This window comes from Eleutherodactylus coqui, chromosome 2, assembly GCF_035609145.1.
Source record: "Eleutherodactylus coqui strain aEleCoq1 chromosome 2, aEleCoq1.hap1, whole genome shotgun sequence".
Taxonomy (NCBI): Eukaryota; Metazoa; Chordata; class Amphibia; order Anura; family Eleutherodactylidae; genus Eleutherodactylus; species Eleutherodactylus coqui.
In genome coordinates, this window is record NC_089838.1 from 323,196,021 (window position 1) to 323,268,109 (window position 72,089).

Here is a 72,089-nt window from a genome sequence, read left to right on the forward strand (position 1 = left end):
GAAATGTCCCCGTTTTGGATGGTGAGAGAGAACGATGCTTCCATCCGCGGGTGCAGCCTACGTATTGCTTACGTATCGCTGCTGTCCGCTGGTGGAGAAGAGAAGTCTGGGGAAATCCAGGCTTTGTTCATCTTGATGAGTGTAAGCCTGTCGGCACTGTCGGTTGACAGGCGGGTACGCTTATCCGTGATGATTCCCCCAGCCGCACTAAACACACTCTCTGACAAGACGCTAGCCGCAGGACAAGCAAGCACCTCCAGGGCATACAGGGCTAGTTCAGGCCACGTGTCCAGCTTCGACACCCAGTAGTTGTAGGGGGCAGAGGCGTCACGGAGGACGGTCGTGCGATCGGCTACGTACTCCCTCACCATCCTTTTACAGTGCTCCCGCCGACTCAGCCTTGACTGGGGAGTGGTGACACAGTCTTGCTGGGGAGCCATAATGCTGGCAAAGGCCTTGGATAATGTTCCCCTGCCTGCGCTGTACATGCTGCCTGATCTCTGCGCCTCCCCTGCTACCTGGCCCTCGGAACTGCGCCTTCTGCCACTAGCGCTGTCGGATGGGAATTTTACCATCAGCTTGTCCGCCAGGGTCCTGTGGTATAGCATCATTCTCGAACCCCTTTCCTCTTCGGGAATGAGAGTGCAAAGGCTCTCCTTATACCGTGGATCGAGCAGTGTGTACACCCAGTAATCCGTAGTGGCCAGAATGCGTGCAACGCGAGGGTCACGCGAAAGGCATCCTAACATGAAGTCAGCCATGTGTGCCAGGGTACCTGTACGCAACACATGGCTGTCTTCACTAGGAAGATCACTTTCAGGATCCTCCTCCTCCTCCTCAGGCCATACACGCTGAAAGGATGACAGCCGAGCAGCATCTGTACCCTCAGCAGTGGGCCAAGCTGTCTCTTCCCCCTCCTCCTCATCCTCCTCCTCCTCCTCCTGAACGCGCTGAGATATAGACAGGAGGGTGCTCTGACTATCCAGCAACATACTGTCTTCCCCCGGCTCTGTTTCCGAGCGCAGAGCGTCTGCCTTTATGCTTTGCAGGGAACTTCTCAAGATGCATAGCAGAGGAATGGTGACGCTAATGATTGCAGCATCGCCGCTCACCATCTGGGTAGACTCCTCAAATGTTCCAAGGACCTGGCAGATGGCTGCCAACCAGGCCCACTCTTCTGTAAATAATTGAGGAGGCTGACTCCCACTGCGCCGCCCATGTTGGAGTTGGTATTCCACTATAGCTCTACGCTGCTCATAGAGCCTGGCCAACATGTGGAGCGTAGAGTTCCACTGTGTGGGCACGTCGCACAGCAGTCGGTGCACTGGCAGATTAAACCTATGTTGCAGTGTCCGCAGGGTGGCAGCGTGCGTGTGGGATTTGCGGAAATGTGCGCAGAGCTGGCGCACCTTTCCGAGCAGGTATGACAAGTGGGGGTAGCTTTTCAGAAAGCGCTGAACCACCAAATTAAAGACATGGGCCAGGCATGACACGTGCGTGAGGCTGCCGAGCTGCAGAGCCGCCACCAGGTTACGGCCGTTGTCACACACGACCATGCCCGGTTGGAGGCTCAGCGGCGCAAGCCAGCGGTCGGTCTGCTCTGTCAGACCCTGCAGCAGTTCGTGACCGTGTGCCTCTTCTCTCCTAAGCTGAGTAGTTTCAGCACGGCCTGCTGACGCTTGCCCACCGCTGTGCTGCCACGCCGCGTGACACCGACTGCTGGCGACGTGCTGCTGACACATCTTGATTGCGAGACAGAGGTTGCGTTGGAGGAGGAGGAGGAGGAAGGTGCTTTAGTTGAGGAAGCATACACCGCCGCAGATACCACCACCGAGCTGTGGCCCGCAATTCTGGGGGTGGGTAGGACGTGAGCGGTCCCAGGCTCTGACTCTGTCCCAGCCTCCACTAAATTCACCCAATGTGCCGTCAGGGAGATATAGTGGCACTGCCCGCCTGTGCTTGTCCACGTGTCCGTTGTTAAGTGGACCTTGGCAGTAACCGCGTTGGTGAGGGTGCGTACAATGTTGCGGAAGACGTGGTCGTGCAGGGCTGGGACGGCACATCGGGAAAAGTAGTGGCGACTGGGAACCGAGTAGTGCGGGGCCGCCGCCGCCATCATACTTTTGAAAGCCTCCGTTTCCACAACCCTATACGGCAGCATCTCTAGGCTGATCAATTTTGCAATGTGCACGTTTAACGCTTCAGCGTGCGGGTGCGTGGCGGCGTACTTGCGCTCGCGCTCAAACAGTGGCGCTAGCGACGTCTGGACGCTGCGCTGAGAGCCATTGCTGGATGGGGCCGAGGACAGCGGAGGTGATGGTGTGGGTGCAGGCCAGGAGACGGTAGTGCCTGTGTCCTCAGAGGGGGGTTGGATCTCAGTGGCAGGTTGGGGCACAGGGGGAGAGGCAGTGGTGCAAACTGGAGGCGGTGAACGGGCATCGTCCCACCTTGTGGGGTGCTTGGCCATCATATGCCTGCGCATGCTGTTGGTGGTGCCTCCCCAGCTGATCTTGGCGCGACAAAGGTTGCACACCACTGTTCGTCGGTCGTCAGGCGTCTCTGTAAAAACTGCCACACCGTAGAGCACCTTGACCTCTGCAGGGTGGCATGGCGCGAGGGGGCGCTTTGGGAAACAGTTGGTGGATTATTCGGTCTGGCCCTGCCTCTACCCCTGGCCACCGCACTGGCTCGGCCTGTGCCCACACCCTCACTTGGCCCTCCGCGTCCTCGGCCGCGTCCACATCCTCTAGGCCTACCCCTACCCATCAGCATGCTGTATTACCAGTGATTTGATTTCCCATGCAGGAAAGAAATTGGCGCAAGGCTGCACTCAACCGTAGCTGGTTGCGTCTGATTTTTTTACGTTCTCCACGCAGCACACACGTACACGGAGACCTTAGGACTGACACAGGCAGGCCAAATATAATTAATTCGCTTTTTTGCAAAGGGAGGGCCCCACTGCGGATATTCAATGAACAATACATTTAATATCTGTGGTGTGGCCCTGAAAAAGTGTCACACAACTTTAGTGTAGCAGAGTTATTAACTCTGGCAGAGCAGGTATTTGCCAGTCAGGAAAGACAATGGCGCAAGCCTGCAGTAAACCGTAGCTGGTTGCGTTTGATTTTTGTACGTTCTCCATGCAGCACACACGTACACGGAGACCTTAGGACTGACACAGGCAGGCCAAATACAATTAATTCGCTTTTTTGCAAAGGGAGGGCCCCACTGCGGATATTCAATGAACAATAACTGTGTTGTGGCCCTGCCTACACAATTCTGTCCCTGTAGTATCAATGGAGGGTGCAATGCTCTGCACAGACGATTTTTTGAAAAAAAATAAAAATGCAACACTGCTAACAGCAGCCAGCACAGTACTGCACACGCTTAAATTTGGCCCTAGAAAGGACCGTTGAGGTTCTTGAAGGCTACACTCACTCCTAACACTCTCCCTGCCTAAGCACCACTTCTGTCCCTAATACCGGGTGCAATGCTCTGCACTGCCGATTTTGAGAAAAAAAAAAAAATAGCAACACAGCTAACAGCAGCCTGCACAGTACTCCACACAGTTAAATGTGGCCCTAGAAAGGACCGTTGAGGTTCTTGAAGGCTACACTCACTCCTAACACTCTCCCTGCCTAAGCACCACTTCTGTCCCTAATACCGGGTGCAATGCTCTGCACTGCCGATTTTGAGAAAAAAAAAAATTTCCACTGCTAACAGCAGCCTGCACACACGTAGATGTGGCCCTAAGAAGGACCGTTGGGGTTCTTGAAGCCTACACTAACTCCTAACACTCTCCCTACAGCAGCTCCAGCACGATAGCACTGTCCCTCAGCTAACTCACAAGGCATCTGAGGCAAGCCGCGGGAGGGGCCGACTTTTATACTCGGGTGACATCTGATCGCCCCAGCCACTCACAGCAGGGGGGTGGTATAGGGCTTGAACGTCACAGGGGGAAGTTGTAATGCCTTCCCTGTCTTTCAATTGGCCAGAAAAGCGCGCTAACGTCTCAGAGAGGAAACTGAAAGTAACCGGAATATCACGTGGTACTCGTTACGAGTAACGAGCATCCCGAACACCGTAATATTCGCACGAATATCAAGCTCGGACGAGTACGTTCGCTCATCTCTAATAAAAACCCTTTCTTTGGAAATCTTTTTTTTTTTTCTGAATCACTACATTCAAAGTCCTGTAACTTTGTTATTTTTCTATGGACGGAGCTCTCTGAGGGGTTCTTTTTTTGCATGATGAGCTGTAGTTTTTATTGGTACCATTTTGGCTCTATTTTTATTGGTACGCTATCCCGGCTCCCGCTGTGGGATAGCGTGAGATCTGTCATGATCTCGTGCTATTCCTATGATGTAAGGGTACGTCATTTTGCAGAAAGTACCCCGCTCCTATGACGTACCCTTATGTCATGAGGAGGGAAGGGGTTAAACAAGCCTTCTAACAATGCCTGGGAATGTGGGCAGAAGGAACAGATACCCGGGTACAGACAGGGGCTTCAGGGGGTTAGTCCCTCATCAGGGTGCAGTAGGTTGCCATTGGAGTGGAATCGGGAAGCCCCTCATACACATCAGATGATCTGCAGGTTCGGCTGATAGCCATCTACTGCATATGGCTTCCATAGTTTCGCTGCTACCATAGAGAGTTACATCTACGAATGCGATTCTGAGGAACCTCAAATGAAAACAGTTGTGATCCAAGATGATTATTATCAAGGTAAGTTGGCACGGCTGGGCCGGCGGGCACATGGCGCCCCACTGACTGTAAACCGGACGTCACCTATGTAGCGACCGGACCAGAATACAGATAACAACCATGGGATATCGTGAGCAGATGAAGCAGTTCCTCTCCCATGTACTTGTGCAGAATCTTTCCAGATAATCAGTAATATCTCCAAATCCCTGGTTGTAGTCGTTGTCTTCTCCTCTAGGTGGCACCCCAGACAATAAACCTTCCATGATGAGGTTCAACTGCTTTATACATAGTGATATCCTCCTCCTGGGTAACAGCAATGACCCCATATCACACCTGTGGGGCGGACAGAGGCCACTGACACCCCGCTGAGCAGATGAGGCAGAGCTGAGCTTGGCAGATATTGACTGAACTGAGTTTGGTAGATGTAGCAGAGTTCAGTTTAGAGTGCATTCATATGGGCGAGTGCAATACTGGTCCAATATCACACTCTCAAACCTGCGGGGGTTTTTTTGTTTTTTTTTCTTCTTGCGATTAGCAAAAAAAATGCATCACATCTCTGCAAGATGCGATTTTTACATGCTGTTTCTGTAAGGAAAATAGAAAAATTGCATCTCATTTACATGAAAATCGCATCACCATGCAAGCGCAATGTAACTTTTTTTTTCTTTTTTCTGCCATAGGAAACAATGGACGGTTTTGAAACAGAACCACCCAAAAACAGGACATGCAGCGATTTTTCAATCTTGGATCATCGGTCCGAGAGAAAAGTATTTTGCGTGAATAAACCCATTGAAAGCGACATGTTCCTTGCAGGTGCGACATCTGACAATATCGCAGTCGGTCAGATATCGGGTATGTGAAAACCGGCCATGTGAATGAACCTTAGGGCTTTACACAGATGACCGCGGTACTGGGCACAGAGATTCAGATGGATAGCGCTTGTAAATGTGCAGTTTTCACTGTGAGTCCCGTGTGATTTGCAAAAACAACACATCGCTGAAAATCAAGTGTTTACACGTACAGTTTGTTAAAAGCCCCTAGAAGAAGTTTTCGTTTTGCTGCAGTACCCAGCATGCAGTTCCATCTCAGGTAGATCTGTAATGATGAGAGTTGTGGTGATTAGATGGACGGTCTTGTCACCTGAGACCCTAAAAGTGGTTCCCCCTTGGCCTGTAAAAGGCTCTCGGAGGCTCCTTGTGTGTAGGGACCTCTTCTTCCACTTGTAGAGCTTGTTGACCACTAGATTACTCTACAAGGCAGAGAAGAGATTTCATCCCGTTACCAGAAACTGAGAGGGGCGCATTATTGAGATGTGAGAAGATGGATGGTTGTATCCATGAATTATCTTCCACTGGGCCGTTCTGACCAGACTATTAGGGGGTGTTAGGACCAGTGTATGTGTGAGGGCACACAAGGTGACCAGGCTCAGGATGCCCCCTACAGACCACCAGTAGCGAGGAACGTCTGACCAGACTGTTAGGGGGTGTTGGGACCAGTGGATATGTGAGGGCACACAAGGTGACAGGGCTCAGGACCCCCGACAGACCACCAGTAGAGAGGAGCATCTGACCAGACTCTTAGGAGGTGTTGGGAGCAGTGGATGTGTGAGGGCACACAAGGTGACCAGGCTCAGGATGCCCCCTACAGACCACCAGTAGAGAGGAGCATCTGACCAGACTGTTAGGGGGTGTTGGGACCAGTTGATATGTGAGGGCACACAAGGTGACCGGGCTCGGGACGCCCCCTACAGACCACCAGTAGAGAAGAGCATCTGACCAGACTGTTAGGAGGTGTTGGGACCAGTGGATGTGTGAGGGCACACAAGGTGACCAGGCTCAGGATGCCCCCTACAGACCACAGGTAGCGAGGAATGTCGGACCAGACTGTTAGGGGGTGTTGGGACCATAGGATATGTGAGGGCACACAAGGTGACTGAGCTCAGGACCCCCAACAGACCACCAGTATAGGGGAGCATCTGACCAGACTGTTAGGAGGTGCTGAGACCAATGGATGGGGGCACGCAAGGTGACCAGGCTCAGGACGCCCCCAACAGATAACCAGTAGAGAGGAGCGTCTGACCAGACTGTTAGGAGGTATTGGGACCAGTGGATGTGTGAGGGCACACAAGGTGACCGGGCTCAGGACGCCCCTACAGACCACCAGTAGCGAGGAACGTCTGACCAGACTGTTAGGAGGTGTTGGGACCATAGGATATGTGAGGGCACACAAGGTGACTGGGCTCAGGACCCCCAACTGACCACCAGTATAGGGGAGCATCTGACCAGACTGTTAGGAGGTGTTGGGACCAGTGGATGTGTGAGGGTACACAAGGTCACAGGGCTTAGGACCCCCAACAGACCACCAGTAGAGTGGAGCATCTGACCAGACTGTTAGGGGGTGCTGGGACCAATGCATGGGGGCACACAAGGTCACAGGGCTCAGGACCCCCAACAGACCACCAGTAGAGTGGAGCATCTGACCAGACTGTTAGGGGGTGCTGGGACCAATGCATGGGGGCACACAAGGTGACCGGGCTCAGGGCCCCCAACAGACCACCAGTAGAGAGGAGCATCTAATCGTCTGACAAGCATGAGCAGCGCCAACTGTTTCATTGTCCACCATCCAGAGACAGGTGGCGCCATCATTACACCCCAGTGTCCGTTTGAACCATTTCCAGGCACTTGGCCAAAGGACATTTGGTCTTGTGGCCACCATTACATGTACGGCCTCTGACCCCCGCCATCGCCTCTATTTGCAATGTGTCGTGAACGATGAAACGGCAAAACTGTAGGTTTAGTTTGGGCGCTGACACAGGCCGTGTTCATGTCCGGAAGCCTAGGATTGAGCGCCTCAATCCTGTCTTTGCTGTGGAGCTGTACAATGCCACCTGCTGGTGTGATGGTCTGGGGTGCCATCGCATACGACAGACTGGTATGAGGGACAATGACAGCTCAGCCATATGTTCAGGACATCCTGCAGCCACATGTGTTCCTCTCATGGCGGCTTCCAGCAGGATAATGCTCGGCCGCACACACAAGGGGGTCACAGGAGCCCCCAAAACATTGTCACACTTCCATGGCTGCCCAGTCACCAGATTTACCGCAAATATTACATGTATGGGACCTTCTGGGACACCAAATTTGACAGCCTATCCGTATCACATCCTGTATCCAAACTGGAGGCTGCACTACAGGGTACTAGAGCCTCCATACCTTGTTGTATCATATCTTGTATCCAAGCTAGAGGCGGTACAACAGAGCACTAGAGTCTCCATGCGCGCCTGTATCACATCTTGTATCCAAGCTAGAGGCGGTACAACAAGGTACTTGAGCCTCCATGCCCCCCCCCCCCCTCCCCATATCACATCTTGTATCCAAGCTAGAGGCGGTACAACAGGGCAATAGAGGCTCTATCCCTGCCCGTATCACATCTTGTATCCAAGCTATAGGCAGTACAAAAAGGTACTTGAGCCTCCATGCCCCCCTCATATCACATCTTAGAAGTGGTACAACAGGGTACTAGAGGTTCTGTGCCTGCCCATATCACATCTTACATCCAAGAAAGAGGTGGCCCAACAGGGTGCTGGAGCCCCCAAGCCCAGCTGTATCACATCTTGTATCCAAGCTAGATTTGGTACAACAGGATACTAGAGTCTCCATGCCCCTGTGTCGCTTCTTGTATGCAAGCTAGAGGCGGTACAACAGGATATTAGAGCCTCAATGCCCCCCCGTATCACATCTTGCTTCCAAGCTAAAGGTGGTACAACAGGGTATTAGAGCCTCCATGCCTGCCGGTACCACATCTTATATCCAAGCTAGGGGCAGCCCAACAGGGTACTAGAGCCCCGAAGCCCAGCCGTATCGCATGTTGTATCCAAGCTAGAGGCGGTACAACAGGATACTAGAGCCTCCATGCCCAGCCGTATCACATATTGTATCCAAGCAAGAGTTGGTACAACAGAGTACTAGAGCCTCCATGCTCAGCCATATCAGATTTTGTATCCAAGCAAAAGGTGGTATAACCGGGTACTAGAGCCTCCATGCATACCCGTATCCCATTTTGTATCCAAGCTATATGCAGTACAACAGGGTACTAGAGCCTCAATGACCCCCGTATCACTTTTTGTAGCAAAGCTAGGCGTGGTACAACAGGGTACTAGAGCCTCCATGCCCCCTGTATCACATCTTGTATCCAAGCTAGAGGCGGTACAACAAGGTACTAGAGCCTCCATGCCCCCTGTATCACAACTTGTATCCAAGCTAGAGGCAGTACAACAGGGTACTCAAGCCTCCATGCCCGCCCATATCACATCTTGTATCTGAGCTAGAGGCGGTACAACAGGGTACTAGAGCCTCCATGCCCATCCGTATCACATCTTGTATCCAAGCTAGAGGCGGTACAACAGAGCACTAGAGCCTCCATGCCCCCTGTATCACATCTTGTATCCAAGCTAGAGGCTGTACAACAGGGTACTACAGCCTCCATGCCCATATATGTGTATATATAATCACAGCATTATCTGCAAGGAACGCTTTAAGGTTACAAGGAACTCTTTAAGCAAAGTACAGGAGAAGACGGATGAGCCGTGTCTTCTGCTCTGCGGGAGTCTCCGCCGTGTCAGTTTACAGTCGCCCCACAGGGATCACATTCTATGCCAAGCAGATGTGGAGGTGAGAGCCTTGGGGGGGTAATGATGAGAATACGTGGAGCTCGCTGCCGTATCCTGGTCATTGTTCGGGTGCATTTCCACGGCCAAGTTTCATGCGAGTGCAATATCGGCCAAGTTCAATTTTGATTTGGAGTGTAATACCCTCTACAGCCTGTTGGAGTGCTGTGCAGCCAGTATACAACAATAGAGCCCCCATGTAGCTGAAGTTACAGCAGAAAACATTATTCTGATTGGTAAGACAGCTCATGGCACTGCAGGTCCCATCATGCCTACAGGCGGGGGAGGGGGATCATCTTAGGGATCGCTGCGGGAGAAAAATCATTTGTATTGCAATCAGTGTTACTTTCCCGTGTGAGCGCCGTCCATACCGCCATTGGATGGATCCCATGTGAATACAGCCTCCTGAAGCTGTCGGGCAGTCGGTCCCTTGCAGGGGGTGTCAATACTTTTGACAAGCGATATTTGCACAGTTTTGAAGAGCAACAAATCAAGTAATTGTAATTGGAAGCGCAGAAGTGGTGAGAACAAATACCTGAAGCGCTGCCAGAGCGGGGAGTGGTCACCAAACACTTGGCAGACGCAGCTTATTTATACTGCCACTAAGCCGGATTCATTATACTGTATATTGGTCTCCTAATAGATTGGATGAATGCATCTTAAAGGGGCCTACCCCTCATGACTGTAACCAGCGCAGCTGACACCCCCCCTCCCCCCCAGAGTATTATAGCATATTACGTTACTGCTTGCTTGCTTTCCTGCATGTGTCAGTCTTAACTGTATCCATGGCATTGTATTCGGAAAGAAGGCTGCTCAGAGCAGTAGGTCCCATGTAGACGTGTCAGCGCTGCAGAGCAGGGATGCTGGGAGGATGGACAGTAAAACCTGCCATTATCATTAACCCCTTCCCACTGCAGTCCCTTTTTTAATTGTGTCATTTTTTTTCCTCCACACTCCCAGAAAAATCATAACTTTTTTATTTTTTGTGGCAAGGATACAGGAGGGCGTGGAGTTTTTTTGTATTTGTAGGACAGGTTGTATTTTTTAGTGGTACCATATAACGAAAAAAATCCCAGAAAGTGGCCATATACTCACTGATATACTGATACAAGAGGGCAGGTACGGACACTACTTATCCCTCATCATGCAGACAGCTCGACTGCTATAACGGAGGAGCAAGTAACACATGTGAGGACACTGATGGGCAGCCACTCACACACCCCCTCCTTATACTGAGGGGGGCGGCTACTTAGTACTATACTTGCACATAAAAGGCATTTACATGGTATCAGGCCACATGGTATATGTAGTGCACCACGCAGACTTACAACCTATTAATGATGTCACATTTCAATCCAGCGGGCTACCCTGCACCCCACAGGTGTACCACACTGGCACCCCGGGCTCCCCCAGCGTTCAAAGCTGCACTGCATGTTACTGATAAATACTGATACATATGAGGTATTGGTTAATATTTTGGCCAAAATACACAAGCTCACAACCCACGTCAAGGGTCCTCGTTCACTAGTCGGTCCCTACACTGACATCAGTCAAAATCACAGGAAAGGGAAATATAATCAGACATCATCAGAGTCCTTCACGTGTTACTTGCTCCTTCGTTATAGCAGTTGGGCTGTCTGCAAGTTGGGGGGTAAGTGGTGCCCATATCTGCCCTCTGGTATCAGTAAGTATATGGCCATTTTTTGGGATTTTTATTTCCCTTTCTGTGATTGTACCATATAACTAAAGCTGGTTTCACACGGCCGAGAATCCCCCACAAGATTTGTGTGTTGCGATGGGGTCATACACATGAGCAGTTTTTTTGTGGCACATCCTATCTGTGGGTGTGCCCTCGCTTCACCCATTGTTTTCAATCGGGCCAGCAATGGCAGCGCACCACACGCTAGGTGCACACAAGTGCGATGCGAGGCCACCCATTGGTAGGGACACACTCCGCCATCCTCTGCCACAGGTTGACAGCCACGCCAGAGGATTGCTATGTCCCCGAGGTGATGCGAGACATTTTTGATACAAAAGCAATATAAGGCCAAGTTTTGCGACCCGATATCACACTCGCCCGTGTGAAATCAGCCTTAGGGCGTGAGCACGTGAGCGTCTATTAGGCCTGTTATGCGGCAGTGATAATCATCATCACATAACGGGACACAATGAAACCACTGAGCTCTAATTGATTTCACTGGTTTCATTTTCACTATGGCGATTCTCGCCCGTTAATCGTACGCGGAGAACAGATGGGAGCCGCCTGTATGTAGTATTAACTATGTGCGGGAAGGATCGGGCTGGGCTCATCTTCATGCGGTTTATTTCAAACTGCTGCTCTATGGAAAAATAAAATCCAGTTCATGCTCAGCGGCGCCCCGTATTGGCGAGCGAAGTTGTGCCTACGGCCAGGTGAAGCCGCCCTTAGGATTTAAGGCTCCTTCAGACCGTTGTATTTGCGTGGGCACAATTTATGCGCGCAGAGAATGGAACACATTTATTTCAATGGGCTCATTCACATGCCTGTATTTTTCCTGCAGATTTCAGTCAGGTGAAAAATTCCCCACAGCTTGTTCTATTCTGCACATTTACGTTCCAAAAGTCCCCACAGACGTCCGTCGGGGCGGGCACAAATGTGCGCACAATGTGCAAGGAGATGCGTGATAGACTGCAGCATTCCGCTGGAACAAGAACACATCTGGAACTAATTAGCCATGTCAGTCGATGCGTTTTGTGTGCCGCACGCGAAGGAACATGCCACGCCGGCAGAAGAAAGTACGGCAGGACGCGGCGACGCGCGTGCAAAAAAGCATTGTTTGTTCTGAAAAAACACAGTGGGGCGAAATAGGAAAAAGGGCAATTTTTCCATTTTTGGGGGTGTTTTTATGGAGTTGACAAAAATGAGCTTCTCTTAATTCTACAGTTCAGCACAATTACGGCAAAACCAAATGTATATAGAATTTAAAATTTATTACTACTTAAGTAACATAAATACCGCTTTTTAAAATTATTTTCTGTCCCCGTCTTGTGACCCCCCCCCCCCCCCCCCCCCCGCATAACTTTATTATTTCTCTGCAGCTCTTTTCTCACGGTGCAAACTGTAGTTTCTACTGGAACCATTTTGGGGTAAATAGGACTTTTTCGTCATTCTTTATTCATGTTTTTTTTTTTTTCAATCCGTCTCAAAGAAAAAAAAAGACAATTTCGGTAATGCGTTTTGTTTTTTAACGGATTTTAATAAAACTGGACTGTTTCAGACAAAGCCATTTCAAATTCTTTTATTTTTTTCTGATGTGATGACTGGAAAATTGATTTTTTTTAACCCCTTCTTGCCCCAAGGCATACAATTATGTCCTGGGCGTGAGGGTTTCCATGCACAGCGGGTGTAGGTGTCTATGACAGCTGGCCACAGCAGCCGTTCACAGATCGTGGCTGCCCATCCAGACAGTGGCATTTAAATGTACCAAATAATGTTTGGGGCCCCAAAATGCCCCCCTCATCCCACAATGAGATTGCAAAATGCCCTTTGGTTACCATTGCCTTTTGAAGGCCGACTGATTACGTATGGCAAGTTAAATGGGAACAAAAAAAATGAAAAAAAAGAAAAATGTACTTATTTATTAGAAAAAAATAAAAGACAATAAAAGTTGAAGCCCCTTTTCCCAAACTTATCATTAAAAAAACAAAACAAAAAAAAACGAAGCTAATTTTCTATCTATGAAGGTAACACATTATTTGCCCCGCAGGGTGAATGTTGCCAGAAACAAGATACACAACGCCAGAATCACACTTTTTTGGTCACTCGTTTACATGAAAAAAATAACAAAAACTGATCCAAAAGTAGTATGAACTCCAAAATGGCACAAATAGAAACTACAGGACGTCCCGCAAAAAATGAGCCTCACAAAAATACATCAACAGAAAAGCAAACAAGCGTTGGCTGCGAGAAAATCATTGTAGTTTTTTAAAAAAGGGAAAAAAAAAAAACAATATAAATTTGGTATCGGAGTAATCGCATTGACCAAAAGAATGCAGTAGAGTTACAGAAAACAAAATACATGTCCGAACGGACATATCTGTCTCAGGTTCGTGTTGCCTGTGGGTCAGACAACATGAATCTGGTGATAGAATCTCTTTAGGGAGTGTTCACATCTCAGCGATTCCTGGCTGAAATGAGAAACCTACAGCTGTTTCCCACCATATGAACTACTCTGTGTGCAGACTGTAAATGAAGCAGCTCTCTCCCCCCTCTCCCAGCAGGAACTCCATCACTGATACCAGTATAGAGTCCAGAAAACTGAGTAGTATTGCTATGTTTACTTCACAGAGCCTAGAATGATACATTGCAACAGACCCGCTTTATGAACAGGACTTTATGACAGTCCTTCAGCCTCTATTTAACAACAAGGAGAAATTTTGAAAATGCTCAGGAACTGAAGCACAAAGTATATTAGAAATATTAGAAAAAAATAATCTATTGTTAGATATTTTCACTGAATGTGTAAGTGATTAGGAAGTTTAGCCGCTACACCCTGTAGATGCGCTCAGCAGCCTCATCGCTAGTCTCAGGCAGTTTGCAATGTTCTGTCTCAATACGTCTCAACTTGTTCCAAAGAATTCTCATCATTCTCGTCTCCTGTGTATGAGATAAACAGCCTGCCTTTAGGGCTTTCTATAAACATGTGTTTAGGACAAAAACAATCATTACTCTTGGCTGATCTGGCTTAAAGGGCAACTTCAGTCAAAATGCTTGTTAACATGAACAGAGCCAGAATCATCTCTAGGATTCCTTAATATCTTACTAATTACTATAATACTGCCCCCTATGTACAGGGACATAACTACTATAATACTGCCTGCTATGTACAAGAATATAACTAATATAATACTGCCCTCTCTGCACAAGAATATAACTACTATAATACTGCCCCCTATGTACAAGAATATAACTACTATAATACTGCCCCCCATGTACAAGAATATAACTACTATAATGCTGCCCCCTATGTACAAGAATATAACAACTATAATACTGCCCCCTATGTACAAGAATATAACTACTATAATACTGCCGCCTATGTACAAGAATATAACTACTATAATGCTGCCCCTATGTACAAGAATATAACTACTATAATACTGCCCCCTATGTACAAGAATATAACTACTATAATACTGCCTCCTATGTACAAGAATATAACTACTATAATACTGCCCCCTATGTACAAGGATATAACTACTATAATACTGCCCCCTATGTACAAGAATATAACTACTATAATGCTGCCCCCTATGTACAAGAACATAACTACTATAATGCTGCCCCCTATGTACAAGAATATAACTACTATAATACTGCCCCCTATGTACAAGAATATAACTACTATAATACTGCCCCCTATGTACAAGAATATAACTACTATAATACTGCCCCCTATGTACAAGAATATAACTACTATAATACTGCCTCTTATGTACAAGAATATAACTACTATAATACTGCCTTTTATGTACAAGAATAGAACTACTATAATACTGCCTCTTATGTACAAGAATATAACTACTATAATACTGCCTTTTATGTACAAGAATAGAACTACTATAATACTGCCTCCTATGTACAAGAATATAACTACTATAATACTGCCCCCTATGTACAAGAATATAACTACTATAATACTGCTCCTATGTACAAGAATATAACTACTATAATACTGCCCCCTATGTACAAGAATATAACTACTATAATACTGCCCCCTATGTACAAGAATATAACTACTATAATACTGACCCCTATGTACAAGAATATAACTACTATAATACTGCCCCCTATGTACAAGAATATAGCTACTATAATACTGCCCCCTATGTACAAGAATATAACTAGTATAATACTGCCTCTTATGTACAAGAATATAACTACTATAATACTGCCTTTTATGTACAAGAATAGAACTACTATAATACTGCCCCCAATGTACAAGAATATAGCTACTATAATACTGCCCCTATGTACAAGAATATAACTACTATAATACTGCCCCTATGTACAAGAATATAACTACTATAATACTGCCCCTATGTACAAGAATATAACTACTATAATACTGCCCCCTATGTACAAGAATATAACTACTATAATACTGCCCCCTATGTACAAGAATATAACTACTATAATACTGCTCCTATGTACAAGAATATAGCTACTATAATACTGCCCCCTATGTACAAGAATATAACTAGTATAATACTGCCTTTTATGTACAAGAATATAACTACTATAATACTGCCTTTTATGTACAAGAATAGAACTACTATAATACTGCCCCCTATGTACAAGAATAGAACTACTATAATACTGCCCCCTATGTACAAGAATAGAACTACTATAATACTGCCCTATGTACAAGAATATAACTACTATAATACTGCCCCCTATGTACAAGAATATAACTCCTATAATACTGCCCCCTATGTACAAGAATATAATTACTATAATACTACCGCCTATGTCACTGCAGAATAAACCAAACCACCCCTCCCTGGCAGACATATATATCTGTATACGTCCTGAGTGGGGAGCTCGATAGAGGAGGAGAGTGTGAGTTGCTGTTTACGTGTACAGGGTCTTCTCTGAGGCTGTATTTATTTATGTTGTCTGCCCTGGGGTTTTAATACTTTTGTGCTGCAGTAGATGCTGGTGATGTCGGCAAAACCTTGCAGCCAAAGATAGCTTGACGGGGTACTCTGTAGTTCCCTGGAGAAGTCACCATAACAGTCTGGGCCACATGGTGAAGAAAAGGAAATAGAAATCTACAACCAGACGAAAACGTCACCAGTAGAGATGAGCGAACGTACTCGGTAAGGGCGATTTCGCAATAGAGCGCCGCGATTTTCGAGTACTTCACTTCTCGGGTGAAAAGTACTCGGGTGCACTGTGGGGCGGGGGGTTGCAGAGGGGAGTGGGGGGTAGCAGCGGGGAACAGGGGGGAGCCCTCTCTCTCTCTCCCTCTCCCCCCCACTCCCCCCTGCAACCCCCTGCTCACCCACAGCGCACCCGAGTACTTTTCCACCGAGTAGTGAAGTACTCGAAAATCGCGGTGCTCGATTGCGAAATCGCCCTTACCGAGTACGTTCGCTCATCTCTAGTCACCAGTGATCACTGTATTTATAGAGGATCTTCACTGTTCCTGATTTATGTAATATAGCCCAGAGGCTATGGTTTTATGGTTTACATCATCCACCACTGATGAGGGCACTCTGGCAGGCACTGTGAATGTGGTCACTCTCTGTATACGTGCAGGGTGGACTTCACAATCATTACTCTTGTGGGGGGTCTGGAACGCAGACCGTAATGCGAATGTTGCCTGTATCCAAATTAAGAGGAAATATTATATAGAGTACTCATAGAGAACCATAATAAGCCACTACACAGACCGTCTAGTGATATCAGTATGAATTCTGTTTATTGTTGTACATTGCTAGTTTATATGCAAGTTGTAAAGAAGGCGTTTCCAATACCTAGTTTCATTCTACTTTTGCTGACCAAACCCTCATTCCAACAGATTACAATAGGGCTGTAAATCAAAAGCCTTTTAAACAAAAGGTATCAACAAAGCTGTTTGAACTATACATAAAACAATTACATGTGATAATAAAGATTGTCTCCTGGCTGTCTGAGTACCTACTTAGTCAGAATGTAATCTTAAAGATCCATCAACAATTTGCACATCAAAAGAGGGGACATTGTTTCTACTTTTCACATAGACAAAACTGGTCCAGCCACCTACTGGGAGTCAGCATAAAGTTGATAAGTTGGTATTCAGTAAGATAGCTGAATAAAATCTAATTAATCATACATTTAGTATTCTAAAATCAATATTCAAATAAACGCTTGAATATACCTTTTTACATATGATTCTATATCCAAATTCTACTAGCAACTTCCGGAATGTTTTACATATAATACATAACATTATATAACCAAATAACTAATGTCACATTTATTACACTGTTTCCTTATCTTTCTTATGTTAGATTATTGATTAATAATGATTGACCCCTATCATTCCCTCATTTGGACATCAGAGCCACCATTATCTCCTGGTTCTGTCACCCATAGGTGTCGGGTTCCCAGGTAGGAATGGTGCACTCTATGTCCATCAAGATATGAAGACATAATATCAAATATTGCAAGTCAATCAAGTTTACAATACAGTAATCTTAGATTTATCAACATCAATATCGTCATTGTCATATTAGACACTTAAAGGGGTGTATTTTTGGGTATGTCTCGAAGAATCTCTACAGGAGTGGGGACAGATAATAGACAAGTCCGCAAAATGTCCTCTCCACTCCTGAGGTTGGGCATACACGTGTGGGAAATATTTGCACATCCAGTCCATCGCTTCTCCATGTGGATCGTTCGTAGTGGTGTTTCCCAATAAGAAGATAGTCCAATAAGACAAATGCAAAAGTCAAAATCAAAATGTCCATTACCTCCCCCACCCAAACAACGCCGGGATCCCACCCATCACTTTTCCTCTGGCTCGGGAACTTTCTTGCAGTGGGAGGCATGTATCCACTTTTACAGAAGTAGGTTTTTTTTTTTTTTTTTTTTTTTTTTTTTTTTTTTTTTGCGACCACCCAGTCTCCAGGCTGCAAGAAATGAGTCCCCTCTAGATTGTCAGGGTCTGGAATTGGGGAAAACACTAGATCGGGTGTTATTTTCAGTTTACGACATAGTTCTTGTACATATTCAATAACCTTATCACACCCCTGCTGTAGGGCCTGTGGATGGTACAGGCCTAATCTTGGCATAGAGCCAAACACTTCTTTTAACTTAAGCATATCATTTCAGTTCTTTCAACTCTGTTAAACTCTGCGGGTGGTATGGAGTGTAAAACGCTTGTTCCACCCCAAGGCTGACATCACCTTTCGCATCACTTAACCTGTAAATTGTGTACCTCTGTCACTCTCAATTGTCTCTAGTACCCCAAATCTACATACAAGTTCTGACACAAGTTTAGCCACTGTACATTGTGCGGTGGCTTTGAACAGGTCCACGCACACAAGGACGTACTCATACCTGCCTGATTTGGGAAGCTGGATGTAATCGATTTGTAATCTCTGAATAGGATACAGTGGTCTGGGTGTGCGCTTCACATGCCTTCACATATGCCTTTGCCAACCTGTCGAACCCTGGAGCATACCATACCTTGTCCATAACAGAAACCATGGCATTCCGAGAGGCATGCACTTTCCCGTGAGCTAGGACGGCGAGGTGGGTGTAGGCAGCCGCTGGTACATCATCTACGTCCCGTAGGACGCCAAATTCCAAATCAACAAGAGCGGTGGGACCAAGATCCAACTTACAGCACAAGGGGTCTTGCGTCCTGTCCTAGGAGAGCTGCAGCCTTGGCTGCCCTATCCCCTTGTTCTCTGGTGACTGCCCCTGCGTGTGTGCTTTAACCTTTATTATGGCCACTTGTCCTGGCAACATGATAGCTTAATGGGCTTGCCTTGTGCCGTGAGAAAGCTCCTGGACCGCCAGATGGGTCCATAATCGTGTGCAGTACCAAAGGCGTACCTGGAATCAGTGTAGATGCTGGCAGTGGTACTTTTCGCAATCGTACAGGCCTCAGTTCCTGCGCTGACATGTATGGCGGCAGTGGCTTTTGTACAAGTATCTCATTCAGTGTGACTACTTCAAAACCTGTTACAAGCCTTCCTTTGTCATTCAGGTATCTAGATCCATCCACAAACATTTCAAGGTGGGGGTTTAGGAGGGGTTTGTCAGTGACATGTGCGAACCCAGCTGTCACAATCATGCTGGTGTTCTGCGTCAAAGGCCTCCTCTTCATCATTAGTCAGAGAATTTGCAAAAAGCTGGTCCTCTGTACTTACTCCCCCATTTGAATCAGTGTCACCTAATGGCAATAAGGTGGCCGGATTCAAAGTGGTGCAACGTTGAAATGAGACATTGGATGAAGAGTGTACTGCAAGTTCCATTTTGATCTGTCTAGCACGGGACAGATGTCTATGGCTTACCTGTGTCAGGATACCATGTATGTCATGTGGGGTGTAGATCACCATGGTGTGATCTAGGACAACGTCAGAACTTTTGTCCATTAGTGCCTGAACTGCTAGAACCGCTCGGACGCAGGATGGAGACCCTCTAGCCACCGCGTCAAGATGGGCACTGTAGTATGCTACAGGTCGCTTTTTGTGTCAGTACAGCGGTGGCGTGTCCCTCCATCTCAGTGACGTACATTTGGAAAGGGTTGTCATAGTCTGGCAGCCCCAGTGCACCCGGTTACCTGTACTTTCAGCAGATAGAAGGCTGACTCGGCCTGCGAGGTCAGGGCAAATGGCCGTGAACCCAAACAGTCGTACAGAGGCTGCATGGTCATGGAGGCAGAGCGTCCATTGCCAATAGTATGAAACCAGTCCCAAGAAGGTACGCAACTGGGCATGGGAGGTGGGAAGTTACATGTCACTTACCACCTTCGTGCGTTCCGGCGTCAGGTGCTTAGTACCTGGACCTAGGCAGTGGCCCAGGAACACTACGTGAGACTTGCAGAACTGAAGTTTCTCTTTGCTGGCTTTTCAGCCATTCTACTCTGATGGAGGAAACACAAAAGGCTTAGTGATGCATTGAGGTAACTGTCAGCAGTACATAAAAGTAAATTAAAAACAAATCATCAACATATTACAAGAGGGCGGTGCCCTCGCGAATTGGCCAGGCGTCTAATACCAGTTTCATGAATCTGGTGAACTGGTATTGGGCTATACTGTGCCCCTTGTGGCAGCACTATCCAACAGTACTGCTTTCCTCTGAAATTAAATACAAACAAATACAGACAGTCTGTCGAGGTCCGTCTGACTGGTAGCCCAAAGGCTCAAAGGAACGACACTAAGAACTTGTTTCTCTGCGTGCGTAAGAGTGAAGACAGGGAGAGGTGTCGCTAGGTCTGCTGCCATCCGACCGAAGGTCGGGTGACTTTCAGACCTGGGGTGTATACGAGCCTCACCGGACGGGTGAAATTCGATACAAGATCCCAAGGATCCCATCATTTCGGTTCCCAATATGCTTTCAGGACTTTCCAGCACAAGGAAGCGCATGAGGCATCGTGACCCTTTAAACATTACCTCTAGTGGTTCAGTTTCTGCCAGCTGAATCGGCACTCCTGAAACCCCTTGCACCAATTACTGCTAGACAATCAGGCTGGTATTCTATTTAAAATAGATCAGAACCTTGTAGCAAAATTAAAAATTAAAAATTTAGAAATTGCTGACCTGCAATACCTGGATCACCTATGTCAGATATCCAGTTCCTTGGGCTAAGCAATGACTCAGGAATTGGAGTTTGTCTTGGAGTGGCTTACTATTTGTCAGGACCTGCGGAAAGCTGAGTTTCTGCAGTGGCTATCAAGACAAATACATGAGCCGGATCTACCAAGAGAGCAGTTAGTTTACAAAACCTCCTCTGAACTGTCACTTGAGGTTTCAACCCGTACCGATCCATCCGGTGAAAATTTGATGGATGCAGATAAGGCTTGTAAGATATTAGTACAAATAACAGACATGAATTACAACAAGGCAGAATAATCCACAAACATGTATTCATATTGGAATATGATATTCTTTAAGCAAATTCATTATTAATCTGATCCTGCCTGCAATGTCTCATCAAATTTAAGAAGAAAAAAAAAATTTCCTAACTGCCCAAGCTCCTCACCCCCTCCTTTGTAGACAAAAGAAGGATGAAACATTACCTACTTTTACATTATCTAGCTCCACCCCTTCGATGCTGGTCGTTTGCATGTCTCTCCTACAGAACATTCTTTCAGAGACAGTGCAGTACTAACAGCATTTAGCAGTGATATAGACGTCCAACCAATCACAGAACTGACATTTACACAAAAAGCAAAGAAACTAAAATATATCTTAAAAAAAAAATCCCTATATGTTCTCTATTTTTAAGACCGTATAATTCACATAATTCATTACAAGTTTCTTATTTCATCAGCGTCTGTCTTCCTTTCTATGACCCTGAATTTTATCTCTATGAAACAATAGCTAAGATATTAATAAGCAACTAAAACATTCAGACTTTAAACAGCATTAATTATTAGTAATTACTAGACGTATACTTCTCTCCTAGGCTGGTCTGTGTTGAGGGTGGAAGAACACCTCTTCCTATTGTTCTTCCCTCCCATCTCCTTACATCACCTAGCTCCACCCCCTGTGGTCTGGCTCAGCGTTTGGTCTTTCTTGCCTCATTTAGTTTCTAGCCACCGGACAGTATATACCATATAACACAATCTAACTCTCATACGGGCCCTTCATTAATACACGAATTCACACTCACTGGGGTTTTTAATTCACTCATACAGACTGATAATATGTGAAGTAGAAATTGGGATTGTATTTACTGTACACCAGACTTCCAATAATGAGCGAATTATGTATAGATAAGAAAAACTCTTAGTACCGCGGTTTTTACACGATTCGCTCAGAATAGGCTACCCAATGACAAACATAATACAACTTATGCCCATTTCCACCCACATACTTATATTCACCACTCCAGATAGCAACTATTATTACCGTGCATTGTTAAACCTTCTACCTTTCCTTAAAGGGGTTGTCCCGAGGCAGCAAGTGGGTCTGTACACTTCTGCATGGCCATAATAATGCACTTTGTAATGTACATTGTGCATTAATTATGAGCCATGCAGAAGTTATAAAAAGTTTTATACTTACCTGTTCCGTTGCTGGCGTCCTCGTCTCCATGGTGCCGACTAATTTTCGCCCTCCGATGGCCAAATTAGCCGCGCTTGCGCAGTCCGGGTCTTCTGCAGTCTTCTATGGGGCTCCGTGTAGCTCCGTGTAGCTCCGCCCCGTCACGTGCCGATTCCAGCCAATCAGGAGGCTGGAATCGGCAGTGGACCGCACAGAAGAGCTGCGGTCCACGGAGGAAGAGGCCATCTTCAGCGGTGAGTAGAGAAGTCACCGGAGCGCGGGGATTCAGGTAAGCGCTCCGGTGAGCTTTCTTTACCTCCCTGCATCGGGGTTGTCTCGCGCCGAACGGGGGGGGGTTTGAAAAAAAAAAAAACCCGTTTCGGCGCGGGACAACCCCTTTAACTCATTGACTTGCTTTTTTTTTTTTTTCTTTCTTTTAACAAGTTATACTACACTTTCTTTGTTCCCTATTAACCTGCACAGTCTGCTTACACCATTCCTTACTACAGAGACAATACAACCCCCCCATAGCTCATACCTTCTTTACACTCAGGAAAAAAAAACCAAAAAAAAAACCACCCAGTATATATATACTTCATTGTTCTTTTGAACACCCACAGATGTGAGTGGGGTATAACTTTCTTACACTTAGAAATTAGACATTACAAGAACACTAAGACGTACAACAAAGATTAGTTTACATAACAACAAGACTTACAAGACAAACGATAGTGGTTTTCATTGGGACAGATTCCGGCGATGCGGTGCGTTGTCGCCGCTGGGAGTGGTGCCCTGATCTGTCTCCTGATCATGAGGGTTCTTGGGACAAGGGCAATTCTTGGCCAGGTGGCCATTCTTGCGGCAATTATAACACTTACGTATTCCTCTGTTGGGTCTGTCCTGGAACTGCACCTTTCCCCCTTGGTTGCTATAGTATTTAACCGCCGCTACAGGGCGCTTCTCATCCATAGCAAACCCTACTGCCTTTTTATACAAGTCCATGGGCTTGGCTTGTCGCCAGCCGGGGGTACATGCCTTTACTTTATCTGCCAATGATGGGCCGATGCCTTGCATGAACACCTCACACATCATTGGGTAGTACACTTCATCTGCACAGAGGGTGAAACCAATGTCCCTAGCCTTCGTTCCCAGCCTACTAAAATAACATTCAATAGTTTCATTCTTTTCCCGTCTACACATAGTTAAAGCCATTTGTCTTCGTAAAGGGTTTTGTTGTCCGCACCTGGGACAATCCTGACAGTCAAGAAGAATGTCGGAGCTGTCCGCGGTTGGTAGGACCGGGTACATCCTAGCCGGGTTTGGCACCGGGGATGAGTACACAAGTATGCCGTCATCCTTCGGTGCACAATCCCATTGTTCTACATTTACGTTTTTGCTATATCTTATTATGGCCTCTACTCCTTTTTCTAGACCGGCGTTTCTGATATCTTTCATGCTTTTTCCCGTACTATTGCCAGAACTCATAGTTAAAGGTTCCTGCTTTTCTAAGTCCTATCTTTCTATATTTTATACACTTGTCTGCAATCGTCTCCCCCTTCCCTTTCTCACACAGCTTATGGCACACAGAACCTTATTTGTCACACAGGTTTCTATTTGTCACACAGGTTTCTATTTGTCACACAGGTTTCTATTTCACACAGGCTTTTATTTCACACAGGCTTCTATTTCACAGAGGCTTTTATTTCACACAGGCTTCTATTTCACAGAGGCTTTTATTTCACACAGGCTTCTATTTCACAGAGTACACTAAGGACCCCTGGTCCTGGAATAGTTTTACGGACTCCTTAAGGGGGGGTTTAGGGGAGACCAGACCTCTCTTCTAAGGGAACTTCTGGTGATATTATAACAGACTCAGTAAAAGCAAATTATGGCTAACACGACACAGACTATCAACGTACAGATTTCAACAATTACTACAGGCAACATGGCAATATACACACAAGAGTTCTTCCGTCTAGCACGGTCACTAAGAACACCGTAAATAACAGGCAGAAGCGTCCTATATAACATACAGCAACTCACCCCCTGTCGACACGAGGACTGAATGAAGTCAGGAGAGCCCAGAGCTTGAGTGGCAAGTCAAGAGCTTACCGTATACCGGTGTTTTGTAGATCTGGGGTCCCGTGGCCTCTCGTCCGGCTGGTCGGCAGGTAGTGTAGTCAGGTATCGGCTGCAGGTAAGGAGTTAGCTTCTGCCCCACGTTGGGCGCCAAATAAACTGTGGGGGGTCTGGAACGCAGACCGTAATGCGAATGTTGCCTGTATCCAAATTAAGAGGAAATATTATATAGAGTACTCATAGAGAACCATAATAAGCCACTACACAGACCGTCTAGTGATATCAGTATGAATTCTGTTTATTGTTGTACATTGCTAGTTTATATGCAAGTTGTAAAGAAGGCGTTTCCAATACCTAGTTTCATTCTACTTTTGCTGACCAAACCCTCATTCCAACAGATTACAATAGGGCTGTAAATCAAAAGCCTTTTAAACAAAAGGTATCAACAAAGCTGTTTGAACTATACATAAAACAATTACATGTGATAATAAAGATTGTCTCCTGGCTGTCTGAGTACCTACTTAGTCAGAATGTAATCTTAAAGATCCATCAACAATTTGCACATCAAAAGAGGGGACATTGTTTCTACTTTTCACATAGACAAAACTGGTCCAGCCACCTACTGGGAGTCAGCATAAAGTTGATAAGTTGGTATTCAGTAAGATAGCTGAATAAAATCTAATTAATCATACATTTAGTATTCTAAAATCAATATTCAAATAAACGCTTGAATATACCTTTTTACATATGATTCTATATCCAAATTCTACTAGCAACTTCCGGAATGTTTTACATATAATACATAACATTATATAACCAAATAACTAATGTCACATTTATTACACTGTTTCCTTATCTTTCTTATGTTAGATTATTGATTAATAATGATTGACCCCTATCACTCTCGATCAGTGAAGGTACCTCAGGCTGACCCTGGTCACACATTGCCTGCCTGGCAATGCTCTGGACGTTGGCCACTCTGTCATATTATCTCTCCATGGGCATCACTTTACATCTCATTGCTCCGCAGGTATTGGAGCCCCACCCTTGTCATATCCTTCCTGATCGATGATCAGACTGCATATTAGTTCCCGGTGACCAGGCCTGGCATGCAGACATCTCATGCCCGTTTCAGTGATGGATATACATTGGCCAATATTGTGTAGGTCTGACCATTGTTAACACAGTGTTCACTATGGAGGTGCTGGAGGTCAATGGGGTTTACACTATGAGATGCCTAACAGTCAGAATCATGTTCCCTCCGGGAAATAATACCAGTCATTGCAAGTGTAAATAATGGCCAGTTTTGCATGCAAGACGCTCCTACCGCCATGTCTGAGAATGGCGCATCTCGGGGGGCTGTCTGCTTCATCAGGATGCCAATATAATTGGTTACTCACATGTGTCTCCTGCCTTAGAAGTAAGAGACATGTAGGTGGCTGATGACTGGCTGCTCACACATCATTAGGGGCACTGTATATAGGGATCCGGGGCATTACATGGCGGGGTACACTCTGGCTAGGGCACTACATATAGGGGCACACTTTCTGGGGCACTTCATGGCGGGCATAGTTTGGTTGGGAGCACTAAATATGAGGTACACTCTGCATTGGGCACTATATATGAGGGCATATTCTGGTTGGGCCACCACATAAGGGGACTGCATTGGAAGACATACCCTGTAGCACTACATATCGGATACACTGGTTGTAGTACTACATATGGGGGCACATCTGGCTAGGGAACTGAATATGGGAGCATACTATGGCTGGGACATCACATGGGGAATTTTTGTGGCTGGGGCAATGCATAGGAGGGCATACTTTGACTAGAGCACTAGATCTGGGTTATACCAACTGACGTACTACATGTTAAGGCATACTCTGGCTGGGGTACTGTGTATTGGGGCATACTCTGGCTTGGGCACTACATAGATGGGCATACGCTGGAGCATTAGATATGGGTTACACTGACTGGGGCACTGCATATAGGGGCACATCTGGCTGGAGCACTACATATGGAAGCATAACTTGGCTAGGGCACTGCAAATGGGGGCATACTCTGCTTAGGGCACAACATCTAGAGGCACTCTATGGCTGGAGCCCAGTTTATGGGGGCACTATCAGACACCGTTTATGAAGGCACTCTATGAAAGGCACAGTGTATCTGAGCACTCACTGTCTGCCATTGCACGGGGAGCTCTTTGGCAAGCATTGATGTTGAGGGCACTCTGTGGCAGACCTTGTCTATAAGGGAACTCTTTGGTAGGCACTGCATAAGAGGGAACCCTCCGGCACACCCTATGAATGGGGGCACGCTTCCGCACACCCCATGAATGGGGGCACTCTCCGGCACAGCTTGATAATAGGGCACTCTCCAGCACACCCTATGAATAGAGGTACTCTGCTGCGCACTGTATGGATGGGGACATTCTTAGGCGCACCCTATGAATGGAGGCACTCTCCAGTGCACCCTATGAATGGGGGCAGTCTCTGGCACACACTATGAATGGGAACATCCCTCTGCCCAGAGGCGTAACTTGAAGCTCCTGGGCCCCGATGCAAAACCTGCAACAGGGCCCCCAACTATAATGCTTTATTCATAGTACTGGGCTCCCTATATGGAGAGGAGAGGCCTTATGGGCCCCCTAAGGCTTCTGGGCCCGGATGCAACCGCATCCCCTACAGTTACGCCAGTGCCTCTGGCACACTCTATGAATGGGGGCAGTCTCCGGCACACCTTAGGAGTAGGGACACTCTCCAGCACCCTCTATGAATGAAGGCACTTTTTGGTGCACTGTATGGATGGGGACACTCTCTGGTGCACCCTATGAATGGGGGCACTTTCCAGCACCCTCTATGAATGAAGGCATTTTTCGGTGCACGCTATGAATGGGGACACTCTCCGGCGCACCCTATGAATGGGGCAGTCTCTGGAAAAGCATATAAATGGGGACACTCGCTGGTACACCCTATGAATGGGAACACTTTCTAGCACACCCTATTAATGAGGACATTCCTCTGGCACACTCTATGAATGTGGGTTCTCTCCAGCACACCTTAAGAATGGGACACTCATTGGCACACTCTATGAATGAAGGCACTCTCTGGCGCACTGTGTGAATCGGGGCACTCTCCAGCACACCCTATGAATGAAGGCTGTTTGCAGCACACCCTATGAAAGGAAAGCACTCACTGGCGCACCCTATGAATGGGGACACTCTCTAGCACACCCTATGAATGGGGACACTCTCTAGCACACCCTATGAATGGAGATATCCCTTTTGCGCACTCTATGAATTTGGTCACTCTCTGTCTCACCCTAAAATGGGAACACTCTCTGTCACACCCTGAGTATGGGGACACTCTATAAATTTTTACGTAGAGGGTATTTTTGGAAAGACAAGCTGTCCCTTCGGTGGGAGACGACGTATGGAGTGTATATTAGAATGCTTCTACTAGAATTACCCACGTATCTGATAACCCAGACCTCTTCTCCCCCCACATACAGATCCTGCACCCCGACCGCCGGCACAGCTCTGATTATTTATAAAACATAAGACGCCTTGGTTTCTGCTGACTGCAGACATTTTGGATCATTTGAGCAGCGCCCTGCCGTGTTTTACATTTGGCTTGTAGACAACGTGTCTGCTGAACGCCCCCAGACCTCAAGTATCTGAAGAAAGTTCCAAATCCTCTACCTCAGTATTTCTCTTAAACTTCCTGCATATAAAAGAACTGGGAGGTTGGGTTTGTGGTCCATGGAAAATACTCTATTTTCAGCTGGTTCCTCTAATGTGCATGGGTACGGTCGGACAGTCCCCGAATTCTTTTGTAGGGGGGCCGTATTAAGGCAGGCTGTGTGGGTGTAGTACAGATGTCCATCCGTTGTTCAAGGTAAGAAAAGTATGGCTGCTTTTTTTCACAAAACAGCCCCACACTTGTTTCCAGGTTGTATGTGGTATTGCAGCTCCACCCAATTCATAGCAATGGAGCTGAGCTGCAATACCAGACACGATTCCTGGATTACGGCGCTGTCTTTGGATGCAGAAACACACAGAAACTACATTTTCACGTCGAAATTCTCCATGTGGATTCTGGGCAAATTCCACATGAGAAAATCCACATCAAAAAGACGCTGATTTTTACGCAGATTTTAGGGTAAAATTTACGTGGAATTTTTTTTATATTGAATCCCGCCGTGTGAACAGAACCTTAGAGATCAGAAATGTTTTACAATTGTTAGCCGCTTCAAGGGGTTTTCTGATTCTGGTGTCATTGGTGGCCGTGGGGGGGGGACGAGGTGTGCTAAAACCAATACCATTCATACTCATCTCCCACTGAGCAATGCCTCCACGCCGCTGCTCCCCGCCGCTCCAGTCCTCTGTATACATCAACAGCAGCGGTCATGTGGGTTGTTTACCCATCTGGCCGCTGCAGCCATTAGAGACTGGCAAAATTAGTCAATTGTTGGGAGTGCCGAGAATGGGAACCAGGGCAACCAGCTGTTCAGTCTTGGCCCTACATTCTCGGAGGGGTTCTGCATATTTGCACAACCCCTTTAAGAATCATTCAAGAAAAATACATGTGAGGGCACACTTGTGTCTGGGCTCTGGTGTCATTTTTATCACTTGCGTCTGTCCTTGGAAGCAAACAATGAAAATACCAAAAGCTGAGATGCAAAATAATCCTTTTTGACTTTAATGCGGTCCGTCCAACTTTCGTCATACAGACTGAAATGTTTCCAAACAAAATAGTGCAAACCAGGATCGGCTACTACATCTGTGCCGGAGGCTACTCTTAGCTCTCTGTACAATGGCTGAGAAGTTTGACAACTAACAACCGCTTTCCTTAACCAGAAATGTGCTCACTGCAGTTGTCACTGCCCTTCCCCCACTCCTCTTGGCAGCTTACAAAAGAACATTCTTCAGCAGGGGGTGATAGGAAAAATCTCCAGGGTTTGATATGAAACCTACATATGTTGGGAGGGGCATTCACAAGCAATGACAATACAGATCCATCATACGACTCAACTCGTGATGAAACATGAGCATTTATTCTTCACTGAATCCTACACAGCAATAGTTTCCAGTTTTCCCATAAAAACATATAAAACATACAAAATATCAGCATCAGCTACAAAGAACTATAAATATTCTCTTTAAATTATAGGAAAGGCAATATAACTAGAAAATATACTCTTAAGAAAAGTCCCCAAGGGTGGAACCGGCCGGTTGGAGGACACTCTCGTGCTCTGGAAGACAGTCTTACCCATCAAAGAGTATTGGAAGACAGTCTCTCTGGGATGGAAGACGTCTCAAGTATTGCATATGTCTATAAGTTTTCAGTTTGTTATTAGGGCCTCAATAAATAATCCAATGTATAGATACCAAGCCGTACTGCTGATGGTGGAATGAGGTCTTCAGACTGATGGAAGGTGCTCCATCGGACAAGTCTAACTCCTGCTGATAGAACGATTGTCTTCAGACCAGTGGAAGATGCTCCATTGGACAAGCCTTGAAATCTTATACATTCATTACAAGCAACTGAGAATTTCTCATGTGGGACAATACAAAACTCTTACCCGTACTGTCCGTCGGAAACAAGATACAGAAATATCCTCTGTGTTTTCCCAGTAGTGTTTTTTTGGTCATCTCACCACAAGATGACCTTAAAGGGATTGTCCAGTTTAGAGAACCCATTTTTATAACTCTATTAGTGATTTCTGAGTAATGGAAGGAGGTTCTCTACTTGAAATCCTCATGTTGACTAGAATGAAGATTGGTGATAAAGAACGTCTCTGTCCTATGTTACACAGATACATCAATGATATGATTTCTGCCCTAGCCAGTTAGATTGAAGTGATGCGTTGGTAACTCCAAAACCGTGGTGGTTAACCCTTTCCAATCCAATTTGTATCTTGGTTTTCCTAGGGGCTTACTCTTTTTCTGCTGTTATACAATGGCGCTATATGCTGGCTAAAGCCAGTACTGCATGAGGTGACACACTGGATAGACTCCGACAGCAGAGAGGCTGGTAGTATACAGTAAGAGAACCCCGACGGATGTCTTCCAACATCGGAGCTGTACAGCCTTAAATCATAATGTCTTCACAGGTCAGACAGTGGATTGGAAAGGGTTAATGCTGGAGATGGAATTAATATGATTGCTTAGACTAAAACAAAAATAATGTTGTCCACACAATGTATATTAATGTCCGTAGCGCAAGCAACAAGCTCATCAAGCTAATGGCTTTTATATGCAAGTTGTACTAAAAGAGACATGGATCAAGGATTGTAAGAATATAGCCATACCTGGGTAGACATTGTACAGGAAAAGCAGAGTAGAAAGAAGGGGCAATGAAGGAGCAAATGTATCATAGAATGGTAGAGTTGGGACCTCCAGGGTCATCGGGTCCAACCCCCTGTTCAGCGCAGGATTCACTACATCATCCCAGACAGATATTTGTCCAGCCTTTGTTTGAACACTTCCATTGAAGGAGAACTCCCCACCTCCCATGGTAACCTGTTCCACTCATTGATCACCCTCACTGTCTAATATCTAATCTGTGTCTCCTCCCTTTCAGTTTCATCCCATTGCTTCTAGTCTTTCCTTGTACAGATGAGAATAGGGCTGATCCCTCTGCACTGTGACGGCCCTTCAGATATTTGTAGACAGCTATTAAGTCTCCTCTCAGCCTTCTCTTCTGCAAGCTAAACATTCCCAGATCCTTTAACCGTTCCTCATAGGACATGATCTGCAGACCGCTCACCATCTTGGTAACTCTTCTCTGAACTTGCTCCAGTTTGTCTATGTCTTGTTTAAAGTTAGGTGCCCAGAACTGGACCCAGTATTCCAGATGAGGTCTGACTAAGGAAGAGTAGAGGGGGATAATGACCTCATGGGATCTAAACTCTATGCTTCTCTTAATACATCCCAGAATTGTGTTTGCCTTTTATAGGTAAATGACCTATTATATAAACACATAAAAATATTTTTTAAGAGCTTTTGTGATTTTGTTTTACATTTTTAATCACAATTTATATATTTTTTTAAATCCTACAATCCTGCATTTTTCACACTGACCACAGAGCCTAGTACTAGTCTGTCACTTCCTGATCTGTGGAGAAAGCTTGGCAGCCGTCGCTCACTAACATCACAGGCAGGATTACACTGAGAGGGGACACCTGAATGTAGATAACACAGGAAAACACTGTCTGGTCTTGATTATTAATCATAATAAATGGTGATCCAGTCCCTTTAAAGAAGCATTTCTAAATCAGCTTGTTAGGTCATCAACCAGAGGAGATGGCCTTTTAGGTTTAGTATTTACTAATGGGGATCTGATGTCTGAGGTTAAGGTGGAAGAGAATTTGGATTCCGGCAACCACCAATGTTTATGCTTTAACATATGAACAGACTTTGAGAAATCTTTTACTACAACGAAAGTATTGGATTTTAGAAAGACTGACTAAAAGGATATGGGGGGAGTATAAAAAAATAGATTAACAGGGTAAAATAAAACCACAGGAGTTAATGCCCCGTGGGCACTATTAAAAAATGACCATCTTAAAAGCAACTAAATGTTGTCAAACAAACTAGTGAAAGGTAAAAAAGAAACCACTGTGGTTCACTAGAGAAGTAATATACGGAAGAAATATAGCATGCAGTGGCCATGTTTGGTATTACAAGCAAAGTTTTTATTCATTTCAATGGGAACCTGGCCTGCAATACCTAGCCTGGCCACTACAGTGGAAACAGAGCTGTCTGCTTCCTGTCAAAATCAGCTCAGTGCAAGAGAGCATCGGCCCCCTGCAAACAAGTGATGGACCCCCACTGATCTACTATTGATGATCTATACTGTGGATAGGCCATCAGTAGTTTACAACTGGACAACCCCTTTAAACATATATTTATAGTGTTGGTTGTATTCCATTACAGATATACATTATATTAATGCTTGTCATACTGTACACAACCCTAAACCGGTCCCAAGTGTCTAGGCATAGGATCATTCAATATGGCCACAAATGGGTGAACCACATCTAATGGTTCATGATGTTCCACTATGTGCCCTTAACAGTGGTGTAGCCCGGAGCTTCTGGGTCCACATATAAAATATGTACCAGGGCACACCGCAGCCAACCTTTAGCCCCCATGGCACCATAGATTGAGTGTGATTGCAACTGGTCCTGTATCATCTCCCCCTTTCCAGAGCATCCCATTCCCCGGACTCCCCAGATCGATGCAGTCATTGTAACACGCTTATATTAAAGAGTCTGAGGCAGCAGTGCTATGTAAGTGATAATGTAGCAGTCACGGGCAGTGTACTACCTAAATTCAAGATAAACTGGTCCCTGGCCTAAGTCTCTTAGTCCATGGTATAAGAAATTGACATCTGCCATGTTTGGATTGTTCGATTCTTGCAGAAGATTCACATTCACTCAAAGGCATTTATTACGGTTCCTTAAGATATTCTTCCAAGTTGCTCGGCAATTCCCATCAGACTCTTAATGTTTCCGAGGTAGCGCTGAGTCAGTTGGGGCAGTATTAAAGAATCAGTACCGTATTCATGATTAACAGCGTGTTGATTGCACTATGTAGCTAGACCTTTAGTATCTTCTCCCATATCAAGACTAAAGGCTGCAGACAGCATGTCGAACTGCAGGGGCCATAAAGTGCTTGTCAGACCTAATGGTGTAGTGTTAACAATGGAGGACATGGTTTCCACATATTACTCAGGCACATTAGGTTAAAGCAATAACGTCTTCAACTTTGTACATTAAAGACTTGCTAACCATACGAATCACATGTGCCCTTCTCATCTGCCTATGGACCGTGCAGGAGTGGCTAATAGGACTGAGCCATTAGAGGCCCTCACTGGAAACTGGTGAACATCTAAGATATCTTTGTACTGAAGCTCTGGCGTTACCATTCGAACACAACGCATCCGAACTTCGGGAGGGAGATCATTTCGAACAGGCCAACCTAAGATCTTCTCTTGTCCGAATTGGAAGGGCTTAATTGCTTCTTCCTTAATTTGTTCTGCTCCTACAGGTTCTGAACCCTCAATACAAAGTTTAGCCAAGAATTGTCTCCTTTCCTTCAACTTTCTGACCTCATTGTCCATCTTTGCCCTCCCAAAATGTTCCACCTTATTCCAGAAGGTGCGGTTAAAGTGAGAGTAGAGGTACCAGTCTAGAGCACTCCATGCCCTAAGTCTCTGGATGTCTTCACGGTACAATGTTCTTGAGGTCTCCCGGCTGTTCATTTTGAAGGTCACTACATCATCGAGGTTCCAACACAACTCTTCTTTCAGGAGAATCATCGATTCGTCAAAGTGTTCGGCTAGAAGAACCAAGTTAAACGTGTCTTCCACCGCTCGGATCCCAGCGTTTGCGTAAGTTTCCGTAAATGGAGCATCAGAGTTAAATCCAAGATCGAACCATAATGGGTTACGGGCGTAGTGGTTGGATCTCTCACCTTGTCGGTAGTAATGTGAAGGGTGAGAAATAAATGCTTTGAAGTTAGGTGCCTTCTTGAATGCAGATGACACAACGCGGTAATAGGAAAAAGACGACTCGGCCATGGTGGCTGGGTCCCGAAGAATGGTGAAGTAGAAGGTGTCTGGAGGCATCACTTTCCGAACCTGTGAAGTAAATGAACTGAATGTTAAACAGAATCTAGAAAAAACAGGGTAATAAGAAATTGCAATGCCCCAGTGCGAAATTTAATTGCCCTGCCACCCCCAGAGCATTTACAGCACCTGCTCCATATGAAACAGGGTAAAAGTGAGTCATGGCAAAATAATAGAACTGCCTGTGGGGTATGATACTTGATCATCATGAGACTAGGGTGTACTACAAGCTGCCCAAAGAGCTACACTGTGCCGCCATATATGCCAATGAAGATACACGACTGTATATTGCCATGTGTGTCGCAATATACAGACAAGCCTCCAAATGTCATCCAGACCTCCAAATAAATGAAGACCCTTGACGCAACCTCTTAATAAATTCAGACCTTCAACCAGACCCCAAAGTTAGCCCAAGCTGTAAGCCAGTTCCCAAAATTAATGCAGACCACAGACCAAACCCCAAAATTAATTAAAATCTGGGAACAGACTCAAAATATAAAATCAGATGATTGTAACCGCAGTCAATATAAGCCCGTCCAGTCCCGGGACAGAACATTGTCCTGAAACCGAAGGGTCACTTTATTACATTTGTCTCATTCGGCATCACCTCTAAGCGCCAGATGAACATCCGTGCCAGCGCCAAGCTATAATATACCCCAGAATCAGATGTACATCATAGTAAATGTGAGGAGCTGCACCTGGCCACGCCCACTAACTCTAGGCTCCACCTAAGGAGGCGGACCCGGTGTAAAACTGCAAAGAGTTGTACCAAAAATTGCTGCTTTTGAATTCCAGTAATTTGGAGTACAAACAATAATAAATATGTTCCAATAGTCTCAAATGCTGGAGTGTACAGAAGGGAGAAGTACAGGGGGTGCACAAAAATATGGAAACACTGTATGAAATGCACGCCTTAAATTACATGGGATTATAAATCATATTTCAATAAGACATATGGTAATATGACGCAGATGCTGCCGGGTAGACGTGAACATCTGCCTGAGCAACAAGGCTCCATTGGTCAAGGTTTGAGCCACTCCGCTGCTGTTACCAGCTCGCTCTTAACACCACCCAGAGCAGGGCAAGAGGTGAAGTAAATACAAATTTGGCAGGAAAGCTCTCAGCCAAGCAACTCAGTGCTGATGATTAAAGCCCACGCATTTCGTACAGTGTTTTCATATTTTTGTCCACCCCTGTATATTACAATGTATAGGTGAATGTAGTACAGGGACTTCTGAGATCTGAGCGGACATTAGACAAAAAATGAGCTAAATGTGGAAATATACAAAAACTGGTATTTTCTCTTATTTGAAGGTTTTGCCCAGCAGGCACAACGCCGCCCTTTACAATAATACAGTCACTATTAAGTGAATTCTTTACTGACGTATGTTTCACTCATTTTGCAGTTTCCGGTGTTCTCCTGGTACCCGCTGGTACCGCAGATAAGTCCTGCCCTGTAATTTGGAAATATTTATTACACTTGCAGAAAATATGCGATAAACACGTATGTAGGGGTAGCTGAGGATCAGAGACCTAGCAAATACTTGTAATGCCAGCCGGCTGCCTGTAAAGCCAATCTAGTAAATACCTAGCAAAAAGGATTTAGTTAACGAGTCAGGCTGTTCTTCCACGAGACTGGAAGACATGTAGTTAGTACTATAGTACAGTGGACCACGCGCCTCTCTCACCCACAGTCAGTGGTCAAGAAGTAAAGGTCCCCATACAGCTTCAACAACTGTCGTACAAACCGTCATTCATGCGACACTTGTTTCCACCGGCTCCCCCACATACATGAAGCGCTCCCCCACATACATGAAGCGCTCCCCCACACACATGAAGAGCTCCCCCACACGCATGAAGGGTTCTCCTACACACATGAACGGCTCCGCCACACACATGAAGGGTTCTCCTACACACATGAAGAGCTCCCCCACACACATGAAGGGTTCTCCTACACACATGAAGGGCTCCCCCACACATATGAAGAGCTCCCCCACACACATGAAGGGTTCTCCTACACACATGAAGGGCTCCGCCACACACATGAACGGCTCCGCCATACACATGAAGGGCTCCCCCACACATATGAAGAGCTCCCCCACACACATGAACGGCTCCACCACACACATGAAGGGTTCTCCTACACACATGAACGGCTCCCCCACACATATGAAGAGCTCCCCCACACACATGAACGGCTCCCCCACACACATGAAGAGCTCCCCTACACACATGAACGGCTCCCCTACACACATGAACGGCTCTGCCACACACATGAAGGGCTCCCCCACACACATGAAGCGCTCCCCTACACACATGAAGAGCTCCCCCACATACATAAACGGCTCTCTCACACACATGAACGGCTCCCCCACACACATGAAGGGTTTTCCTACACACATGAACGGCTCCCCCACACACATGAAGGGTTCTCCTACACATATGAACGGCTCCCCCACACACATGAAGTACTCCCCGACACACATAAAGGGCTCCCCGACACACAAAAAGGGCTCCCCCACACACATAAAGGGCTCCCCCACACACTTGAAGGGCTCCCCGACACACATGAAGCGCTCCCCGACACACATAAAGGGCTTCCCCACACACATGAAGGGCCCCCCCCACATGAAGGGTTCCCCCCCACAAATGAAGGGCTCCCCCACACACATGAACGGCTCCTCCACACACATGAGCGGCTCTCCCACACACATGAAGGCCCCCCCGACATACACGAAGGTTCGGCTCGGTGGAGCGTTCATGCACTTAGGTAGGTAAGTCACAGCCAGACAATTCTGGTGGATGCTTATCTTACGGGGAACAAAAGGGTCGGGCGTTGAAATTTGACATCCCCAACTCCTCTTCCCCCGACATCATCTGTTGAGGGAAAGCTGAACATCCACATTAGAGAGTTCTCCGGCCCCGCTGCTATCTGTAGGTTCAGGCAGCTACACTCCTCTAGACCACATACTGGTTATAAGGCCTTAGAGGGTCTAGTTGTTACCTATAGATGACCTATCCCTGGGAAATAGTACTACTAATAGTAGACCGGTGAGGACCCACCATCCAGGATCCACCCTGATCAGCTGTTCACAAGGCTGGTTTGCTCCTACAATTACCGATAGCTGATTTCTGCAGGAAGTAGACAGCTCTGTTTCCACTGCAGTGGTCAAGCTTGGTATTGTAGGTCAAGTTTGCATTCATTTCAATAGGAACTTGGCCTGCAATACCAAGCCTGGCCACTGCACTGTGAACAGAGCTATCTGTTTCCTACAGAAATCAGCTCAGTACACAAGTGCACCAGCCCAGAGAACAGTTGATTGGCAGGGTCCTGAATGACAGACCCCTGCTGACCTACTACTGATGGCCTATTCTATGGATAGGCCATCAGTCGTTTATAACTGGACAACTAATTCCAGACTAATTTGAATTGATAAAACTACAGCAGTAATGCTTGTAATGCCAGTAAGCTGCAACTAAAGGTGTTGTGAGTAGGGGGAAAAAGCTTGTTAGTGACCGGAAATCCCCGCTCCGTGAATCTATTGATGGCAGCCTATCACAAGGCTTGTTACCTCGGGGTAATTGAAGCGCATATGATGGCACATGATGTCATAGTGCGGCCGGGAGGAAGCATTGTATCCCTTCACTCTATACGAATGGAAAGAACTTGGATAGTTGAATTGATACTTGTAAGGCAGGGCGAAGAATAAACCGTTCCGTTCGCCATAACGATGCAGAAGGTTCAGTATGGTGCTCCCCGCTGTCTTGTGCGTCTTCAGAAACATGATATGACGTCTTGGGCGGCAGGTCCGGTAGGAAGGCTGAGGCTCCACAGTCATAAGGCGCAGCTGAGATATTTGGTGGGACCTGAGGATACAGAAAGGCCGATTTAAATGACCTAATAATTCACCAATCAGAAGATTTTGTAGAGGGGACATAAATATTCTATTATTTCTACTTCCTACAGAAGTCCCTGCAGGGTCTGTACCGCGGTGAGAATAAGGTCTAACTCGAGCTTTAGATGGGGCCAGCTGCATTGTCATGTTGTGGAAGGCTGATGGTGGCCCTCCAGTTGGTGAAAAGGCCAGGTATATTACAATTTGCTCCCTTTAACATATTCTGTGTACATACATTGCTTATCCTGCACTGCTCCTGAGTTACATCCTGTGTTATACTCCAGAGCTGCACTCACTATTCTGCTGGTGGAGTCACTGTGTACATACATTACTTATCCTGTACTGCTCCTGAGTTACATCCTGTATTATACTCCAGAGCTGGACTCACTATTCTGCTGGTGGAGTCACTGTGTACATACATTACTTATCCTGCACTGCTCCTGAGTTACATCCTGTATTATACTCCAGAGCTGGACTCACTATTCTGCTGGTGGAGTCACTGTGTACATACATTACTTATCCTGCACTGCTCCTGAGTTACATCCTGTATTATACTCCAGAGCTGCACTCACTATTCTGCTGGTGGAGTCACTGCATACGTACATTACTTATCCTGTACTGACCCTGAGTTACATCCTGTATTATACTCCAGAGCTGCACTCAATATTCTGCTGCTGGAGTCATACTTATCCTGTACTGATCCTGTGTTATACTCCGAAGCTGTATTTACAATTCTGCTGGTTGTTATTGGAAACAGTCATTAAGCTTGCTGTCAGACATGCGATCCAATAGCATAGATGAGCTCCTGTAATGTGTGGGGGCTGTTTGTTCAGTGAATGGAGGAGATGCAGTCGGAGATTGTTCTGGCCGCCCGCCTTCAGTCCCAGTAAACAGGCAGTTGCTCATAGATTCAGCGCCTCCTGTTTACACAACAGTCAATCAAGATTTAGTTCTGCTAAAAACTAGCATCTCCAACAAGCCAGTGATTTGTCGCTCAGTGCCCTGTAGGCGCCGTGTACATTGAGGACTATTGCCCAAATTCACTGTTTCCAATCATACTTCAGGTGATAATCATCCCGTGTATATGTAACTGATCTCTCCCGTGTCTCCTATGTCTCTCACAGGTCTTTTTTCTCCTGACATCTGTCTTCCCTGTGTTCCCTCCACTACCTTCTATGTCTTCCCTGCCTCCTATGTTATCCCTACCTTCTATGTCTCCCCTGTCTCCTGTGCCTCCCCTGTGTCTTGCTTCTCCCCTGTCTTCTATGTCTGCTCTATTACCTATGTTTTCTCTGCCACCTATTTCTACCATCTCTTATGTCTCCCTGCCACTCATTTCATCTTTGCATCCTTGGTCTCCCCTGCCTCCTATCTATCCTTTATGTCTCCCCTGCCTTCTTTGTCTCTCTGCCTCCTATTTCATCTCTGCATCCTTGGTCTCCCCTGCCTCCCATGTCTTCCCTGCCTCCTATGTCTCCCCTGCCTCCTATGTCTTCCCTGCCTCCTATGTTATCCCTACCTTCTATGTCTCCCCTGTGTCTTTTTTCTCCCCTGTCTTCTATGTCTGCTCTATTACCTATGTTTTCTCTGCCACCTATTTCTACCATCTCTTATGTCTCCCCTGCCTCCTATCGATCCTTTATGTCTCCCCTGCCTCCTATGTCTCCCCTGCCTCCTATGTCACCCCTGCCTCCTGTGTCTTCCCTGCCTCCTGTGTCTTCCATGCCTCCTGTGTCTACTCTGTCAATTATGTTTTCTCTGCCACAATTTCTCCCCAGCTTTTTATGTATCCCCTACCTCCTACGTTTCCCCGGCCTTATGTGTCTCCTCTATCTCTGCTACCTATTTATCCCCTGTCTCCCCTTTCTCTTATGTCTACCCTGTCTCCTATTCCCCTTGCCTCCTATGTCTCCCCAGCATTTTGTGTCTCCTCTATTTCTGCTACCTATTTGTCCCCTTTCTCTTATGTCTCCCCTGCCTCCCATATCTTCCTTGCCACCTTTGTCTCCCCTGCCTCCTATGTCTTCCCTTGCTCTTATGTCTCCTCCTGCCTCCTATCTACCCTTTATGTCCCCCTTACGTTCTACATCTCCCCTGCCATCTTCATCTCTCCTGTCTCCCCTGCTACCTTTGGCTCCCCTGCGTCCTGTTTCTTCTCTGCATTCTTGGTCTCCCCTACCTCCTATGTCCCCCCTGCCACTTTCATCTCTCCTGTCTCTCCTGCTACCTTCGGCTCCCCTGCGTCCTGTTTCTTCTTTGCATCCTTGGTCTCCCCTGCCTCCTAGGTCTTCCCTGGCACCTTCATCTCCCCTGCGTTCTCTATCTCCCCTGCTACCTTCATCTCTCCTGCCTCCTACGTCTCCCCTGCTACCTTCAGCTCCCCTGCATCCTGTTTCTTCTCTGCATCTTTGGTCTCCCCACCTCCTGTGTCTACCCTGCCATCTTCATCTCTCCTTTCTCCCATGTCTCCCCTGCTACCTTCAGCTCCCCTGCGTCCTGTTTCTTCTCTGCATCCTTGGTCTCCCTTGCCTCCTAGGTCTTCCCTGGCACCTTCATATCCCCTGCATTCTCTATCTCCCCTGGCACCTTCATCTCTCTTGCCTCCTACGTCTCCTCTGCTACCTTCGGCTCCCCTGCGTCCTGTTTCTTCTCTGCATCCTTGGTCTCCCCTACCTCCCATGTCTCCCCTGCCACCTTCATCTTTCCTGTCTCCCCTGCTACCTTTGGCTCCCCTGCTTCTCGTTTCTTCTCTGCATCCATGGTCTCCCCTGCCTCATATGTCTTCCTTACCACCTTCGTCTATTTCTTCTCTGCCTCCTATGTCTCCCCTGCGTTCTTTGTCTCCCCTGTCTCTTCTGAGACTGTCTCCCAGTGCTGTGTGGGGGGGGGACGTGAGGTGACACGGAGTCTTCTGGATAAGTACCGTCACTTATTACTATTTATTGACCTGCTGCCTTATAAATGACTGAGGAATAAACAAGATGCAACGGCCATAAACAAGAGACCATTCCCACCATCCATGGAAATGTCCTCCTCACTCTTGTATGTTTATGGACATTTCTCCCAGACGGGTATGAATGCCAAACATTTAGGAAATACTTTAATCCTGGGAAGCTTGAGAAGCCGCGGTCCCACGGGGAAGCCTCCTCAGAGACGCTCAATGAGAAGGGAGAGCCGTACGTTCCAGCTGCGAAGACGTTATGAAGGACATTTAGAGCGGTGTTCTCCAACCTGCGCCCCATCATGCCTGACACCTTCTGCTTTTTGTCATCACTTATAATCCCTTCCATGGAAGGAGGACAGCAGTTCTCTCAGTATAACTAGCAGCTTTCTTCAGCCTTCCAGACTTCTTTGTGTTTCATTCATCATTTTTAAGATCTCTGCTTGCTCTCAGGGAATTGAAACATTCTTGTTTTGCAGTTGGAAAACCTTTTTATGTTTGTTCAGCTGAAAGGTTGATGCAAGGAAAAAATGTAGGTAAGAGCTAACAGTCCGGGGTTCAGGACAGGGGCGAAGACTGCCTAAGCTGAAACAGTAATGGGTAAGAACAGGTGTAACGGGGCACTAAGTTTTCAGACAACTTCTGCTCATCTACTGGCTTGTGTTGGTTTCATCATTTCTGTAATATACTTACATTAAAAATGTTGCTGCTTTACCACTGTAAATCATGTTTGAAGTGTTTGCCACTTGGGGTCTCCCTTCCGGCTTCTCTGCAATCCACTCCCTGCCGTTAGGTACAGATCTTCTGTAGTAACAAAGACACATGAAAGTTTCCATAGTAACAAGGGGAGGAATTATCTTCACTGGCAGCTCCCATACACTCACAGGCTGCCTCCCTGCTGATTGGACCAGAGACAGTGTAATGCAACATGGGAAGTAAGGGCAAGGAAGTCAGGACAGTGAACTACTGGCAGAATGCTAGACTTGCTACAATCCCCCTTCCTGATACTGGGTTGCAAACAGCAGAGAAATAGAAAAATGGGGAAGACCACCTGAAAATTAGAACTTACAGACATGAAACAGGGTGCAAACAGCAGCAAATGAGCGGGGAAAGACAACCTGGGGGATTGTAGAAAACCCGTTGAAGACTCAGATATGTTTTAAAGCCAGTAGATGAAGAATGTTTCCATCCACTTACAGCAAGCAGAAATGTTTCATATTCTGAGGAACTGAAACATAAAGGAGCATATTGATGTAGCATTGAGCTGCAGTACCAGACACGGCCCATGGGCAGGAGTGGTGCTGTTTTACAGACATAAAAACAGATCCTTCCTTCTAATCTGGTACAACCCATTGAAGTGATTTATGGTAGAACTGGATTATGTAGTTTAGATGATCACTCACCTCTTCGGGAAGTGGATCCCCAGAATCTGTATAGTAAATCCGATGGCCATTAGAACAACGAGGCCAAAACCCAGGAATTGTATCCTGCAGACGTGGCTGAGCCGCATTCTCCTGTAGGGAAGATAACAAATCATGTCAGCTATCAGTGGGAGATCAACGCCGGGTGACACATCAACCCCAGATCACCATGGACACCCAGACACTATGGGTGAGCATACTCTTGGGAAGCGACATCACAACTTCTGTCCGTCTACTGTTGGATCCCACTCGGGTTCCTCCTCGGTTGACCCTAAACCCCTTCGTGATCAGCATATTTTGTGCCATAAGGATCGAACGGTATTTATCGTTGCATTGCAAGAGCCATAACTTGCTGATATAGCGTATGAGGGCTTGTTATGTTGGGGGGGGGGGGGGGGGGTTGTATTCTCTAATGGCCCCACTCAGAACATTTATTACATATTTTGGGGGAAAGATGGAAAAAAATCCCCCAGAAACTCCACCATTGTTTTTAGGGTTTTATGTTTACAGCGTTCACCATTTCGTAAAAATACCCTGATGACTTTCTTATCTGATCGGCAGATTACCGAGATAACGAGTTTATAGAGAGTTTAGTATTTTGTACTACTTTAGCACAAAAAGTCCAAGTTTTAAAAGAAAAACAACTGACTTTGCATCGACTTGAAGATGTGATTGTTAAGATTGCTAGGATAGTACACTGCATTACTTAGGTAGTGCGTTCTACTATGTCTATGACGGAAACCTATTAGACTCTGCAAGAGGCTGGGTCTAATAGGCTGTGTTACACAGCAGACATGGAGGTCTTTGTCAGGCTTCTAGCTGCCATGGGAACCCATTGGTACCTTGCAATTGAACTGTAGGGTGCTCATGGGGGACAGAAGGAGCCCCCTCCCTGTCATCTGCTTACATGCTGCAGTAGCTCTTGATTGTGGCATTTAAGGAGTTAAACAGGATCTGAGGTTTCTCCATTCCTGCCTGTTAGAGCAGCAGCCCGGCTGTCAGTAGTCAGTTAGGCCACCGCCTTAATAAGATGAATGTGACAGTGTAAAGCTTATTAGTGAGGTCAGTAAAAAGGTGGCCACTAAAGGGTTAAAGTGACCCTCTAATTTTGGGGCAAGATTCTGCCCCAGAGCAGGAGAGGGAGGAGGGACCTTTCCGGCAGTTGTTCTCTGCCGCCCCTCCAGTCCGCCGGTTCCAGGTCTTATTTTCAGCCGTGCTCTGCGCTCTGGTTGGCCAGTGCTGATCATGTGAGCAGCCCTGACCAATACAGAGCAGGTATAATGCGTGGGTAGTCTAACACACTACCAATGCACTATGGGGGTTAGGTAGTCGGAAGATGGGATCCAAAACGGGTGGAGGGACGGCAGAGAAGAACAACCGCTGGGATGTATCCCCCTCCAGACAGAATTGCGTCCTGAAACTAGAAGGTCGCTTTAAAGGGGGAGAAAGGAAGTCCACCGATCGCCAGAAGGGGGGTCCTTTGTCCCGCTATATTCCTGGCAAGGAATGGCGCAGCAGCGCACATGCTCGCGCCTCGCAGAAACACCAGCACATACTGTACTTACAAGCGAATGAAACCGCGATCTACGGAGATGTGCCCCAAAGTATGATAGAGGTTGATTAAAGCGACCGTCCGGCCTGGACAAAGATGGCCGCCCCTCTTCTCTGACTACTGACGCACACTGTGTATTAGCGTACATCATTAGGCCGGATTTACTAAGGCGAGTGCGATATCGCTTCAAGACACTCGACCAATGTCGCCCTCTGAACCCCGTGGTTTTGCCTGTGAGTGCGATGCATTTTGTGAGAGAAACGCATCGCGGTACGCACGGGAAAACCGCACGTTGTGTCAATAAGAAACGTAAAAAATCACATCGCAGTCGCACGGAACGCACATGTGCCACGTGACCTGTTAACTCGCCCGTAGAAAATGACGGAATTATAGATAAATAGGCCGTGCCGCAGTTTCTGTATCTCAGAGCATCGCAGCGAGAGATGAACCGCACGTGTAAACTGACCCCCTCACAATTAAGGCTTCTATTTTCGTGCGCCTTTTGTGCGTCCTACAATACAACAGACACAAGAAAGTCGCACGCGGAAATATGGCCTCAGGGCTCATTCACACAGGCAGTTCCTCCGGTCCGTGAAATATGTCGTGTTTTCACGGACCGAATCTTCGCATATTTACTACGTATTGCTTTTTTTTTGCGCATATTTATTGTGTTTTTCACACGCACAACTAAAAGGCCCCATAGATTTCTCGTGCCTTCATGTGTAATACGCAGCGAATACACACGTATCCCGCATACTCACGGCGTATTTACCGTCCCAACGCCTTTAATGGGCAATTTCGGAATGGAATACGAACAAAAATAGGGCATGCTGCGGTTTTTTTCCTCACACACACATCCGAATACCCAACTGCAAGTCAACGGGGCTCCAGCGCTCTCGCAAGTGCGCAAATACTCGAATGAAGCCTTAGCCTACCGATGCCTGCTCTGCACAACGCGTATCAGGTAGTCGGAGAAGGCGTGCGGCCATCTTTGTCTCCCAGGCTGGAGGGTCACGTTAAGGAGAACCCGTCACCCAGTTCTTACGATGCAGTCCTCTATAGACCTTTAACGGCGCCGCTGATAACATTTCCTCATCGCTAACTACTTCTGTAATCCGCGCCGCGGTGCCGTTACAATCTGCTGGTGACGTTTTCAAACGCTGCATTGTAGCACCGGGCTGCCCCTGTTCTTGGTTGGCATGCTTTCTCTTCAGCTCTCCATTAGGGCTCATGCCCACGGCGTATGTGTAAAACGCTGTGGGTCTCCAGCGGCGTTTTACGCATTACCGCCCATACGCTCTGCTGGCAGAGACCGCGTATGAGGAGAGTATGGCAGTGCGCATGCCCGCGAATCACGTGTCATGGACATGCGCAATGTGATTTTCTTTTTTTTTTTTCAAACTCAGTGCCCTGTTCAGAGTGGCGCTGCATATGGAAACGCTGCCTATACGCAATGTATTGTGTATGGACGGCGTATACGACGCCCACTGAAGGGCTGCGTACGATAAGCAGAAAAATAGAGCATGCTGTGTGCATGCAAGAATGAAAGTCCATTGACTAGGACTGCCTCCATTCACCACGTATCATGCGTACGAGCAACGCATGCGCGATACATGGTGAGGACACGGTCGTGGACATGAGCCCTAACTTGCTGAGACCTCAGCGGTGCCCTTTGAGGATCATTACCCGCAGTCATCTGACCTCAGACAGCGGGACTAACTATCCTAAAGGCGCATGCGTGGTACCCCGCTGAAGTTAGAGCTGGTACAGGAGAGCCGAGGTGTGCGGGGTCTGCTACGGCAGCCGCGTGGGGTTACAGCGAACAAGAGAAATCAGCATGCCAACCCAGAACAGGGCATGCTGGCGCGGCGCGGCGGGATAAATCTGACTCTTTAGAATATGGCGCGGGAAAACTTCAAAAGCAGGTTGTAAAGGTATCAGCATGGAGTACAGAACTAATTAGTGATTAGGAAACCTCATCAGCAGCGCAGGTTTATACAGGACTGGGTGACACCTCCATTTACGCTGTATTTACATAAAAGTAGACTCTTCCATAAATGTGGCGCGGGCGTCCTTATCCTCCGTCTCTTCTGCGGCCTCCGCTGTCCTTCCCTGCACATTCCCCTTCTCCCAGCTCACGCTTTTACAGCTGAGTATGGATTAGACAGCTGCAAATGTTTGTCATTTTTGTTAATTCCCCCCCAAAAATGAGCTAATATTTGGAAGGAAGCGCTCCGAGGGCCCATCTGTGAGGCGGTGGGGAGGGTGGCCCCCACCGGATGACACAGCAGTCGTCCCCATGGTTGGGAGTCCGCAGCTGAAGGGAGGGGCAGCTCTTAACGAGGTGACTTAGGATGGAGCCGGTTACTCATTGACCAGTTTAATTGCAGAGTGACATGCAGTATGCGGCCGGCTCGTAATATTATATATTAGCCCCCCCTCCGCACTATGTAGAACATCAGTCTTCCTCAAGAACAACCTCTTGTCCCTTTCTCAAGTGTTCTTTTCATCGTCTGAGCCTTTTGTAACAAGGAACCAGTTTCGTCAGGGGGAGAACTTTTAAGAAGTGCTTTCTCCTGGAAAATGAGCGTCTTTGTAGCGCGGCCGCCCTTTCTAAGTGCCGCTTGCGTAGAGACATTTTAATTAGATTGCCTAACAAGGGGCTAATTGAAAGTCTGAGGGAGCCATTACCCGGCGGCGTTCTTGTCTGCATTAAAAAGCGTAACAAAAAACGCATTTTGAGAAACGCACGGGCGTTTTAAATCAAAGTTAATCCGTCTCAGGGATGTAAAACGCGTGTTTTTATATCCGTTTTTTAAATACATTTTTGGTGTGTTTTTTCGTAACAAGGACAAAACTGAAAACGCCAACTTCACGCGGGTGTATTTGCGCGTATTTTCAATACGCAAAGGATAGAACTTATTGATTTCAATGACTTTGTTCATTTGCGCAGATTTTTCCTGCACATTTCAGTCACGCAAAAAAAAAAAAACGCAGCGCGCTCTATTTTCCTTCGCATTTGCACATCAAAATTCCCCATAGAACTCTATGGGGATGCGCAAAAGCGTGCAAAATACGCTAGGAGATGCGTTAAACACTGTGTGATTGCGCAGGGAAAAAAAACACACTTAGAACTCATTACGACGAATTAGCCATTTGAATCTTTGCGGATTCTTTTTACTGCGCGCAAATGTGCATGGCTTGCTGATAACGTACAGTAAGATACGCTGATGTGTGCACAAAAAAAGCAATATTCGTTCTGCAAAAACGCTACGCTTGTGCGCGTGCAAACGCGCCTATGTACATGTGAATCCGGCCTAAAGGTCCTTTCACACGGAACGGAATATTCTGAAACGGCGTTGTGGAATATGCCGTAACGGAATTCTGCACCGAAATCCACGCGGCCAACTGATTTTGATGCGGAATTGCTTGATGGATTCGGCTATTTTCAATTCAGCACCCAAATGTGCACGTTAGCAGGAGGGATTTGGGGGCTGAATATTGCGCAGGAAGGTGTATCACGCAGAGCTGTTGCCGAATATACCGGCCTGTGTGAAAGGTCCCTGAAGCGCTGGTTGTGGCGAGCAGCTGGACTGGTATTTGTAGTGATGAGTCCAGGTGTAATCAGCTGGGCTTACCTGCATTATGCAGGGGACATCCGCCGCATGTAATTTCCGACCCCTCTCCGTGAGTTTCTGCATCAAGAAGTCGTGTCACGTGGATTCTGTCTATTGACATGCAGATCCGTGGCAAGAATTGTGGAAGAAGGCAGCGGGTTTGGCCGTTCTTTTTGAGGTGGAATTCATGTGGAACATTCTGCAGTGAATTCCACCTTGCGGACATACCCTTAGGGTGCTATTCACGGGCGCCATTAATGCTTGTGTAACAGCCCTAATTGTTGGGTCAGCCCAGAAAATGTGAGCGCTCGAGTAATAGCGTCCTTAGAGCCAATCTCCAGTGGAATTCACAAAATATGATCTGACCCTTGGGCAAACACAGACAACTAGGCACCTGTGCGAAACAGCGTAGTAGCCCCTTCCACCAACATACTTGTAACCTACACCTTATGTCTTACATAAATGGCTATAAAAATAGTTTTCCCTTATCACTCTTAAAAATGGGCAAATTGTGTTCATTTTCCCTGCAACCATAAACAACATCCTTGGTGGTCTAAAGCAGTGAGGGAGTAAATGCTAACATATCCACTGGTCTATCATAACGAGAGGGTCAAGAATAACATATACGGTGGGCTAGGGTAGTGAAATGTTTGATCAAAACATCCCTGGTGGTCTAGGGAAAGAAAATGATTTATAATATCTTTGGTGGTCTAGGACAGTGAAGGTGTAAATGATAACATGCCTACTGAACTATCACAGTGAAGCGGTTAACAATAAAATCTATGGTGGACTAGGGTAGTGAAAAGTTTATTAACATCCCTGGTGATCTAGGTTTTGGAAGGTATAAATCATAGTATCCATGATGGACTATAAAAAAGAGGTGCATGATTACATCTTTGGTGGGCTAGGGTAGTGAATGTTTCGACAATAATATCCCTGGTGGTCTAGGGCAGAGAGGATGTAAATGATAATGTCCCTACTAGACTATCACAGTGAAGGTGTCAAGAATAACACCTATGTTTGTCTAGAATACTGAAAGATTGGACAATACCAACCCTAGTGGTCTAGGGCAGTAAAGTATTAAAAAAATGTCCCTGTTGGTCTAGGGTAGTGAGGGTGTAAATGATAACATCACTGCTGGACTATCACAGTAAAAAAAAATCACAGAGGCAGAGGGAACTAATTTATAAATGCCCTAATCACAGAAGATCCCTAAAACAATAATTCTTTAATAATATACGTTAAAAATATATACATTTTTTTGATTCTAATATCCAAAAATTATATTTCATCATCTTGTATTTCCGATGTTACTCTTAAACCAAGGTTGTTAACATTTAGGTGGTCTACGAATTTGTTAAAGGAGCTTGTATCATCGGTCCATAGGATGAGCATGTCATCAATGTATCTTAACCACAACAAAATCTTATCTGTCCATGGATGGTTGGCCTCAGAAAATACCAGTTTTTCCTCCCACCAGCCCAGGTACAGATTGGCATAGGTGGGGGCACACGGGGTCCCCATCGCTGTACCCCTGAGCTGGTGGAAGTACTGGCCGTTGAACAGAAAGAAGTTGTGTGTAAGTATAAATCTCAACAACTTGGACACAAAGATATTCTGCTCCTCGAGTTGTGCCCCTCGCTGTGGAAGGTAGAATTCCACTGCCTGGATCCCCTCTTCATGGGGGATTGAACTATATAAGGCCTCCACGTCGAGACTTGCCAAGCGTACGTCTACCTGGAGTCCATCCAGATGTCTGAGGACATCCATGGTATCCCTCACATACGAGGGGAGAGATATTATGAAGTCTCTTAGGATTTTATCAAGGTACACGCTTGCATTCTGTGTAACGGAGCCAATACCTGAAACAATAGGGCGACCTTTTAACGGATTTAATCCTTTGTGGACTTTGGGCAGGGCATAAAACGTCGCAATCCGAGGGTGACGAGGTGACATACATTTATCCTCTTTGTCGTCAATGACCTTTGCTCGTAGACCATCCATTAGAATACGTTCCAGTGTCCTCTGAAAGGAGATTGATGGATCATATCCTAGAATGTTAGAGGTGTTTTATCCCCCAACAGGTCTTTACACATTGTCACATAATCTGTCCGATTCAAGATGACAATGTTACCCCCCTTATCGGAGGATTTTATAATGATATCTGGATCAGATTCAAGTGAGTTCAAGGCTCGCAATTGGGGAGCGGACATGTTCGATTGTTTTGAGACTCTAGGGGGATGTTTTTCTAGTTCTGCCAATACCAACTTTTCAAACACAAGAGCTGGGCATTACATGGTAAACAATAATTGGGGGCTCTGAAGTGCAGGGATCCAATATCAGGGATCAACATGGGAGAGGGGCAGTCCAGAGTATGCGCATGGCTAATTATACTCCCACTCACGGTTGGCGGGTTGTAACGAGCTGGGTGGGACTAGACAAGGCTATGGGCTTTATAACATGAGACAGCCTCAGACACAATCAGACAGCCACCTACCCACCATCAGAGCAGGAGGCTATATCACTCTCTATCTACAATTAGCCTAACCAGTGAATCGCTCTCTTTCTCAGTACTGATGCTCAGTCTAGACAGCTTATCTACATGGCCATGGTTGTTTGACCCAGGCTTTAGCTAGCTTTGTTATCAAGTAATTTGGACGGTCTGCAGCTGCAGATTGAGCTTTAGGGGTATTGCTCCCTTTCTTAAGCACTGAGATCCTAGCTGGGATAGCCTGACAACTGTGTCACTATTCTAACGTCTATCTGGTGGCATCATCAAGCCACTTAGACTAAGTGGTGGCATCATCAGGCCACTCAGACTAACGTCAGGCCAGCTAGAGGTGGTCTACATTATTCCAACCTTGGACGAATTGTCTCCCTATGACACTGTTATCTGTCATATGGGGAGCTCTAATTGTAACAATTGAGCATTATCTTATAGTATACCCTCGGGGGGGGGGGGCAATCTCGAGGTCCTAAACTCAACGTTTACCAACACTAAGAGATGATAGGCACTAATTCAGACCATAATTAATCATCTTAATGTTATAAGTCATATGTCTGCTGATACGGATAGACCTGTGAACGATCTTTTACATCTGACCACCCGGTTCTTGAAAAGTCGTGGGTCCAACTAAAATGCATTGAACCTTGAACGAACTATGTACTCTGAATGAATTAGAACCTTGAATGAACTATGAACTTTGGATGAATTATAAATACGCCTATTTGGGGTCTCTTTTTTCTCAACTTAGTAAATCTCTACTAGAGGAGATCATCTCAATTCACTAGGGCCTAACATATCGGCTCATCTATCTAGGCGACCTTCGTATAAGATTAGAGAGCGCCTTAGCCAGAGTGCCAAGGAAATTAAAGGGAAACTGAGGAAGTTGGTGTAATATAGCATACTGACCTCTAACTATAAAACTCAAATACCCCAGATCTATATTGGACTCAACCTGAGTTACTGGCGGCCCTCTGATCTTACACTCCTATAACACTGTGACGTCTATGAGCACTTGTGTCTCGTCCATTGTCTATTTTTTGTTTATGTTTTGTCCCCATTACTTGGAGACTGTCTTGAGCCCAATGTTTTTTTAACGTATATTAATAAAGAATTATTGTTTTAGGGATCTTCTGTGATTAGGACTACCACAGTAAAAGTTTCAATAATAACATCTATGGTGGGCTAGGGTAGTGAGAGGTTTGTTGATATCATGCCTGGTGGCTGAGGTAAGTAAAGCTAATAACATCCCTAGTGGTCTAGGCCAGTGCAGGTGTAAATGATAGCATGCATACTGGACTATAACAGTGAAGTGGTTAACAATAACATCTATGGTGGACTAGGGTAGTGAAAGGTTTGATAACATTCCTGGTGGTCTAGGTTAGTAAAGATGTAAATCATAATAGCCATGATGCACTATCACAGTTAAGGAGTGAATGATAACATCTTGTGGGCTAGGGTAGTGAATGGTTGGAAAATAACATCCCTGGAGGTCTAGGGCAGTAAACGTTAATGAAAACTTCCCTGGTGGTCTAAGGCACTGAGGCTGTAAATGATAACATCCCTGCTGGACTATCACAGTGAAGGTGTCAAAAATAATATCTATGGTGGTCTAGATTTGCGAAAGGTAGGACAATAACATCCCATGTGGTCAAGGGCAGTAAAGCTGTTAATGAAAGCATCCCTGGTAGTCTAGGGCAGTGAAGGTGTAAATGATACCATTCCTGATGGAGTATCACAAAAAAGGGTTAAGAATTACATCTATGGTGGGCTAGGGTAGTGAAAGGTTTGTTGTATTATCCCTGCTGATTGAGGGACGTAAAGCTTAATAATAACAACCTTAGTGGTCTAGGGCAGTGACGATGTAAACAATAACACCCCTGCTGATTACAGTGAAGGGGTTAATAAAAACTTTTCTAGTGGGCTAAGGTAGTGAAAAGATTTATGATAACTTCACTAGTAGTCTAAGGTAGTAAAATGCTTAATGATAACATCCCTGGTTGTCTAGGGCAGTTCAACAAAAGGGGTTTACCCCCTGTAAAGAGGGTAACTACCTGTACAGAAAGCCGTAGTACATTTTTTAAAAAGGTATCTATTTCCCCTATATTGGAAGATATTAGAATCACCCTGTAGCTTTAACCCACTAACCACCAAGAATATTATTCATTAGACCCTAGACCACCAGGGATATTACTCATTAAACAAACACTGTGCCTAATATTTATTAAACTCTAGCTGACTAAGGATTATATTAACTGCTGGACCCCCAAATATAATTCATTAACTCAATGAATTCCACGGATATTATTATTAATCTCTATATCAGCACAAAATATAGTCAATTACCCTCTAACCACCAGGGATATTATTGGGCATATTATTTATTAATGTTTAGCTAACCAGATATATTATTAATATTATTAATTTCAATAGCATCAAATATATTATTCAATAACCCACTAGACACCAGGGATAATATTTATTAACCCTTAGACCAAAAGACACATTTTTTTATTTACCCACTAACCATCAGGGGTATTATTTATTAACCCCTAAACTACCAGAGACATTACTCATTAATCCACTAAACACTGGGCATATTATTCATTAACCTCTAGTTGCCCAGAGATTAGATTAGCTGTTAGACCACCACATATATTATTCATGAGCCCACTAAATCCAAGGGATATTATTAATCTCTATATCACCAAATATATATTTCAATAACCGGCTCACCACCAAGGATATTATTTATTAGCCCCTAGACCACCAGAGATATTACTCATTAATCTACTAAACACCGGGCATATTATTAATTGACCTCTAGCTGACCAGGAACATTACTACTAATCTCTACATCATCAAACATAGTATTTAGTAACCCACTAGACACCCGGGATATTATTTATGAATCGCATTGGACAATTGAGGGATGGTATTTTTTTAAATACCAGGAATATTAATAACCTGCTAGACACCAGGGAAATGTGCTAAGAAGCAGAATCACTGAACACAGTATTTATTAGATGATTGAACAACTCGGGATTTTATTAATAACAGTAGGCCCTCACACTTATAAATATCATTAAAGTCATCACTGCAGCTATGTAAATAATATTGAGCCACTAGACCACCAGGAATGGTCAATGGGAAGGCCCACTGTGACTGCAGAAACAGTAGACCACCAGGGATGGATTCTGGCCAAATAATTAAATTGACCATGGCAGATGCACAATAAAACACAATGACCCACATCAGGGAATGTCATGAGTGATTCAGTGACCAGGTCACCACAGACTGGAAACTAAATCTGTATTATACAGCGGGGTCAGATACACTAGGGGGAAGTAGTCATTTGTATTTGATTACAGTAGTTACTTCAAAATAGTTCTGGTATCACACAATAGATTTTTTAAGAAACTAAATATGCCCCAACAGGGACCATATTATGGAGTGCAGAGGTGTCCTTCACCCTACTAAACCATGCTCTTCTAGTCATGGGACCGTATTGTGATGTCTAGAGCTATACCCCCAAGCCTACACAACCATGTTCTCTTAACCACAGGACCATATTGTAGGGTCTGGAAGTATCTAGCAACCTTCAGAACCATGCCTGCCTACTCACGACACAATGGTGTATGTCCATCACCCTACACAACCATGCTCTTCCAGTCTTAGTATTTTATTTGGCCTTCATACTATTTATACACTTGGAGATACAGCACATCTATGTACTATTATATAAAAAGTAACTGATCTATAGCCATAAGAAACAAATAAATGGTCCATGGAGCTGGCAGGTCACCGACTAGTCCACCACTCACCCCAGTCAATACACTGACCTGTCTAAAAATATGCAGTGGCCCTCCAGGCAAGTGGCCTCTGATCCCGGCTCAGCACTTTCTATCTCATGATTATTACACAAACTTGTAATTGACTCCAGATGTGGAAGAGAGGACATGTGTGCTCAGAAACACGAGCCGTATATAAGTAATATATATATATATACAGCCGAGAAGTTATAATATATAATACACTGCAGATAATACACAAGGTGTAACGTATACACAAGTTACACCGTAAATACATAATGTGTCATCTCTACATTGTGAACTGCATTAACTACTACACCGTACTGATATCTATCAAGTGCTGTGAAATAAGTTGGCGCTATACAAATGAATATTATCTATCTCATATCTCTCTAATCTATCTATTTCATATCTATCTATCTATCTATCTATCTCATATCTATCTATCTATCTATCTATCTATCTATCTATCTATCTATCTATCTCATATCTATCTATCTATCTATCTATCACATATCTATCTATCTATCTATCTCATATCTATCTATCTATCTATCTCATATCTATCTATCTCATATCTATCTATCTTCTATCTATCTCTATCTCTCATATCTATCTTTCTATCTATCTATCTATCTATCTATCTATCTATCTATCTATCTATCAATCTATCTATCTATCTATCTATCACATATCCATCTATCTATGGCATATCTATCTATCTCAGGCTGTCTCTCTAATACCTCCCCTCTGTCTCTCCGTGCTTAGGTGGCACTCACCTGTCTGGGTGCAGTCGTGGAGGTGTCTCTTGTCCTTAGTTTATGGAGTTCTCTGTCGTCCTCCTCTCTCTCCCTCTTCTCTTCCTAGTTGCAGTCTGTCTCTTTCTTTTGTTCCTCATTTATCTCTGCTCTTTGTCTCTGCCTTGATGATGATGATGATGATGATGGGGCCTCTGTCCTCTTTGATGCATAGTCTCCTGCCTGTCTCAAAACTTTCTGTCTGCTCTGCTTGCCCTATATCTCAGCCTCTTCCCTCCTAGTCTCTGCTCTTCATAGTTGACTTCACACTCCCTCTCTCCCTCCCCTGCTGCCTCTGTCCCTCTCTATCCCTGTTCTCTCCCTCCACCCTGTGCCTCTGATTTTCCGTCCCTCCGTCTTCCTTTCTCCTTCTACCCTTCTTTCTTCTCCATCTGTTCTCCTCTTCTCCTCCTTCTAGTTTTCCTAACTCTCTCCTGCCTGCCTCTGTCTAGTTGGAGCCCTCCCTCCTCGCCCTCTCATTTTGTCTCCCCCTCCTTCCTCTCCCCTTCTCCTTTCTTCATCTCTTCTTACTTCTCCATCTGTCCTCTGAATTCTTTCCTAACAAAAGTGCTATTTAGCGATCCTGCTGTTATTCACCAGGAGGAGGAGGAAGAGGAGGGAGGTCCAGGGAAGAGAGAAAGAGGAGAGTGTGCTGTCTGGATGGGGAAATCGCATTCCCTGGACACAGGAAACTTCCTGACTCCTTATTCAACCTGAGGACAGAGACAAAAGTCAAGAAAGGAGGGGAGGCAGGGCAGAAGAAGAGTCCTGGGCACTTCTGTAGGCTATGCCGCAGGTATTTGTGACCCTCGAAGAATATTTCTGGCCATCACAAACTCTTCTGCATAGACTTCAAGGTGGCAGACCATCTACGTAGGACGACTGCCGTTACTTAGTATCCACCATCCATCTGGAAATGTACTGACCTCACGCTATGGATTGCAATAAAACTTTTATTCATACCATTAAAACCCACTATAATACATATATTAGGCTATGAAATACATATATAGTATCCTGCGGCAGGAGTTGGGGGGTAATGTATCATTTTAAGAGATACAAATAGCACCAATTATCCTGCCCTTGTTACTCCCTATCAATCCCACCACTCATGTAGCATTGATTCACATATGATGATTCAACACCGTAGCTCTTGTCCCGGGCCCCGGGGCCATGAGCTGCGCCTGTGCTTGGAGGCCTGCCATGCATTTACCACTTTCAACCTGTGAGAAAATTCCAAACTTCCTTCATTGTAACCCCTTCTCTGCCCCAGCACTGTTGATAGTCGCATTATTAACTCTTCAGGTAACGTCATAAAATGTCTATGAACGCCTCACTTACCAGAAGCTTATATACGGTCTTGATTTAATGGGGGTTTCCGCTTTGGACAGTCCATACTCTTTAAAAGGATCCATTGATAATACAGTCATTGTCAGTAATCCCTTCCCAGAAGTTGTCAGATGGATGAAACTTTCTCTGAGTGATTGTAACGTTGTTATAAGTAAGAGATCACAATATTAGAGGAAAGGGGTCAAATAATGTGCAAAACTGACCTCTTGTGGGGAGGCTCTAGTACCCTGTTGTACAGCCTCTAGCTTGGATACAAGATGTGATACGGGTGGACATGGGGGCTCTAGTACCTTGTTGTACCACCTCTAGCTTGGATACAAGATGTGATACTGGCAGGCATGGAGGCTCTAGTACTCTGTTGTACTGCCTCTAGCTTGGATACAAGATGTGATACTGGCAGGCATGGAGACTCTAGTACCCTGTTGTACCGCCTCTAACTTGGATACAAGATGTGATACAGGCGGGCATGGAGGCTCTGGTACCCTGTTGTACCCCCTCTAGCTTGGATACAAGATGTGATACAGGTGGGCATGGAGGCTCTAGTACCCTGTTGTACCGCCTCTAGCTTGGATATTAGATGTGATACGGGTGGGCACAGAGGCTCTAGTACCCTGTTGTACTGCTTCTAGCTGGAATACAAGATGTAACACGGGCGGTGGGCATGGTGGCTCTAGTACCCTGTTATACTGCCTCTGGCTTTTATACAGGATGTGATGCGGTCGGTGCAGCGACCGAGACACAAGGCCCAACGCTGAGGAGATGGCGGGAGTAGAGATGGCATTTGTCACAGTGGCTCTACTAACTCCTTCCCTAAAGGAAGCACGAAACCTTGGCCAAGGCACTGCTAGGCCCCTTCCAGGCAACACTGGGGGAGCGGTTACCTAATTAAACACTATGGTAACCGCTCCAGGACACAGGATGACACACACACTCCGGGACACAGGATGACACCGGGCCTACAGTCCAAGGTATCTGTATGATTCCACTCCTGGAAACACACACTCCCGGACACAGCATGACACCGGGCCTACAGTCCAAGGTATCTGTATGATTCCGCTCCTGGAAACACACACTCCAAGACACAGGATGATACCAGGCTCATAGGCTTAGCTATCTGTATGACTCCGCTCTTAGAAACACACACTCCAGAGGAGGACAAGAACACTCCACTGACAGTCTCTGGGAACGGTCAGTGTCTGGAACTTTACTTGAAAAATAGGCAAATTCTCACACCACTGCAGGAAAGACAAATTACGGAGGTCAGGGAGGAAAACACAGGATGAAACCGGGCCTACAGTCCTAGTTATCTGTATGACTCCACTCCTGGACACACAAACTCCGGGACACAGGATGACAACAGGCCTATAGGCTTAACTATCTGTATGATTCCGCTCCTCGACACACACACTCCGGGACACAGGATGACAGCAGGCTTACAGTCCTAGTTATCTGTATCACTCCGCTCCTGGATGCACACACTCCGGGACACAGGATGACACCGGGCCTACAGTCCTAGTTATCTGTATGACTCCGCTCCTGGACACGCACACTCCGGGACACAGGATGACACCGGGCCTACAGTCTAGGTTATCTGTATGACTCCGCTCCTGGACGCACACACTGCGGACACAGGGTGAAACCGGGCCTACAGTGTAGGTTATCTGTATGACTCCGCTCCTGGACACACACTCCGGGACACAGGATGACACCGGGCCTACAGTCTAGGTTATCTGTATGACTCCGCTCCTGGATGCACACACTCCAGACACAGGGTGATACCGGGCCTACAGTCCACATTATCTGTATGACTCCGCTCATGGACAACACACACTCTGGGACACAGGATGACACCGGGCCTACAGTCAAGGTTATCTGTATTACTCCGCTCCTGGACGCACACACTCCAGACACAGGGTGATACCGGGCCTACAGTCCACATTATCTGTATGACTCCGCTCGTGGACAACACACACTCCAGAGGAGAACAAAAAGTCTCTGGGAACGGTCAGTGACTAGAACTTTACCTGAAAAATAGGCAAATTCTCACACCAGTGCAGGAAAGACAAATTACGGACGTCAGGGAGGAAAACACAGGGTGAAACTGGGCCTACAGTCTAGGTTATCTCTATGACTCCGCTTCTGGACACACACATTCCGGGACATAGGATGATGCCGGGCCTACAGTCCAAGTTATCTGTATGACTCCACTCCTGGACACACACACTCCAGAACATAGGATGATACCAGGCCTATAGTCCAAGTGATCTGTATGACTCCGCTCCTGGACAACAAACCCCTCATAGGAGGAGGATACCGGGCCTACAGTCTAGGTTATCTGTATGACTGCACTCCTGGACACGCACACTCCAGACACAGGATGATACTGGGCCTACAGTCCACGTTAACTGTATGACTCCGCTCCTGGACACGCACACACTCCGGGACACAGGATGACACTGGGCCTACAGTCCAAGTAAACTGTATGACTCCACTCCTGGACACACACACTCTGGATACAGGATGATACTGGGCCTACAGTCCAAGCTATCTGTATGACTCCGCTCCTGGACGCACACACTCCAGAACATAGGATGATACCGGGCCTACAGTCCAAGTTATCTGTATGACTGCGCTCCTGGACATGCACACACTCCGGGACACAGGATGACACCGGGCCTACAGTCCAAGTAAACTGTATGACTCTACTCCAGGACACACACACTCCGGACACAGGATGATACTGGGCCTACAGTCCACGTTAACTGTATGACTCCGCTCCTGGACACGCACACACTCCGGGACACAGAATGACACTGGGCCTACAGTCCAAGCTATCTGTATGACTCCGCTCCTGGACGCACACACTCCAGAACATAGGATGATACCGGGCCTACAGTCCAAATTATCTGTATGACTCCGCTCCTGGACACACACACTCCAGGACACAGGATGACACTGGGCCTACAGTCTAGGTTATCTGTATGACTCCGCTCCTGGAAACACACCCCATAGAAGGAGGATACCGGGCCGACAGTCCAAGTCATCTGTATGACTCCGCTCCTGGATGCACACACTCCGGACACAGGGTGATACCGGGCCTACAGTCCACGTTATCTGTATGACTCCACTCCTGGACACACACACTCCAGGACTCAGGATGGCAGTGGGCCTGGAGTCTAGGTTATCTGTATGACTCCGCTCCTGGAAACACACCCCATAGGAGGAGGATACTGGGCCTACAGTCCAAGCTATCTGTATGACTCCACTCCTGGACATACACACTCCGGACACAAGATTATACTGGGCCTACAGTCCATGTTATCTGTATGACTCCGCTCCTGGACACACACACACTCCGGACACATGATTATACTGGGCCTACAGTCCAAGTAAACTGTATGACTCCACTCCTGGACACACACACTCCGGACACAGTATGATACCGGGCCTACAGTCCACGTTATCTGTATGACTCCACTCCTGGACACACACACTCCGGGACACAGGATGACACTGGGCCTACAGTCCAAGTAAACTGTATGACTCCACTCCTGGACACACACACTCCGGACACAGTATGATACCAGGCCTACAGTCCACGTTATCTGTATGACTCCACTCCTGGACACGCACACACTCCGGGACACAGGATGACACTGGGCCTACAGTCCAAGTAAACTGTATGACTCCACTCCTGGACACACACACTCTGGACACAGGATGATACTGGGCCTACACTCCAAGCTATCAGTATGACTCCGCTCCTGGAGGCACACACTTCAGAACATAGGATGATACCGGGCCTACAGTCCAGGTTATCTGTATGACTCCGCTCCTGGACACACACACTCCAGGACACAGGATGACACTGGGCCTACAGTCTAGGTTATCTGTATGACTCCGCTCCTGGACACACATACTCCGGACACAGGATGATACCGGGCCTACAGTACTAGATATCTGTATGACTCCGCTCCTGGACAACACACATTCTGGGACACAGGATGAGACTGGGCCAACAGTCCACGTTATCTGTATGACTCCGCTCCTGGACACACAAACTCCGGACACAGGATGATACCAGGCCTACAGTCCAAGTTATCTGTATGACTCCGCTCCTGGACAACACACATTCTGGGACACAGGATGAGACTGGGCCAACAGTCCAAGTTATTTGTATGACTCCGCTCCTGGGCACACAAACTCCAGAGGAGGACAAGAACACTCCACTGATACTCACATGTAAGCAGACTGCTGATCACTGCACCGTGGTTTCTTTCTCTCTCTCTCTTAGTCTGGGCATACTGGGACTAGGTCATCAGGGTACCTCTCCTCCTCTTCCATCCTTCACCACATGAGGGTTGAAAGTACCACCATGTGGATGGCACTCTCACTCCTCACTCAATTGTTGAAGCAATGGACCCAGCTCTCTCTATCTTACCTTTCACTCATATTTATGTGTTACATACCCACGTGACATGACACATGGTTACAATTTCCAGACATTCACAGACATTAACCTCTTCCATGCTGCAGCTGTGCAATACACATAACTAATAGCAGGACAATTTGCACAGAGCATCCACATAAAAGCATGTTATGGAGGGGCCAGATATATCAAATTTTAGGCCACTACAACGGGCATGGAGGCTCTAGTACCCTGTTGTACCACCTCTATCTTGGATACAAGATGTGATACGGGAATGCAAGAAGGCTCTAGCACCCAGTTGGGCTGCCTCTAGCTTGGATACAAGATGTGATACGGCCGGGCATAGAGGCTCTAGTACCCTGTTTGGCTGCCTCTAGCCTGGATACAAGATGTGATACAGGCAGGCATGGAGGCTCTAGTACCCTGTTGTACCACCTCTATCTTGGATGCAAGATGTGATACGGGCATGCAAGAAGGCTCTAGCACCCAGTTGGGCTGCCTCTAGCTTGGATACAAGATGTGATACGGCCGGGCATAGAGGCTCTAGTATCCTGTTTGGCCGCCTCTAGCCTGGATACAAGATGTGATACAGGCAGGCATGGAGGCTCTAGCACTCTGTTGAGAAGACTCTAGCTTGGATACAAGATGTGATACAGGCGGCCATGGAGGCTCTACTACCCTATTGGGCTGCCTCTACCTTGGATACAAGATGTGATATGGGCAGCTATAGAGGCTCTAGTACCCTGTTGTACCGCCTCTAGCTTGAATACAAGATGTGGTACTGGTGAGCATGGAGCCTTTTGGCAGATTGGTCCACATTTGCTATAAATGAGCCTCTAGATCGTGCAAACTTGTAAGCTGTTGAAGTTGGCGCCCTAGATGGTCTCATACATGTTTTTTTGGCAATTAATCTAGTGATCAGGCAGGCTTGTTGTGACAATGTTGTGGGGGCTCCTGTGACCCCCTTGTGTGTGCAGCCGAGCATTATCCTGCTGCCCCTTGGAAGTCGCCATGAGAGGAATACATGTGGCTGCAGGATGTCCTGAACACATTCTGTCATTGTCCCTCATACCACTACTAGGGGTGACTGCCTGTCATATGCGATGGCCCCCCAGACCATCACACCAGCAGGGGGCAGTGTGCCGCTCCACAGCAAAGGCAGGAGGTGCTCATCCCGCGGTCTCCAGACATGAACACGGCCATCATCAGTGCCCGAACTAAACCTGGATTCATTGCTAAAGACAACCTGGATCCCCTCCGTAGCGTCAAGTTTCATCGTTCATGACATCACTGCAAACAGAGACAATGGTGGGTGTCAGAGGCCGTACATGTAATAGGGGCCGCAATACCAAATGTCCTTCAGCCAAGTGCCTGGAAAAGGTTCTGATGAACACAAGGGTGTAACGATGGCACCCCCTGTCTCTGGATGGCGGACAATGAAACAGTTCTAGCTGCTGGTGCTTGTTGGACTATCAGACGCTCCACTCCACTGGTGGTCTGTTGGGGGTCCTGAGCCCGGTCACCTTGTGTGCCCTCACACACCCACTGGTCCCAACACCTCCTAACACTCTGGTCTGTTGCTCCTCTCTACTGGTGGTCTGTGGTCACCTTATGTGCCCCCATCAACTGGTTCCAACACCTTCTAACAGTCTGGTGGTCTGTGGGGGCCCTGAGCCTGGTCATCTTGTGTGCCCTCACACATCCACTGGTCCCAACATCTCCTAATAGTCTGGTCAGAATGGCCGGTGGGGGACAATTCATCGATACGACCATCCAGCTTCTCACATCACAATAATGTGCCCCTCTCAGACTCTGGTAACGGGGTGAAATCTCTTCTCTGGGTCGTAGAGGCGTCTAGTGGTCAATAAGCTCCACACAAATGGAAGAAGAGGTCGCACATAGCAAGGCTGGCCGTAGTTGAGTGTAATGCTTCACACCACACTTACATTAGTACTTTTCAAAAGAATATCACAGCAGTGACCGCTCTGGGCCCCAAATTATATTATGTTACTAGACATCACTGCTTCCTATTGCAAAGTTATAAAGATAAAATTCTGGTTGCCTGGAAAGACACTAAAGGGAACTTATGGTATATCGATTCCATAGACTCCTAAGCTCCCTCTAGTGGTGGCTACTGGCAGACAGAATTTTATTGTTTGTCATGGAGCAGGAAGGCTATTAAAATACATTATGAAGTCAATCAGCTTGGAATTTTAGAGGCAGCAAAACTGGGTTGTCCCTCACATTTAGGATGCAAGCAGTTGTCTGTGGGCGGAGCTACGGTGTGATTGACAGCCACAGTCTTGAGTTGGGAGATGAGTGCACACAGCCTCAAGCTCCAAGATTATCATCATCACCTTGGAGATATCCATTATATGTGATCATGTCTTACAGCACTGGGAGCTATGTGCACCTTGTACTCCGATCCGACTGGTTGGCATGCAGGAAGTATTCACACCCCTCGTACCTGCTGGAACATGTAGCCAACACTTCAGTTCTTTACTCCAATCCTTTCTCCCCTATGCTGATTATTGAGGGGTACACCCCAACATTTACACCTCTTCTGTTTCGATAATCTGCTGCATTCTTGCTCGTGACGCCACATAAGCAGTTTCTAAACACGGCACCCCCTTAATCTCATGAGTTAATGTGGTCTGGAGAAGATTAACAGAGTGCTGGATATGTGAGATTATGGAGCCGGGTCTGGTGCTCAGATGTCAGCCGTGGAGCTGCGTTTATCACAGGAACGCCAAGCGTATTAGAAGTGCATTGAAGGGGAAGGTTAGATGGGAATCTCTACATTTTCCATAAAAAGCGCTACTCTTGTTTGCAGGCGGTGCCTGGTATTGCAACATTGAGATAAATAGGGCTCTGCTGCAGTATATGACACAGCCAGTGGACAAGAGTGGTCCTTTCAAGTCTTGTCCATTGCACCCCCAATTACTCCAGTCCCAACGTAGCGTCACATGACATCATGTCAGGACAGGACCAATGCAATACAACCTAGCGGGACTGAGATAATGATTGACTAGGTGTATGTAACAAAATCCGTGTAGAACCCGCATTAAGTCCAAAGCAAATCCGCTCCTGCTAAGGGTCCCAACCCGTGTTGTAGTCCGTACGTGCAGATCGTTTTCTACACACAGATTTAAAATCCACAAATGGAAGAAAATGGAGCAACATATTCCTTGTTGATGTAGATTTCATGCTGAATCCACCTCAGGAATTCCACACGCAATCCCAATTGAAAACAACTAAATCTGCAGCAGAACCAAGCTTATAACATAAATACAGCCCAAAAACCAAGCTTATGCCATAAATACAACCCCAGAACCAAGTTTATACCATAAATATAGCACCAGAACCAAGCTAATACCATAAATACAGCCCCAGAACCAAGCCTATACCATAAATATAGCACCAGAACCAAGCTAATACCATAAATATAGCACCAAACCAAGCTCATCCCATAAACACAGCCCCAAAATCAAGCTTATACCACAAATACAGCCCCAGAACCAAGCTTTTACCATAAATACAGCACCAGAACCAAGCTAATACCATAAATACAGCCCCAGAACCAAGCTTATAACATATATATAGCATCACAACCAAGCTTATACCATACATATAGCAGCAGTACCAAGCTAATACCATAAATACAGCCCCGGAATCAGGCTTATACCATAAATATAGCACCAAAACCAAGCTTTTACCATAAATACAGCACCAGAAGCAAACTAATACCATAAATACAGCCCCAGAACCAAGCTTATACCATATATATAGCATCACAACCAAGCTTATACCATACATATAGCAGCAGTACCAAGCTAATACCATAAATACAGACCCAGAATCAGGCTTATACCATAAATATAGCACCAAAACCATGCTTATACCATAAATATAGCACCAAACCAAGCTCATGCCATAAACAGAGCCCCAAAACCAAGCTTATACCATAAATATAGCACCAGAACCAAGCTCATACCATAAATACAGCCACAGAACCAAGCTTTTACCATAAATACAGCCCCAGAACCAAGCTCAATACATAAATACAGTAGCAGAACTGAGTGTTTGTAAATATAGCACCAGAACCAAGCTTATACCGCAAATACAGCCCCAGAACCAAGCTTTTACCATAAATACAGCCCCAAAACCAAGCTTATTCCATAAATATAGCTCCAAAACCAAGCTCATACCATAAATATAGCCCCAGAACCAAGCTCAGTACATAAATACAGTAGCAGAGCTGAGTGTTTTGTAAATATAGCACCAGAACCAAGCTTATACCACAAATACAGCCCCAGAACCAAGCTTTTACCATAAATACAGCCCCAGAACAAAGCTTATTCCATAAATATAGCTCCAGAACCAAGCTCATACCATAAATATAGCCCCAGAACCAAGCTCAGTACATAAATACAGTAGCAGAGCTGAGTGTTTTGTAAATATAGCACCAGAACCAAGCTTATACCACAAATACAGCCCCAGAACCAAGCTTTTACCATAAATACAGCCCCAGAACAAAGCTTATTCCATAAATATAGCTCCAGAACCAAGCTCATACCATAAATATAGCCCCAGAACCAAGCTCAGTACATAAATACAGTAGCAGAGCTGAGTGTTTGTAAATATAGCACCAGAACCAAGTTTATACCACAAATACAGCCCCAGAACCAAGCTTATACCATAAATATAGCACCAGAACCAAGCATATACCATAAATATAGCCCCAGAACCAAGCTCATACCATAAATATAGCACCAGAACCAAGCATATACCATAAATACAGCCCCATAACCAAGCTCAGTACATAAATACAGTAGCAGAGCTGAGTATTTGTGCTGCAGGAGCACCAATGGGATGACAGCAAATGTTATCTGACCAGGCAGACCTAAGGCCAGAACCAATGTGATCAGGACGCCACGATAATCGCGGCAAAAAGCGGTGATTGTGAAAGCGGACGTAGGAGAAGTGCCAGACGATCGCCCTCCATAGCTCTTCCTGGCCAGATGATCTTCCTCTGTGCGGTAGCGCCTTGCAGAGCTACATGAATCCTCCTCCTCCTGGCTCTGTCTCCATCCCTCTGATGTTCTGAGACACCGCTGTCAGCACATTATTGCCCCTGCAACACTTTCGCTCAGTTCTGCTACTGTATTTATGTACTGCGCTTGGTTCTAGTAGTGTGTTTAGGTTATGAGCTTGGTTCTAATACTGTATTTATGTAATGAGGTTGGTTCTGTTGTATCTATTTCTGAGCTTGGCTCTAGTGCTGCATTTATATCATGAAGATTGTTCTGGTGCTATATTTATGTTAAGAGCTTGGTTCTGTAGCTGTATTCATGTTATGAACTTTATTCTGTATTTATGTTATGAGCTTAGTTCTAATGTTATATGTATGTACTGAGCTTGGTTCTGGGGCTGTATTTATGTTACGCGGTTGGTTTTGGTGCTGTTTTTATGCACTGAGCTTGGTTCTAGTGCAATATTTATATCATGAAGATTGTTCTGGTGCTATATTTATGTACTGAGCTTGGTTCTAGTGCTGTATTTATGTACTAAGCTTGGTTCTAGTGCTGTATTTATGTACTAAGCTTGGTTCTGGGGCTGCATTTATGTTATGAGCTTAGTTCTGGTGTTGTATCTATGTACTGATGTTCATTCTGTTGCTGTATCTATGTACTGAGCTTGGTTCTGTAGCTGTATTTATGTTATGAACTTGGTTCTGTATTTATGTTATGGACCTAGTTCTAATGTTGTTATCTATGTTGTGAGCTTGGGTGTAGTGCTGCATTTATATGATGATGATTGCTCTGATGCTATATTTATGTAATGAGCTTGGTTCTGTAGCTGTATTTATGTTATGGCCTTAGTTCTAATGTTGTTATCTATGTTGTGAGCTTGGCTCTAGTGCTGCATTTATACGATGAAGATTGTTCTGATGCTATATTTATGTACTGAGCTTGGTTCTGTAGCTGTATTTATGTTATGGCCTTAGTTCTAATGTTGTTATCTATGTTGTGAGCTTGGGTGTAGTGCTGCATTTATATGATGATGATTGCTCTGATGCTATATTTATGTACTGAGCTTGGTTCTGTAGCTGTATTTATGTTATGGCCTTAGTTCTAATGTTGTTAGCTATGTTGTGAGCTTGGCTCTAGTGCTGCATTTATACGATGATGATTGTTCTGATGCTATATTTATGTACTGAGCTTGGTTCCGGTGCTGTATTTATGTTATGAGGTTGGTTCTGGTGCTGTATGTATGTACTGAGCTGTTCTGGTACACATAGTGTGCCATTTAACAGAAGGCTGGCTCTGGTAAGGACACATTTTTTGTTTCCTGCACACTCCTTCCCCCCACTTTCTGCTGCTTTTCCTTTCCTAAAGCAGGAAGGACCGAAAACAAATCTGTGTTGCATAGGGGGACAGTCTGTTGTACAGAAGGTAGAACTTCCTGTGACCACTTAGTACACGTACATCAGCTACAAGGGCTGCAACGGTTGTCACTAAAGCCAGACCACAAGTGGTGGCTCTATAAGCTGAGCTTCACAGCTCGCAGGGATGTGTGGAGATAAGCAGGGTCTGCACTATCTAGGGTATGACACTAGTTATATACTGTGTATGTCATTACTGCAAAGCAGTTCATCTGCAATGTATCCATCACTAATGTCATAATTACAGCTAATTTACAGCCTCACACCTCTCCAGTGATTGGAGGCACCCTCCTAGAGAACGGTTTACCTACATTATATATACCATGACTCTCTTTCTATATGGCGGTATTGGAGCCTGACAGCTACAAGTTTTAATTACTCACCTCCTAAGATAAGACACTTTGCTGAAGATCAGATTAGAAGCTTCACCCTGAACTTGCCATCTGTGCATGAGATGCCAACGGGCTGCAGAGGACAGGGTGACGAGCTTAGCAGACATGCTCTGTGACAGGCTGAGGGGGACGTGGCATGTGACTGGCGAGGCGAAGATGTTATCGATCAGTAGTACAGCGACAACATGAGAAATCACAAGTCATTATATTACACTGTTAATAGGGGGCAGTATTATAGTAGTTATATTCTTGTACATAGTGGCAGTATTATAGTAGGTATATTATTGTACATAGGGGCAGTATTATAGTAGTTATATTCTTGTACATAGGGGGCAGTATTATAGTAGTTATATTCTTGTACATAGGGGGCGGTATTATAGTAGTTATATTCTTGTACATAGGAGCAGTATTATAGCAGTTATATTCTTGTACATAGGGGGCAGTATTATAGTAGTTATATTCTTGTACATAGGAGGCAGTATTATAGTAGTTATATTCTTGTACATAGGAGGCAGTATTATAGTAGTTATATTCTTGTACATAGGAGGCAGTATTATAGTAGTTATATTCTTGTACATAGGGGGCAGTATTATAGTAGTTATATTCTTGTATATAGTGGGCAGTATTATAGTAGTAATATTCTTGTACATAGTGGGCAGTATTATAGTAGCTATATTCTTGTACATAGGGGGCAGTATTATAGTAGTTATATTCTTGTACATAGGAGGCAGTATTATAGTAGTTATATTCTTGTACATAGGAGGCAGTATTACAGTAGTTATATTCTTGTACATAGGAGCAGTATTATAGTAGATATATTCTTGTACATAGGAGGCAGTATTATAGTAGTTATATCCTTGTACATAGGAGCAGTATTATAGTAGTTATATTCTTGTACATGGGAGCAGTATTATAGTAGTTATATTCTTGTACATAGGGGGCAGTGTTATAGTAGTTATATTCTTGTACATAGGGGGCAGTATTATAAAAGTTATATTCTTGTACATAGGGAGCAGTATTATAGTAGTAATATTCTTGTACATAGGGAGCAGAGTTATAGTACTTATATTCTTGTACATAGGAGCAGTATTATAGTAGTTATATTCTTGTACATAGGGGGCAGTATTATAGTAGTTATATTCTTGTACATAGGAGCAGTATTATAGTAGTTATATTCTTGTACATAGGGGGCAGTATTATAGTAGTTATATTTTTGTACATAGGAGCAGTATTATAGTAGTTATATTCTTGTACATAGGAAGCAGTATTATATTAGTTATATTCTTGTACATAGTGGGCAGTATTATAGTCGTTATATTCTTGTACATAGGGGGCAGTACTATAGTAGTTATATTCTTGTCCATAGGGGCAATATTATAGTAGTTATATTCTTATACATAGGAGGCAGTATTATAGTAGTTATATTCTTGTACATAGGAGGCAGTATTATAGTCGTTATATTCTTGTACATAGGGAGCAGTATTATAGTAGTTATATTCTTGTACATGGGGGGCAGTATTATAGTAGTTATATTCTTGTACACAGGAGCAGTATCATAGTAGTTATATTCTTGTACATAGGAGCAGTATTATAGTAGTTATATTCTTGTACATAGGGGGCAGTATTATAGTAGTTATATTCTTGTACATAGGAGGCAGTATTATAGTAGTTATATTCTTGTACATAGGAGACAGTATTATAGTAGTTATATTCTTGTACATGGGGGGCAGTATTATAGTAGTTATATTCTTGTACACAGGAGCAGTATCATAGTAGTTATATTCTTGTACATAGGAGCAGTATTATAGTAGTTATATTCTTGTACATAGGGGGCAGTATTATAGTAGTTATATTCTTGTACATAGGAGGCAGTATTATAGTAGTTATATTCTTGTACATAGGAGACAGTATTATAGTAGTTATATTCTTGTACATAGGAAGCAGTATTATAGTAGTTATATTCTTGTACATAGGGGGCAGTATTATAGTAGTTATATTCTTATACATAGGGAGCAGTATTATAGTAGTTATATTCTTGTACATAGGAGGCAGTATTATAGTAGTTATATTCTTGTACATAGGAAGCAGTATTATAGTAGTTATATTCTTGTACATAGGGGGCAGTATTATAGTAGTTATATTCTTTACATAGGGGGCAGTATTATAGTAGTTATATTCTTGTACATAGGGAGCAGTATTATAGTAGTTATATTCTTGTACATAGGGGCAGTATTATAGTAGTTATATTCTTGTACATAGGGGCAGTATTATAGTAGTTATATTCTTGTACCTAGGGGGCAGTATTATAGTAGTTATATTCTTGTACATAGGGGGCAGTATTATAGTAGTTATATTCTTGTACCTAGGGGGAAGTATTGTAGTAGATATATTCTTGTACATAGGAGGCAGTATTATAGTAGTTATATTCTTGTACATAGGAGCAGTATTATAGTAGTTATATTCTTGTACATAGGGGGCAGTATTATAGTAGTTATATTCTTGTACATAGGAGCAGTATTATAGTACTTATATTCTTGTACATAGGAAGCAGTATTATATTAGTTATATTCTTGTACATAGTGGGCAGTATTATAGTCGTTATATTCTTGTACATAGGGGGCAGTACTATAGTAGTTATATTCTTGTCCATAGGGGCAATATTATAGTAGTTATATTCTTATACATAGGAGGCAGTATTATAGTAGTTATATTCTTGTACATAGGAGGCAGTATTATAGTCGTTATATTCTTGTACATAGGGAGCAGTATTATAGTAGTTATATTCTTGTACATGGGGGGCAGTATTATAGTAGTTATATTCTTGTACACAGGAGCAGTATCATAGTAGTTATATTCTTGTACATAGGAGCAGTATTATAGTAGTTATATTCTTGTACATAGGGGGCAGTATTATAGTAGTTATATTCTTGTACATAGGAGGCAGTATTATAGTAGTTATATTCTTGTACATAGGAGACAGTATTATAGTAGTTATATTCTTGTACATAGGAAGCAGTATTATAGTAGTTATATTCTTGTACATAGGGGGCAGTATTATAGTAGTTATATTCTTATACATAGGGAGCAGTATTATAGTAGATATATTCTTGTACATAGGAGGCAGTATTATAGTAGTTATATTCTTGTACATAGGAAGCAGTATTATAGTAGTTATATTCTTGTACATAGGGGGCAGTATTATAGTAGTTATATTCTTGTACATAGGGGGCAGTATTATAGTAGTTATATTCTTGTAGATAGGGAGCAGTATTATAGTAGTTATATTCTTGTACATAGGGGCAGTATTATAGTAGTTATATTCTTGTACATAGGGGCAGTATTATAGTAGTTATATTCTTGTACATAGGGGGCAGTATTATAGTAGTTATATTCTTGTACATAGGGGGCAGTATTATAGTAATTATATTCTTGTACCTAGGGGGAAGTATTATAGTAGATATATTCTTGTACATAGGAGGCAGTATTATAGTAGTTATATTCTTGTACATAGGAGGCAGTATTATAGTAGTTATAGTATTGTACATAGGGTGCAGTATTATAGTAGTTATATTCTTGTACATAGACGCAGTATTATAGTAGTTATATTCTTGTACATAGTGGGCAGTATTATAGTCGTTATATTCTTGTACATAGGGGGCAGTACTATAGTAGTTATATTCTTGTACATAGACGCAGTATTATAGTAGTTATATTCTTATACATAGGAGGCAGTATTACAGTAGTTATATTCTTGTACATAGGAGGCAGTATTATAGTCGTTATATTCTTGTACATAGGGAGCAGTATTATAGTAGTTATATTCTTGTACATAGGAGGCAGTATTATAGTAGGTATATTCTTGTACATAGGGGGCAGTATTATAGTAGTTATATTCTTGTACATAGGGAGCAGTATTATAGTAGTTATATTCTTGTACATAGGGGCAGTATTATAGTAGTTATATCCTTGTACATAGGGGGCAGTATTATAGTAGTTATATTCTTATACATAGGGGCAGTATTATAGTAGTTATATTCTTGTACATAGGGGGCAGTACTATAGTAGTTATATTCTTGTACATTGGGGGCAGTATTATAGTAGTTATGTTCTTGTACATAGCAGGCAGTATTATAGTAGTTATATTCATGTACATAGGGGACAGTATTATAGTAGTTATATTCTTGTACATAGGGAGCAGAATTATAGTAGTTATATTCTTGTACATAGTGGGGCAGTATTATAGTAGTTATATTCTTGTACATAGGGGGCAGTATTATAATAGTTATATTCTTGTACATAGGGGACAGTATTATAGTAGCTATATTCTTGTACATAGGGGGCCGTATTATAGTAGTTATATTCTTGTACATTGGAGCAGTATTATAGTAGTTATATTCTTGTACATAGGGAGCAGTATTATAGTAGTTATATTCTTGTACATAGGGGACAGTATTATAGTAGTTATATTCTTGTACATAGGAGGCAGTATTATAGTAGTTATATTCTTGTACATAGGAGCAGTATTATAGTAGTTATAATCTTGTACATAGGAAGCAGTATTATAGTAGTTATATTCTTGTACATAGGGGACAGTATTATAGTAGTTATATTCTTGTACATAGGGGCAGTATTATAGTAGTTGTATTCTTGTACATAGGAGCAGTATTATAGTAGTTATATTCTTGTACATAGGGGCAGTATTATAGTAGTTATATTCTTGTACATAGGAGGCAGTACTATAGTAGTTATATTCTTGTACATAGGGGCAGTATTATAGTAGTTATATTCTTATACATAGGAGGCAGTATTATAGTAGTTATATTCTTGTACATAGGGGCAGTATTATAGTAGTTATATTCTTGTACATAGGGGGCAGTATTATAGTAGTTATATTCTTGTACATAGGGAGCAGTATTATAGTAGTTCTATTCTTGTACATAGACGCAGTATTATAGTAGTTATATTCTTGTACATAGTGGGCAGTATTATAGTCGTTATATTCTTGTACATAGGGGGCAGTACTATAGTAGTTATATTCTTGTACATAGGGGAAGTATTATAGTAGTTATATTCTTATACATAGGAGGCAGTATTATAGTAGTT

At 45.0% G+C, this 72,089-nt stretch overlaps 1 protein-coding gene across 2 annotated transcripts; it reads right to left on the reverse strand.

Annotated features, from left to right (window-relative positions):
- Positions 1–29,229: 29,229 nt before the first annotated feature.
- Positions 29,230–54,920, reverse strand: GAL3ST4 (galactose-3-O-sulfotransferase 4). 2 transcript variants are annotated; one of them, XM_066593780.1, is made up of 5 exons: positions 54,353–54,919; positions 42,072–42,182; positions 41,362–41,472; positions 37,404–37,698; positions 29,230–33,843 (listed from the first exon to the last, which is right to left on the reverse strand). In XM_066593780.1, the coding sequence occupies exons 2-5, from the start codon at positions 42,176–42,178 to the stop codon at positions 33,016–33,018; spliced, it is 1,341 nt and encodes a 446-aa protein (XP_066449877.1). In that variant the 5' UTR covers positions 42,179–42,182; positions 54,353–54,919; the 3' UTR covers positions 29,230–33,015. The 2 variants fall into 2 exon arrangements, with proteins under 2 accessions (XP_066449877.1, XP_066449878.1); XM_066593781.1 differs by lacking the exon at positions 41,362–41,472 and having other exon boundaries at positions 54,353–54,920.
- Positions 54,921–72,089: the final 17,169 nt, after the last annotated feature.

What these genes read in the sequence shown, in the direction of transcription:
- GAL3ST4 (XM_066593780.1), bottom strand. Translation starts at nt 42,178, where the DNA reads ATGCGGCTCAGCCACGTCTGCAGGATACAATTCCTGGGTTTTGGCCTC. An exon ending in AAAGCAGCAACATTTTTAAT is followed by an intron (nt 37,699 to 41,361) that starts GTAAGTATATTA and finishes CTGTATCCTCAG; the next exon opens with GTCCCACCAAATATCTCAGC. An exon ending in TGCGCTTCAATTACCCCGAG is followed by an intron (nt 33,844 to 37,403) that starts GTAACAAGCCTT and finishes TTTACTTCACAG; the next exon opens with GTTCGGAAAGTGATGCCTCC.